The 64,129-nt window shown below is 38.5% G+C and overlaps 3 protein-coding genes across 5 annotated transcripts; 1 reads left to right on the top strand and 2 right to left on the bottom strand.

Moving 5' to 3' along the window:
• Positions 1 to 16,075: 16,075 nt before the first annotated feature.
• On the top strand, positions 16,076 to 25,489 carry tbpl1 (TBP-like 1). Its single transcript, XM_041806143.1, has 8 exons — positions 16,076 to 16,199; positions 16,837 to 16,930; positions 19,107 to 19,348; positions 19,510 to 19,592; positions 19,972 to 20,035; positions 22,178 to 22,281; positions 23,480 to 23,574; positions 23,950 to 25,489. Exons 3-8 carry the CDS (start codon positions 19,214 to 19,216, stop codon positions 24,030 to 24,032), a joined length of 564 nt encoding a protein of 187 aa, XP_041662077.1. The 5' UTR covers positions 16,076 to 16,199; positions 16,837 to 16,930; positions 19,107 to 19,213; the 3' UTR covers positions 24,033 to 25,489.
• A 2,670-nt stretch (positions 25,490 to 28,159) lies between these two features.
• Positions 28,160 to 42,886, bottom strand: slc2a12 (solute carrier family 2 member 12). Of its 2 annotated transcripts, none has more exons than XM_041805668.1 (6): positions 42,798 to 42,886; positions 40,529 to 40,632; positions 30,850 to 32,142; positions 30,231 to 30,353; positions 29,132 to 29,264; positions 28,160 to 29,023 (listed from the first exon to the last, which is right to left on the bottom strand). In XM_041805668.1, the coding sequence occupies exons 2-6, from the start codon at positions 40,620 to 40,622 to the stop codon at positions 28,927 to 28,929; spliced, it is 1,740 nt and encodes a 579-aa protein (XP_041661602.1). In that variant the 5' UTR covers positions 40,623 to 40,632; positions 42,798 to 42,886; the 3' UTR covers positions 28,160 to 28,926. The 2 variants fall into 2 exon arrangements, with proteins under 2 accessions (XP_041661602.1, XP_041661601.1); XM_041805667.1 differs by lacking the exon at positions 42,798 to 42,886 and adding an exon at positions 41,757 to 41,878.
• A 4,813-nt stretch (positions 42,887 to 47,699) lies between these two features.
• LOC121521495 (serine/threonine-protein kinase Sgk1) lies at positions 47,700 to 53,984 on the bottom strand. 2 transcript variants are annotated; one of them, XM_041805522.1, is made up of 10 exons: positions 53,830 to 53,984; positions 51,783 to 51,858; positions 51,501 to 51,576; positions 51,161 to 51,349; positions 50,947 to 51,078; positions 50,023 to 50,259; positions 49,825 to 49,920; positions 49,457 to 49,612; positions 49,285 to 49,374; positions 47,700 to 49,067 (listed from the first exon to the last, which is right to left on the bottom strand). In XM_041805522.1, exons 1-10 carry the CDS (start codon positions 53,855 to 53,857, stop codon positions 48,900 to 48,902), a joined length of 1,248 nt encoding a protein of 415 aa, XP_041661456.1. In that variant the 5' UTR covers positions 53,858 to 53,984; the 3' UTR covers positions 47,700 to 48,899. The 2 variants fall into 2 exon arrangements, with proteins under 2 accessions (XP_041661456.1, XP_041661454.1); XM_041805520.1 differs by lacking the exon at positions 53,830 to 53,984 and adding an exon at positions 51,967 to 52,120.
• Between the last annotated feature and the right edge of the window lie 10,145 nt (positions 53,985 to 64,129).

Here is a 64,129-nt window from a genome sequence, read left to right as displayed (position 1 = left end):
GAGAACCCTGACCACAACCCCATCGAGCACCTTTGGGATGAACTGAAACAGAGATTGCGAGCTAGGTCTTATCTTGGAACATCAATGCCTGATCTCACAGAGTGAATGGGCACAAATTCCCACAGAAACACTCCAAAATCTTGTGGAAAGCCTTCCAAGAAGAGTGGAGGCTGTTATAGCTGCAGAAGGGGACCAGCTCTCTATTAAAGCACATATATATGACACATGGCGCCCTATTCTATGACTGGTAAGAGGCTTCAAAATTGTAGAAAAACATTTGTATTACATGTTATTGATCAAATTTGGTTTATTTATTGCACATTTTCCAGGATTAGGCCTCAGTTTCATAGTTAGGAGATGTTGCAGTGATAGAAGAAAAATAAAATACATCTACATTGTGGTAAGGTAGAGGTATAAAATAAGGCATGTGAGCTTTTCCAGGACTGATGGTACTGATGATGGGTTTTCTTTCTTTATTTTTTTTTTTTACAACGTCGTTTCTGCTTCTTCTTGTGTCCTGGAAAAAAAGAACCCAGAACAGATCCATCAGCAGATTGGTGGTCCTTATCTATCTCTTTCTGTGGATGCTAATTAAAGATAATAAACCCTGCAGATCATTTCTCTGCTGCTCCAAACTCACTGTCACCTCTGCTCTTCTCTCGCACCACACATGAACACGGCCAGATGGGCTCACACATCTTGCTTTCACACATGCTTGCTGGTGTTCCCTGAGGCAGCAGGTGAGTGTAAACTGAAATGTAGATAGTCACTCAGGCAACAGAGAAATGCTGGTTTAAATAAGCAGGGAATGATAAAAATAGAGCTTTTAAACCCACACACCGACTCATTTTTCAAACACATGCATAAACAAAGACACACATAGATTAATTTCTAAGTTTAAAGCCCTCGTTTATCTTCACTCCACGCCTTAAACACAGGTGGTTGGAGCGCTTACAGGGAATCTAACGCCAGATAAAATGAAATCATACCACGGTAAGGTTTTCTCTTTTTCTCTCCCTATGTTTCCCACAGAAAATCCCCTCTCTCCATCACTTATCTCAAACACACTCTCTCTTAAAAGTTTCTTTTTTCCCCATCGATACACAGATATTTCATGAGACAGGGAGTCTCACGAGCTGACCAGCCGGAACATTTTTATTGAGCAAGAGGATAAAAAGGCCAGTTCTGCTCTGTGTCCATTAGGGCTGAAACATCTAGAAGAGCGTCTGATGAAATGGAATAAACTGTTGTGGTTATCGTCTCTGTTTGTGAGAGAGATGGAGAGACAGAACCACGCACACATCTCCTCCTCCTTGGTACTGCCCAGGTCTGTATTTATCCCTAACCATAACAGAAAGGGAAGATAATGGCTGATGGGACCATCGTAAAAATAACCTGGCACATGTCTGTTTGGATTAACCTCATCTCCTCCTGTCTCCCCTCCCCTCCAACTCTCCATCATATTTTATTACTCTATCTATCTATCTATCTATCTATCTATCTATCTATCTATCTATCTATCTATCTATCTATCTATCTATCTATCTATCTATCTATCTATCTATATCATGAATTATTGTTTCTCTATTGCTAATATTTTGTATATTTATGTTGGAACAGCATGAACCATCTTATCAGCAGAAAAGCAGCAGAGGCTGATTATTTCCCCTCTGAATCAGTCCTTTGTTTGGATAAGATATCCGAAAATCTTGTTCAAATATGTTAAAAAAAAAATGAATCTGAGAGAAAATAAGACACAGACTCTACAAAGAAATAACAGCACTCACCTCCCGTGTGAGGGATTTGAGCTGCACCCAAACACAAACAACTTTTTCTTACATTTAAGTTGATAAATAGTAAAGTCACTTTTCCAGAATGGTGGCCTGAAAACGTAGCTGTCTATTGATTCTTTACATCATCAGTGAAATAGTCATGTTTACTTAAGGGATGTTCGTAGCTGGCTGAATCTCTTCAACCCAGATTTAAATTAACTCTAGCTTACAGCTCAGAAGAAAACTCCCAGAAAACAGTTTAAACAGTGAGGATGATGTGTTTGGTGTCAACAAAACATAACATTGTGTCTGATGGCCAAACATTTTGATCTCATCAGACCAAAGACCTTTCTTCAATTGACCATGGAGTCTCCCACATGCCTTTTAGCGAACTCTAGTCGAGATTTGATGAGTTTTCTCAACAGTGGCTTTCTCTTTGTCACTCTTCCATAAAGCTTCAACTGATAAAGAACCCGCAAAGTGTTCAGTGCCTTAAAAATGTATGTATCCATCCCTTGACTTATACTTTTCACTAACCTTTTCTCTGAGTTGCTTGAGGTGTTCTTTTATCTTTGTGGTGTAATGGTAGCCAGGAATACTGATTAACCAGTGACTAGACCATCCAGACACAGGTGTCTTTATACTACAGTTACTTGAAACACATACATTGCACTCAGGAGATCCCCACGTAACTAATTATGAGACTACTACGCAATTTGATGGGCCCTATGCTGAATTAGGTCAGTCACTTTGAATATTTATTCGGTCACATTTTTTAACCTTACATATTTTTTGTTGATCCAAGAGGGTGAATAATTTTTTATCAGAAATGTATCAGCTGTATGAACAATTAAGTTTGTGGAGTTTTAGGCAGAAACATTGGACCTTTGTCAGCTAAAGTCTTATTCCTTTTTCATCCTTAATTCTTACACTTTAAAGGGTTTGTAAGGACTGCAGTTTGTTAATTTTTTCAGTCCTAAACTTTAAATGGTGTGTTTTAAGGTTTAAAGTTTTAGGTGTGAACAACATTTATCTGTACCTACTAAGAATTAATATGTAAATACTTTTACTTTGTAAATTTGCATATTGGAAAACAGCAAAAATCCAATATTAAATATAAATTTAAATTTGTCACATTGTCATCAATTACCTTATATGATTGTGATGGTGCTAGATGGTTGTAGAAATGTGATCAGTTGCATGCATAAAATAATACCTGTGTATCCCATTAAATGACTTTTAGGTCAATGTTTTTGCCCCCTAATGGACAAAATATTGTTCACGCAACTTTAGATTTTTCAGTCATTGCTTATACAAACATTTGTTTTATTAAATGAGTTGTCTGTTGATTTTTTGGCCTATGTCTGGAGTTAATTTGCAAAGAAGAACATTTCCACATTAAAAACCTTTGTGTTAGCCAAGCTCCCACTTTCCTGTGAGTCATGTTCAATAAAACCGGAAACAATAATGTTAAAAACCCACAACAAGGCAGCTGATAACTTTAGCAAACTCTGTGAACTCCAAAGGAGGACATCGTGGGCCTTTAAAACGCTGATCCATGTGTCTGATGAGAATGGGAGGTTGATATTTTATATCTCTGCGGAGGACGAAGATACAATATATCTGACACAACTTTATTGGCTTAAACTTTAATGACTTCCTGAAGCGAGTGAAGCTGAAGGAGACGGAGTCTAACTCAATGAGAGTTAGGACTTTTTAAAAAACTGTCATACTGGTTTTGGACTTTTGTTGAACTTTAAAGCTTGTTACCTCATTTTAAATGTCCCTGCTCCTCACACTAAAGTTGGTTTGCCCCTAGCCTCTTTCTATCTGTCATTTTTATCATAATTTGGAGAGCCTGTAAAGTAAATTCCTCTTCAACATGATAAGTATATGACCTGGTCTGTGTATTCCTCAGTGTACCTCTCTCTCTCTCTCTTTGGATGGCTAAGATGGGGATACTAATGAGCAAATGTTCTGATGATGAAGCCTTTTTCCAAGAATCTTTTCTCCCAAACGCCCCTGGCCTTTGGATGACTCCCCAAGGAGACCATTAATTTAGATATCAGTGTGTGTGGGTTTGGTGTGTGAACATGTGCATGGGTTTGCATCTGAGGGGGAGATTTTTTGCTTTGTTTCATCACAAATACAAGTATGAGCAAAAGCCGATCAGTTAGGAAGTGTTTGCGTGTCTGTATACATGCAAAAATGCAGCCGACGTATAAATGATATTCATAGTCTTAGGCGCTCAAACACCCCCTTATCACATGTCCCTTCTTCCTATCATCATTCTACACCTTCACCCCGACTTGCTCCCAAAACACCACCCCAAAACATCCTTCTATGTCAACACCCTCCCACCCCCAATCCCATCGAAATCCAGAACTTCAAAGGTACAAAGTTTAGGGAACTTTATTTACACATATGTGGTACGTGCTGGATAGTTCAACTCCTACTATAAACAAGCACATATAAAATGATGCATTTCAAATGCCAATGAGGTGTGTAATTGAATTAATCTACCCTCCTGCAGCCCAACAGCTAATACAAGCATAGTTTCTCTCTGAGTGTTAGATGCCATCTCCACAGACTTCCCATCCCTCTTAAAGCCGTTTGTTTTCAGAGCGCCCTATTTTCTGGAGAGGGAGGAAGAAGCCACTCCACATAGCTTACAGCAACTCCTTCTCCGGCCAAACACAGGCGGTGTGTCTGTCTGAGGTAATGACAAAAAGGGCCAGTGGGCCCCTGCTCTGTGGCAGAAACTTATTGTTTGTTCATGTCTGTCAGTGAGAAGCCACAAGAAGCGGTATGGCTTTGAGGCATTTTCATTGGATTCTAACACTACTGGTTTTATGCATTCTGTAATGCTTACAATATTCATTTTTGCATTAAACTAAATGGGTTACAATCCAAAGTAAAAATGGCATAGATCTCTACTCGGAAAATATTACTACACATGTCTCTTTTTTTTTTTTTTGTATCATATTTCTATTGGTGTGTACACAAGAGGAGCAAAGGCACTTACATATACCAGGGTACACTGGTGTCAGCATTGAACATGTTTGTATATACCACTGGATTTAGATTTTGAAATTTTGAGAACAAACAACAATTCCAAAACATAAGACTGAAAGGCAATACAGTGAAAAAAGAACTTAAACATAGTCTATATAAAATAATTAATTGGTCACTTAAACTCAGGAAGAAATGAAAACAAATAAGTAAATGTCAATAAATAAATAAAAAGATAAATTTAGGAAAAAAAAGGGGGGGGTCCACATTGTTGCAAACAGATCCATAAACGGTTGCCATTTATTGTAGAATTTGTTCAAGTGTCCTCTTTTCAAATATCTGATTTCCTCTACTTTTAAGAAGGACATCACCTCATTAATCCATTGTGTATGCATGTCTCATTTTTCTGCTTAGCCCTAAACCCTACACAAAGGCCTATACACATACAGTGCTGTGCAAGTATTTGCCCCCTCCTAAACGTGCTAAATTAAGAAATTCCCTTAATAGAACCTCTCTGACAAAGTGAAGAAGGCTAAAAGATCTCAAAAAGCAACACATCGTGATGAAATTATGGCTCCCACAGTGAACCACTGTGGGAGCCATTACCCACAAATGGAGAAAACTTGGAACAATGGGGAACCTTCCCAGGAGGGACCAGCTAACCAAAATGACTCCAAGAGTGCATTGATGACTCATCCAGGAGGTCTGAAAAAAAAAAAAAAAAAAACAGGACAACATCTAAAGACCTGAAGGCCTCACTTGACTCAGTTAAGCTCAGTGTTCATGATTCAAGAGACAAAGAAGGGTTCCAAGGCAAAAACCACTGCTGCCCAGAGGGAACACAAGGGCTTGTCTCACATTTGCCAAAAATCAACTTGATGATCCCTGAGACTTTTGGGAAAATATTCTGTGGACTGACAAGACAAAAGCTGAACTTTTTGGAAAGTGGTGATCTGTCATATCTGGCATAAAACAAACACAGAATTTCATAATAACATCATGCCAACAGTCAACCATGATGGTGGTGGTGTGATGGTCTGGAGCTGCTTTGCTGCTTCAAGACCTTAACAACTTGCTGCGATTGATGAAACCATGAAACCTCAAGCTCAAACAGACTTGGGTTATGCTGCAGGACAATGATCTGAAACAGCAAGTCCACCTCTGAATGGCTTAAAAACAAAATGCTTTTGGATTGGCCAAGTCAAAGTCCAGACTTAAACCTGATTGAGATGCTGTAGTATGACCTTATACAGGCTATTCATTCTTGAAAAAACCTCCAGTGTGGCTAATTCAAAGAATCTGCGAAGAGGAGTGGGCCAAAATTCTTCCACAGGGATGTTAAAGACTCATTGCCAGTTATCACAGACGCTTTCTCACAGTTGTCATCATGGACAGCACAACCAGTTATTAAGTTTTGGGGAACTTTTTCCCACAGGGGGTCGGTTTGGATGACTTTTTTCCCTCAATAAAGGAAATCATCATTTAAAAACTACATTTTTTGTTTACTTGGGACATCTTTGTCTGATACTACATGTTGAAACAACACAGCCCACAAGTGAATGCTGTAAAGGATGCTAACATGCAGCAGTGATGAGCAGCATGTTGCAGAAAACACCTGCCAAGGAGTGAGGACAGTAAGAAAAGTTTAATGTAATGTCCAGGAGGAGAGTACTCAAACATTTAAAAGACTAAAATGCCAAACTCTTTTTTTTACACAATAATTTTCTCCAACAGAGGCAAATTAGAATTTACCTAAATCATCTTGAATTTTTGTCCATGTTCAGAGAGTTCTTGGGGGTATATTCTTTACAATTAGCCTTGTAATGATGCAGCTTTAGTGTGTGTTTTCTCAGTTTAAACTACAAAAATGTCAGGCCTTATCAATAAAAAGTACAACAATGTATCTAAAAACAAAATCACTAGAATATGGATTTCCTGGCCCAGCTTCAAGAGCATTATCTCACCGCTCTTTGTCTTAGACGAGCAGGTGTTTTCTCTGCAGATTGGAGTAGCAGTAGATAATGTTCATCACAGTGTCATCATTTCTAAAAGTAGTCTAAACACAGCTTTGCAGGGAACTCCATAACATTTATGCAGGTGTGTTAATGTTAGCCCAGTAAATTTGGCATGATGAGTGTTGGAGTGATGGTTGCTCTGTCTGAGCTTGGTCTTATCTCTAGCACTGTGATGGGAAGATGAAAAAGGACAATATTTAACATGTTTGTAGCAATTACATCTTTTGTGGTTGAATGTCTAAATTCTCTTTGAACTGTGTGTGCTGGAGTTTTTCCTAAAGCCTGACACAAACTGAAATATTTTTTAAATCTTAATGGATTTTGAAAATGTGAGACCCCTCATGGCAACAAAAAATGTGTGTTGTGTAGTGTGCAATGAGAGAAGACCAACATAGCACAGCACAAATACCAGTCTCCATTCTCAAAACTAGACACCTTGAAGAGTCAAATGTGACTTTAGAGTATAGAAGCTAAATGCTGCTATGTTTTAACTATCTGCTAAATCCAGTTTCACAGGATTTGTGTTCACCAGCACCAAAGCTGTGTTTGTTGTGCTTCCTTCCTTGCTTCCTGATTGGCTGTTGTTCCACTCCATGTGTAGCCCCCATAGAGTGTGCTCAACTGTCCTCTATGTCCTTGGTTTCCAGCCAGTGGGTTGGAGCCCAAATGTGGGACACGAAGCCATTTTCAGTAGGTTGCAGATGTGTGCCATGAAAAAAATATAAAGCAAAAGGTCCATGATGTGCTTTTATTTTGAAAGATATGTGTAAATTTCTTCATTCCATCACATCTTTTGTTCCAGAGCCACTGCTCTGTGCAAGTCAGTCATGCTGCCGACCGTACATCTCTGACAGTCTGACAGACTGGTTAGTGTGTATTTCAGAACTGAAATACACACTAACACTTGAAAAATAAAATCAGATTAAACTTCTTTTAGGGTTAGAGTAAGGGCTAAGGTAATGGTTAGGATACCAAAGTTAAAAAATTAAAAACCCGGCATGCAAAGCCTGATTACAAAACATTTAATAAAGCAGGAAACAGTTTGCTTCTGGGAAAAAAAGCTTGTCCTCAATGAAAGTATTCTAACATAGCAGTAGCAAACAAAGCTTAAGTAGCTCTGAAAGCTGGATAAACTATGTAGCTAATGAAGCTACGTGGTTAATGTAGTTATGTAGATAATGGAGCTATGTAGCTACATGGCTAACAGTTAAAGTCAAGCTCACAAAGCAGCTACATAAGCGACGTATATACATTATCTATGTTGCTACATTAGCTTCAGCTACATAAGCTTGAGATCACACTGCTAAAGCTGAGCTAACTTAGATAGTGGAGCTATGTAGCTAACTTAACTAAAGTTCAGCTCACAAAGCAGCTATGTAAGATACGTAGATACTCATTTACGTAGCTAGGTTATCTTTCGCTACACTTGCTTTTGCTATGTTTGCTAAAGCTCACATTGCAAAAGCTAACTTATTGGCTTATGTAGTAGCCTAACGTTAAGTCTGTAAGTAGCGTGGCCATGTTAGCTTTACCAAAAGCTAAAGAAGCTAAAGCGAGCCACCTTATGGGTAACTACTTCTAAAACAGGTCTATACATAATTTAATCCCAGATTAGACCTCTGACCTTTTGCGTTCTTTTAGTTATGAAATGTTCTTTTAGTTTGTAATCTTTGTAATGCAGTTATTTCATGGATATGACAACCAGACTTTGTTTATGAATAAAGTGGAATTTTAGAAAGAAAAAAAAACTAAAATTGGAAATATGTTGTACTGGGAAATTACATAACTTTCTTTCTGAAATAGACAATGTAGAGCTGAAGTGGGTAACTCCGGCACAACTTCACCAACTTCCAAGGTGCATGAAGGATGAAGAGAGTCATTTAGCCTTCATCAGGGTCATCAGGTCAGATCATCAGGTGATGACCCTGATGAAGGCTAAATGCCGGAACGGGGTGGTCTAATAAAGTTGTTCTGTAAACTACAAGTGTTGCTGGAGATTTCTGTTCTCTGAAACAGACAATGTCTCAGATGAAAGGTTTGCAGCCAGACCCCTCTTGCTCTGTGTTACTGCCAAACAACAGGATTTCTGATTGTAAAAACAGACCATTTTAATATTTAAGATTTAAAATCAGGGGCACCAAATTGTCTTTAAAGCAGATTGGGGAGAGTAAAATCACTGACCTTTAACATGGAAAAATGGACTTTGAATAAGCCAGATAACCAGGCCTTTACTAATTGGTCAGAAGAGGGGGATAGCCAAAAGATGGGCCAGTTATCCTGTAGTGTGTGCCCGCCTAAGTGAAGGTAAATCATTCCAAATTCATGGTTTAACTGACATTTTGTCTGGGTTTTCTCCTCTTGTTCTTCTTGTTTTGATGAATTAAGTTTCTCCCAAGTAAAACCTGCTTTAGTGTGTAAAATCCAACCTGCTCACATTCTTTTGCATTGTAAAACATGTTTTTAAGCTTTAGCCTTTAAGACCAGTGTGTTAGCTGTGCCCCTGATTCCTGGTTGACTAGTCCCAGTAAGAGTGGAGCTGATATAAACAGGCCTGGTTGTTCCCACGTCTCTGTTTATACTGGGAGACCCCGGCACTGCTCTACCAGAGCGCTGGATTCCCTCTGCATGGTAACACACACACTATCCATCCCTGTCACACAGAAACTCATAAATGCACACAGATAAAGTGCACAGACATGCAGGAATGGTGAAGAAATGCAGCCATGAATGTAAAAGGCATGTAGAAATTTAAATCTGGCTAGTTTACAGGCTAAAGAGGTGTTGTCATTTATTCTCTGTGTTGTCCATATTTACATTGTATTTTCATTTACAATATTGTGACCGTTATTTTCCTCGCACTCAGGTTGGGAAGCTCAATGGGCCTATAAATTTAGAATGTGATACTTCCAACCTATTTTTTGTTTAATTGTTTATAAACTTATCAGTAACTAATGAGGATGAATTGTTTAAACCCGGATTAAAAGCTAGCTAAAGAAGCTAAAGGCATTCTCAGCTAAAGAATGCCTTAAGGCTAAAACAACAGTTTTTTGAGTCAAAAATGAAGTGAAGAAAAGTAGTAGGAATGATGTTTATTCTTAGTTGATCAAATGTATGCTAGGAATTAACTAACCTAGCTGATGAAATGTTAGCTAGCACTAGCCAAGTGCTAGCATTGTTGTTGTCTGACTTTAGCTTCTAGGTCATCAAATATTTTGCTATTTCTAGACATGATGACACTACATTTTTCCTATCAGTTGTCAGTGCAGTTGCTTTCATACCAGGGGGCACTAAAACTATAAAAGTTATGACTAGCTAAATATAAAATGCTAGCATTAGAGCTTCCAACCATAGGCATCACATAAAAGCAAAAAGGCCATTTGAAGTGATTTTTTCATGTCCTATCTCCTTTATCTGTCATTATGAGACTTTTCCTTCTTCTGTATCATCTTTCCTGTTTTCTTTCCTCTTTTCCAAGCCTGCTGAAGACACTCAAACTGTTACTACTTTAGCAATCGCACACAGAGTTCCCATAAAGGCATCAAACTATCGCTGAATTAAGTTTTACAACATCTCCGCAAAGACTCTCAAAGCTTTAACTTCACTGTCTGAGTCCTTTCAGAAAGGGTCTGTGATGTAGGCCCAACATAAACAGAGCACTGGGGTCCTGACAAACACGCCCAGTTTACAGGCAACAGTGAGGTCACCCCTGCAGAACATCTCTGCAAAGATGTGTCTGCAGACACAAATGAGTGGATAAAAACAGCATTTTGTCACGAAGTGTTTTTGGAAAGCTGAAAAGAAAAAGGTAACTTTTTTATTCCAAAAGTCATCTTATCCTTGCTTTGGAGTTTGGAGAGGATTATGTGACCTTTTAAACTGTTTCTTATAAGAATAACAGACTGTCCAGATCATACCTCTCTTGGGGCCTTAATATTGTTATGTTGATTTTATTGGTTAACCCACCAGTGCAATTCAGCAAAATCACACTCTGATATTGTTTTTCCTGTGAGAATCTGTGCTTTCCTTGAGTTTTGATGATTCTGTCACATTATACTTGTACTCTACTGTATTTCCTGTATACATGTTTTACTTTTAGTACGATCGATTTACCCAGTATCTCTTTTGTTATTTAAAATTAAATCAGCAGAAATTTGGTGACCTTTTTAATGGAATTAGTACTTTACATGAATGGAAACTGTCTAAATTGTCATCTTTCTAAAGCCTGGAAGAGCAGTGTTATACCCCATTCATGTATGGACCATTTCCACAAAGCGGTCCAGTTTGGTTCTGTACAGTTTTGCTATGGTTTAGCTCATTAAACTCTGATCTTACCCGTGTTTCCTCAGCGGATGTCTGTCCAGCCTTGCTCGTTGTGGTGGGGAATCAGATTTTAGACATCCAGATCATTTGGCTCAGCTGACTAGAGCTGGATTTTTGGCTCCAAAATAGCTCCTCATTTGGAAAAATTATGGCTTGTTGATTGTGGTTTAAATAAGGAGAAAGGATGGAGGAAAGGAAACTGGCACTCAAACATGAGCTAGCTACTGTGTTTCACATGTTTATGAACAACATATTATCACTCAGTCATTTACCCTACAAGGTTCATTCAGTTGATCGGACAACACCGTTTCAATTGAAGGACATTTGTGACAAAATGAGGATGTTTTTATGTGTAAAAGGTACTCAACTAGCATATGAACTCAGAAAAACACTCCTCTAGACTCTTGTCTCCCTTCATCTGGATAGATGATGCAAGGAAGTCTGCAGGACTGAGTTGTGATATTGACTGCCTCCACGACAGGAGGTGATTAATATTGGTTAAACAGTGCAGGGGAGAAAATCACTTCTTTGTAAAGTGAAGGGAGCGTACTCAGTAGAAATTTTCTGATGATAATTGCTGCGTCCAGGTCCATATAGAGCTTTAGAGTGCTATCTTTCCCATTCATTCCTTATGTCAGACCCCCACTTCCTGGCCCCCAATACATCATTAGAATCACGTGACTGCAAAGAACCTATTAACACATTCTGTCTGTTGTGGTGGCTCTGTCATAGCAGCTGTTGTTACAAGAAACAGACATTTGAAACTTTAAATATGACAAATTTCTCTGACAGTTGTAAATATAGAAGTAATGTGAGTACTTAACTAAAACAGTAACAGAGTAGTCATCTTTGAATTAATACAGACATGTCATTGCAGAGACTTTACGCATTGCACCTTTAAAAATAGAAAATATCAGATAGCTGTAGTAATATAATATTAGAGCAGCAGACCTTCTGATTTTGTATCAGCACTCTTACTCAAGTATGACATCAGGCCTCTATCTGCCACTGTCAGCCAGTTATTTCTGTGCCATGTTTGAAATGCAGAAACATATGAGAAAACTTTTAAGTTAGCTACCAGATGAAGAAAATACTCCAAGAAGTATGAAAAATGTTTCCTCCTTCACTTTCCCTGGGTCACTCTCTCTTTGACACACACTCTGTGAATAGTTCCACTGATGGACCGTCTATTTATCCTCAGACATATCTGCACCCATTAAACCCTAAGTGCTCACATCTGTGTGTTTACTCGCTGTATCTTATGACCTAATGAGAATAAGAGCATTGTTCCCCTGGGAAGACACTGCTCCGGTGATGAGCCGCCCAACAAACTATAAACACACTCCTGAGCCTGTGTCAGCCGTCTCACAACACACACAAACACAAACATACCATCGGACTTTCCTAACCTGCTTTAAATCTGACCCTTTATAGTAAACATATCAGGACGTTTCATTGAACAAGGCTCTTATGTGGAATGGGTACAGAGCTATACTTCAGCAGGAGAAGCCCCAGAGGATTAATGAGAGGGAGAGGAGAAGACTTAGTAACCAGGGAGGAAGAACAATAACAACAAGGCTGAATCATAAAGAAGTTATTTTGCTGTTTTGATTGGGCCAAATCCAAGCGAGGGAAGTGTTTGTGGTGGTTGAGCAGAGGAGCTGGGTTAGAGGACACAATGCACTAATATGTGCATAAACAAGCAATAAGTCATGGATATAACCTGTATAAACAAATACACAAGTCAGTGCTTAGCTTAACAGCTTCATCATAGAAAGGTTGTGTGTCATTCTTATCTGTTTAACTTTATGCAGTTTTTTTTATGCAGTTGCACAATGTGAGGTGAAGCTCAATAAGGAGTCTAACCAAAAGAACCATCATAAATTCATGACCAGTCTGCTTAAAGGTCACAATCGGTGCACGGTGTGACAGTGCACAGAACCTCAGGATAGTATCCATTCACTGAATTCATTCATGATCCACAGGAGCGGCTGTGAATTTTCTCATTGATAACACAAACATTCCCAGCCGCCTCCAAACTTCACTCCTTCTTCTCCTTTTGTAGCCTGAGGAGCATTTACAGGCCAGATGTGATCATTTTCTCTGGAGATGTTCTAATCCAAATAGCTTTACATGTCAATACACTATAAACACTGAAAAAAACATTAACATTGTTGTCTGGAAATGGTGTTAGTGTAAGCCTCTTAAGTGTTATACTGGCAGAAGTAGATGATTACAAAGACAAATTTTTGGACACAAATTTTAACCCTTTCTTGAAATGACAAATCTTAAAGACTCAGAAGGGATTCTTAATAGGTTGATCACTGACTTTATGCTGCAGTCAGTAAATGGGACATGGTGTAAAAGCTAGAAAGTGTTACAACCTTGATAACGCCACACTAACATGTCTGAGTGATTATTTTACTTTGAGTGGAGATCCCGTTAAATTTACAGTGAACACAACAATACCTGACTTAGCTACCGGCAGTCTGCTATCTTTAGCTTACATTGATGCAGGGGGCACGGCTTAAGCAGTGCTAGGTTGTTTTTGCTCATGAAGATCATACAGTAGGCTATTAAAGCAGCTTGTTGTTACAGTCCTCTTCTTCACTACCCTCATCATCATCTCTCATACACTTGATATACTTAGCTGTACATCTCCACACATTTGCACAAATGGACAAAATTGTTTAGTACCCTTCTTTTAAGGAAAGAAAAACCCACAATTATCACTGAAATAACTTAAAGCTAACATAAGTAATAACTATAAACAAAAATTTGAAAATTAGATGTTGCTATTGAATTGTGGTTCATCAGAATCATTCTTAAAAACTAACTAAAACTGGCCTGGACAAAATTGATGGTACCCCTAGAAAAAATAGGAAATAATTTGACCATAGGGACATATTAAAAGGTGTGTCCTGTAATTAGCAACAGGTGTCTTCAAACTTGTAATCAGTCAGTCTGCCTATTTACAGGTCGTAAAGTAATCACTGCGTTGTTTGGCATCATGTTGTTTACCTTACTGAATATGGACCATAGAAAGCTAAGGAGTTGTCCCCGGAGATTAGAATGAAAATGATAGTCAAGCATGTTAATGGTAAGGGCTATAAGACCATCTCCAAGCAGCTTGATATTCCTGTGACAAGATCAACTTCCAAAGAGATTAGAGGTGAACTTTAAGGTCAAGGTACATCAGTGTCAGAATGTACCATCTGTCGCTGTTTGAGCCAGTGGACTGAATGGAAGATGACCGAGGAAGACTCCTCTGTTGAAAGCAAATTATAAATAAAGTGAGACTGGAATTTACCAAAATGCTTACAGACAAGCCACAAAGCTTCTGGGAAAATTTCCTTAGGACAGATGAGACAAAACTTGAGCTTTTTGGTGAGTCACATCAGCTCTATGTTCACAGACACAAAAAATGAAGCATACAAAGAAAAGAACCTGAAAGGAAAAATGAACCTTTTCATTACATTTTTATTTATTATTACTTTTGTCAGTTTCAAGTTATATCAGTGACCAATGTGGGTTTGTCTTTCTTTAATGGAAGAGTATCAATAATCTTGTCTACATGTGTAGCTTTTAGCATCATACACTGACTGAACCAGGAGTGGCTTATCTGCCAAGTAGAGATACAATTTAAGGGAGGCATCCCCCTGGACCCTTCATTTTTGGACTTATCTTTTACCTTTGTGTTTGCTGTTCAACAAAGTGCAAAAAATATGGTCAAAGTTCAGCCAAGTAAATATTGATTAAATAATAATAATACAATAATTCACTTGTCCCAATCCGGAGTTTTTGTGGTGATTCCAATAATTTTATTTATTTATTGAGGCTTGCATCTGACCCATTTCCATTTAGGATCCAAACTGATGAATGTCAAATAAATCACAACTTGTCAAAAAGGTACATGGTTTCAGCTCAGTTGCAGGTATGTTTTTTTTTTACTTTAAATTCAATCTTCAAAAATAGGTTCTGATATTTTGTTTGTACCCACTGTTGCATCAATGTGAACAGCCATCTTCAACTGCGCCACACAACTGTAATTTATTCTAAATAGGATTTTTCATACCTACTTCTACAGGTATAAACAAACAGCGAAAATATCTGCTTATGCTTATCCAACTTTTTTTTGTCCATAGATATTTTTCATAACAAAGCTAAAACTTGTTTTCCTCTGCCATTTAATCATACTTTTTTTTTGAGCATCATGACTCAAACAGGAGTTAAGGTATCAACTGGAGGAAACTGTTGCTCATTGTGTTTTAGGAATTCAGTTCACACACAGTTTAAAGGAAACCTTGTTTTTTTTTTGAAAAAGAGAATAATCAATGCCCTTAATTAAACATCTTTTGTCTTAGAAAAGAATATTTTGACAGCCAGCAAAAAACTATGGAAGCCCATTTCCGCCAGGTTAAAAAAAACAAAACAAAACAAAACAAAACAAAAAACAAAGGAAAAGTTAAATAATAATAATTACAAAAACATTTTTAAGTCATAATAATGAAATACTAAGTCATAATTATGAGATAGTATTATGACTTGGTATCTCATTATTATTATGAGATAGTATCTCATAGTTATGACTTAGTATCTCATTATTATTATGAGATAGTATCTCATAGTTATGACTTAGTATCTCATTATTATGACTTAATAATTTTTTAAATTATTATTATTTCACTTTTCTTATTTTTTTTTAACTGGCGGAAATGGGCTTCCATAGAAACCCAATGTAAACTTTTTAAAATAAAACAAGATCGAAAAATTCCTTTCCTCTTTTCACGAGATGATTTGAGAGTTTGGGACCAGGCGGGGAAATGCCATAACATAACGTTGGCTCTTAATTCGTTTAAATTATTTAAAAGTATTCCAAATTATTAAGATAAGATCTAAAAGTGTTTTAAACGTTATAACGTTTGCCGCTTTTATTTTGAAATCCGAAATCGGAAAAGGTTGTAGGACTTGTTGGACTTTTGTCGTAGAGGGGCAGAGGGGTCTGTGGATCTGTGCAAGAATTTCACCGCTGACTGGACTGTGTATGACTCGGGGTTTCAGCTCTGACCAAGCTAAAAAGGTAATGAACGTTTTAAATAAACATTTTACCAACACATATCTGATATTAAAACGCAAATTCATCAGAGCACAGTGAAACTACTCACAACGACGGGCAGCTAGCCTGTTAGCTAGGTTAGCTAACAACTTTTCATTCATTACTGCCTGTGCACTTTTCTTTGTTGCTAGCTAACGGACTCACAACATTAGCCGGGAAGTATTTTGACTACGTTGTTGTGTTCATGTTGTTTTAGTCGTGTGATACTTGCCACAGATACATGCGATGGTGATAAATTAACAGTAACGTTACTTGGTACTCGGTAGCTGACAACTAGCCGGCTTGATACTCTTGCAAGATTAGCTAGCAGCATTTCCAAACAAGCTTGCAATAAGTGCATCACCTGTTACTAAGAGGACCCGTATTATTTAGCAAAACCACTGACAGCCATACATTTGTTGTTCACAGGTGTCTCGCCCACAATTCACGCCCAATAAACGGTGTTTATTATTAAGCATGATATTGTAGTACTATCAGAGAACAATTGACGTTTAAGGCTTTATATACAGTGGTTAGTTTGCGTTACTTAGTCTTTAAAAGGTTATTTAAACTTCACTGGTTTGTTCATGAATGTTTATATCACTCCTCTGATGTCTTTCAGATATCAATGAGAGTCCTGTTTTGAGCCACACCTCTGTATATCAAGTGGAGGGGAAGCACACATGCAAACCAGATACTTTGGTACTTCAACCAAGGTACAGGTTAAACCACCTTTTTACAATAATATTGATAACTTTATATTTATATAGCACTTTTAAAATAAGGCCTTAAAAGTGCTTTGACATGTGCAGAAGTAAACAGAAGAACAGAACAACAGAACCCAAACAAAGGACAAAGACAACAGAACAAATGACACAGACATCAGTAGAACTCAAGCAGTTCAACAACCTGAACAAAAACCTGACCAAAATAATAAACCCAGCAGCATCATAAGATATCAATATCCCAGACATAATCAGGTAGCATGCAAATTAAGACATCATAAGAACGCAGACATTAAGTTATATAATATTTATCATAAGAACCATAGGGACCCAGGCAACACAGGAACCTAGCTTCATATGTTGAGCCCGAAATGACCAATATCTAAGAAAATGTGAGCAAATAAAAGAGAAGGGGTTTAAAAACATAAAGAGGTAAAAAATAAAAGGAGGGAAAAAGGCAGTAAAACCAATAAGAGTGACAGCATTAAAAAAGGATGGCAATAACAATTGAAAATAGCAAGAAGGCAATTAAAGAAATTGAGGTTAATAAGAAATAAAAGCAAGTAAAAATTAGAGGATTTGAAATATGCTCGATAATAAGAAGGAAGATAAAAAATGAGGGCTGTCAAGATTCATTGCCCTAATTAATGTCTGTTGATTATGGTCCAAAGTTAGTGCTTAGTGCAAAGTTGTGATTAATCACATTTTATTGTCCAATTCAGCACACTTTGGTTAAGCCACCTCAGTGTCTCCTTGCAGCCACAGGGATGTAAAATAAGTCCGCCACTGCTCCTTAATGTCTCATTTATTTACACAGAACAAACTCACAGACAATGCAGTGGAAACAGTTAGAAGTCATCTGAATCTTGGGATATTAAACATTGACATTTTTACTGTTCCCTTATTTTCTTTACAGTCTATGACAAGTTATTTTTTCTGTGGTCAAGTTCATATTTAAATCTTCGATTTAACATTAAAAGCAGGCCTGTATCCAAATATAAAGTCAGTAGGCCTTAGTTTAAGACAGCAGAAAAATCCAAAATGACACAAAAACAGTTTTGATTGCAAAAAAAGTGGAATTTCATAATGTGATAAACTGGATGAGATTGATTGTGATTAACTACAAAAATTCCAAGAATAATCAGGATTGAATATTGTGTCTTTTGATAGCCCTATAGAAAATATGTGAGAAGATAAAAACAAATATTATTATTAATAATAATAATAACTAGATGACATTGCATAAAAGCAAATCAATAGAAGTGATTGTTAAGAAGTATACAAAGAAGCCACTGATTCTGCATGCCTATTCTCCCCAGCCAGGCCAATACAAAGTCGAGCTCTGATGGAAAAAAGTTGATCAGGAGGTAGGGTTGGACAATTATAGCAAAAATAATAATCATGATTATTTTGATTGATATTGAAATCACGATTAATAAACACGAGTATTGATTGATTTCAAAATTTAAGTAATTATTTATGGAACCACAACTTAAAACAACAATAAAAAATAAATTAGTAACAAGTAAAATAATAAAAATATAATCAATAATAGCAATAAAACACAATAAACAAAAATAAATATCCAATCTACATGCTCTCCTGTAAAACTTGCAAAATTTGTAACATGCAAAAAACACTAATAACACAGCCAAAAACAAAACCCAAAAATACTCGTTGAAGCACACATTAATTGTTTTACTTCGGTTATAATGTTTTTATGATCATGAGAAGCCAAAATTGAAATCACGATCAAAATTCAATTAATTGTCCAGCCCTATCAGGAGGCCCCCTCCTGAGGATCTGATGGTGTGGGCTGGCTAAAAGGGGATCAATAATTCTGATATATAGAACTTAGAGCAAAACCCATATGTGCTTGAAAAGTAACACGTTTTTCCATTATTCTATTTTGTTGTCACTTCAGCCTTTACACGTGAAACTTTCTCTGTGTGCTACCTGATGCACTGTATGCACAAACTGTAATCCATGCTGATGCTACTCATGAAAACTTAAAGTGTTATTTCTGTTAAGAATCAGCAAGGATGTGTGACACTGTTTTACCCTGTGGAGTATTTTTGTGCATATGTGATCAAAATAAAAAAGATTATTCTTACATTAGAAGATTAATTTTTTTGCTTGATTTCATATATCTGTTTTGTCTTTTTAGCCTTTTGTCTCCTCGTCCAGTCCTCAGATGTTGGTAATGATGGAATTAACGGTCAATGCCTAAGGAGAAAGCACTTGTGAATTTCTTGCTGCGCCACACACTTCCTCATGGATTCCAGCAATGACGATGCACTTGATATCATTATCACCAATGTGGTGGCAACCTTCAGGACCAGGTGCCACCTCAACCTTCGCACCATTGCCTTAGAGGGAGCAAATGTCATCTATAAGCCTGAAGTAGGGGTAAGGAAGACCACAATTCAGCTTAAGGGGGACTTCTTTCTCACTGTCATGATAATAAGTCTGTCCACCTTTATTTTTACACAATTAAGTGTTTTTAACGTCTGTCATTGTTGGCATCATTAAAGTTTTGACTACCTTTGTCTTTTTTTTTCTATTTATAGAAAGTCCTGATGAAGCTACGTAAGCCCACGATAACAGCTTCAATCTGGTCCTCAGGGAAAATCATTTGCACTGGAGCAACAAGGTAGCTACACTACATACAGTAAGAAACACTTAGAAACAGAGTTGACTTTATGCAAAAGGCAAGTGCACAAAATAAATGGACATACTGTTTCCAAAGCATGATTAATTTTCTCTGTTGAGAGAACTGTTGGCTGAGTGTGGCCTTAGCTGTCTGGCCTCATTATTATTGGTACAGTAATTTTGCTTTCAGCTGAATGTTTGTGCAAAATCTCCCATCAGCTGCCAATAATACAACACCATTACCATTTGTCACACCTGCCACATATACAACTCTGACAGTAGAGCTCAGCACAGTGATGACTTTGTTGTTTGGCTCCATGAACCAACAGTTAGTCTTTTTGCTATGCTAACACTCACTCGTGCTCTTTTGTTTTATTTAGTGAGGATGAGGCGAAGCTGGGTGCTCGCAGGTTAGCACGCTGTCTGCAGAAACTGGGCTTCAAGGTGAGGGTAATCGCTTTTCTGTGGGTAAACAATGTTATCAAGTGCTGGACCTTTCTTTTTGAAGGCATGCAGACCATCAAATACAGTGAAGAAAAATTTGATGCAGAACTTATCAAAATATCTACTGAGATTCTGCATTCTATAAGCAAAATCCTGTCAAGAATCTCAGACGTAATTTTATTCAATTGTTTGAAAGAATGGTTGCATTTTTATGTTCAAGACAATGAAATGACGCAAGGTAAAGCCCCACTAAATCTGTCCAAGCTGCGCTGGACCACTCAGCTCAGCCCACCCCTTCCCACCTCATTTGCTTACTTGTGTTTTCGAAAAAATTCCTTTCCATTCCATAGAATAAAACAGTTTTTCTCAACTGGTGTAGCCTCACGGCCCATCACAGCCTCATTAATGACAAATCAGGACCCAAATGAGAGGAAAATTTTAACAACTCAAATTTTTTATGAAAAATGTTTCAGTTTGGACCTTAGATGGGACAAAAAAGGGATAGGACAAAACAAACACATTTTACTCCATTTTCCCTTGATAATGTGCTTATTTTTGACAATCTTCTGGAGATCTTGAGGAGTTATTTTTTCATGCGAAAAGCAGCTTTGTCATACAAAGAAAAGGAGATAAACTGGTTTAAATATCAGATCAGAATATATAAAGGTTGATTGTATGGTTGCAAAATATAAAAGAAGGCTGACATGACATGATCTGAAGTATGAAATATGCAAGGATGTGGGCAGATTAACATGAGGTAGATACAATAATTTAAGATTAAAAGAACTAATAAATGTAAATGTCACGTGCATATGAGGTGAGGCATATTACCACAATTAGGTTTCTTACAGTATATGAGTACAATAACTGGATAAATGAGTGCAAATGTGAATATAATGTGAGGCATTTACACAGTGATCTTTTTTACAGTATTGGGGCTACAGGAAAGCCTAAAAACAGTGATGGATATCTTACATTAAGCAGAGTTTTGTTGCTTGTTAAATTAAAATGATTTTTTCTGACACTCTGTGACTGTTGATTGGTCATCAGAGTAACTGTGACTGTTAAGTGGTCATCAGAGTAACTCTGTGACTGTTGAGTAGTCATCAGAGTAACTGTGACTGTTAAGTGGTCACCGGAGTAACTCTGTGACTGTTGAATGGACTATCGGAGTAACTCTGTGACTGTTAAGTGGTCACCGGAGTAACTCTGTGACTGTTGAATGGACTATCGGAGTGACTCTGTGACTGTTAAGTGGTCATCGGAGTAACTCTGCGACTGTTGAGTGGTCACTGGAGTAACTCTGTGACTGCTGAAGTGGTCATCAGAGTAAGAGCCTGAGGGAAGACACGGTTTCTGTGTCAGCTTGGTTGAGAAAGCATTGAAATGTACCTTTTAATTATTAAAAGTAAAACAGAATAAGAGTCCACTTGGGGCTTCCATCATGATCATTTTTTTTGTGACCTCTGAAAATATCTCTGTGACCCCCTTATGGGTTCCAACCCACCAGTTGAGAACCACTGGAATAGAAAGTTGGTTTACTGTTTGATGAATATAACTTCGATAGCTCATATTTTATTGAAATAATTCAAAGAGGCAGGTGAACAGTGTAGGTGGGGAGGTGCACAATGCACTGTCACTATGCTGCTTGGACAGTTTAAGTAGGGCCTTACATTTAGCAGTGATCTCTTGATGATACAATGAATTTGCATACTAGCAAGAATGTTAGAAGTAGTTAATTTAGAATGATTTAATAGCTGGTTCTATTGTCAGTTTTGGATAATACACCTGACTATTGCTATCAAGAGTATATTCATGTAACAAAAGGGATAGGCCTTAAAATAATTTTACCTTAAACAAAAATAACTTCTCTGGTTTCAGACAGACATACATTACCACATTTCTCTTGGCTCTTATTTGCTTTCAGATCACAAAAGACTCTTAATAAATAAAAAATCTATTTAAAACAAAAACAAAAGACTTAAAAAAGCAATGCTTCATATAGCACAGCATCTCGTGTAAAATAACTAGAACACTGTCAGTGCAGCTGATGTGGGGAAGCACCTAGCTTATATATATGTATTTTGCAGTGAATATGAAAACATTCATAACTGTTTCTGTGCCTGTGTGCTTTACCTTCAGGTGAAGTTTTCAGCCTTCAAAGTGGTGAACGTCCTGGCAGTGTGCTCAATGCCATTTGCAATCCACCTTATAGACTTCACTAAGAACAATCGACCCATTGCCAGGTAATAAGGGACAGTGCACTGAAATCAATGTAACACTTAAACTATCTGTATTGTCTGGATTCAGGTCTATTTCAGCCTAGAACTTCTTCCTCTTCTTCATGTAGCAACCTTTCCCTCTTTATCAGTGCTCAGCATCTGTTGTCTTAAAATGTTTTAAACTATGATCCCATCAGGGAAACATACAGACTGATATCAAAATTAATTTTCATTAAAGATTCATTTTTGCCTGAGACAAACACCTACTTTTATCTAAGATGTATACTGTGTACCTGTTAGTTTATCATCTGTAAATTCATATTTGCAGGGGCACGAGGACCTCTAGTGGCTGGTGGCAGTATGTGGCAGGCACACAGAATGTGTTGATGTGCATTTTTAACCTCTAATTCATGTGTTTATGTGACTACAAATGAGGCACTTGGTACATTTAAATGCAGTTACAAAAAGCCATATTATTGTTAGACCAACCAAAAGTGGACCTCAAATTGAAATCAAGATAGATTTTTCCTTGCATCTATAAACCTTAGCCACAACAGACCGGTGCTGTAGTGATGGCATTTCTGGCTCTTATTGGTGATCTGGCTTATTTGGCCAAGCTCAATATTAAACGCTGATCTTTTAGCTCCTAAGCAGCGCTTCATTTGGTATCGTTTCAGCTTCATTAGATCAGCAAACTTTTAGGAATGTTTTGACCAATGATTTATATGTGCACATGCATTTTTCTCAGCTCTCAAATGGGAGCCAGCTCCCATTGTTCATATAAAAGATTCTGGTTGTTTGCAAACAAACAAATCGCTACCCTATTAGTTTGACAGGGAAGTTGTACAGTATACATCCTAAGCACAGCGCAATTCACGTTGTCACCCGTCTCTGGATATCACCATAAGCTAGAGGTGTGGCGTTCATCTTATTTGTACAAGAAGTAGAACTTGTTTTATTTTCAGCAAGGGGATGCTGAAGAAGGTCCACATTAATTAGCTGGAAGTTGACATTGTTACCTACTGTTGTAGAGGCAGACGTGCCTCTGCCAATAAACTGATTATTCCACAGTGCATGCATACTTAGAGGCAGTAATCCTGGGAAGTTGCCTTGTATAGCTTTAACTGTGGTAAGACTTTACTTTGCATGTAAACGTACTAACCAACATATGAACATGTATTTTTATGCATTTTCTGAACATGTATGCTTATGTGTTTGCCAGCTATGAACCAGAGCTCCATCCTGCTGCCACATACAGGATCAAAAACATCAAGGCCACTGTCCAGGTGTTTTCTACTGGCAACATCACAGTTACAGGTACCTCACACATTGAAAACACACTGGCTCTTTTCACCGTCCTTACTTTACATACAGCCGGGGGGGGTGTAGCAGCTTAAAGGATTGAGGCCGCATTGATATAATGTACTCTTATAGCCTGTTACAACCAGAAAAGCTGTTCTGAATAACCCAAATCCTCCAGGAATTTTACTGAAATATTTCTTTTGTATGTCACGTAAGAGGCTAAACCTGACCCAAGATGAACTTAATCATTTTGTCACCTTTTCTCTTTTTCTCCATCACAATGGTTGGTTGCTTTACCCCATTTACTTGTTTTATTTTCTGTATTATTACACTTTAAACTTGTTCTTTTGCTCACCCTCTTATCCCACCCCCCCTCCATCCTTATGTTAGGACCAAATGTGCAGAATGTGGCCACAGCTGTGGAGCAGATCTACCCTCTACTGTTTGAGTGTCAGAGACCCCTCTGCAAATAAAACAAAAAGGTCAAAGACCAAAAGACATGACAGAAGTGAAGCACCTTTCCCTGGATTCATTTGCCTGATTAGAACACTCAACAGCAACATCCTTACACTTCAAACTAATCAGTGGACTGGATTTTAAAAAGTTCTTAACCCTGGCTGAAGACTTACACACCCTCCAGGAAGCTGACTTGGACTATTTGAGGTGTTCATAACCTGAACGTGAATGTTTGCCTTTCAGACTTTGAAGAAAAATTCTCCTCAGAACTGGACTTACACTGAACACCATGGAGGTTATTTGCTGTTGGTGTTTTTGCATGGACATCGAAAGACAGATTCTCAAGATCCAAAACATTTGAATGCTTAAGCGTTGTGACCAGTGGGAGGAATCTGTATTCTTAAACTGGAGAAACTTCATTCTTAACTCTATTGACAAGATACCCCACGTCTGCAATTGCTCTGGAAAAATCTCCGTCCACAACTGGATTTCAGGTGTTAAAGCATGTCCAAGGCATTAAATGTTCTTGACAGCACTCAAGCCATGGACTTGAGCATGGACTGTTACACAGAGGAAGAACTGATCTTAAGGCAGATCATGTATCTGCACACAAAATGCATTAACTCCTGATTTTAATCATTTCTGTTATTTTAAACTTTTTATGTTTCAGACTTCACAGTGATTGTGCTTTGAATTTTGTTGTTTGATCAGAATGCACACAACCATTGTGACTTTAATCCTCCTCTTTTTCTGGTAGTTTTAAACACAGGAAAAACTTGAAATTGTTTGTAGAGGCTGCTAATCTCTGATAAACGGGGGGGAAAAAAACAAGAAAAGGTTCAAGAGTGCAGGTACAGGTTTTCAGGTGGTGAGAAGTTAAGCCATAGACCCGGATTATGCTTGTACAAAAGAACCCCTGGTTAGTCCCAGGCCGTAGTGGCACTGAGAGAATCAAGGTTTTTCAAATAAGCTAATTAACAGGCAGAGGAATTAAATGCAATGAAAACTAGCATCTTAGAAATTACAGCAACGGTAGATGACTGGTTAACTGAGGCTGTAATGTAAAGAGCTTATGGTGATAAAAAGCATTACATATGAAAATGTACAGCTGTTATCTGAACTGTGTACAGTTCAAAGGCTTGGAGATCCGCTCATACACATTTGTATTTTATTTAAGGTCATGAAAGTGTTGGAGAAAGCTGTGCTAACATGATCCAGTACCTGTAGACACTTAAACCATCTGTGGACTAAATAAGAAAACCAACAACGAAAGGCTAACTGTTTTAAATGGGATCCTGCTGATGGGCTGTGTATTTGTATGTATATAGTTAAAAAGGAAAAGGTGTTGACAAAATTTTACATGTTGTTGCAGGAATGTGGGATGGGCTAAGTGATCCAGTGTCCATTGAGGATTTGTGATGTATATTCAGGATTTTGTATTTTGTATAAAAATAAAGGTTAATGATAAAACGGGCCTGCTCGATGTTTTACTCTGGTATTCATTGTTTCCTTCACGTTGTGTGTTTGCGTGTCCCCATTTACAGATAAAGAGAGGTAGTAAATCTTTATAAAAAGATAGATATGTTTCACAGTAAAGGTTTAAAATGTGCAATTTTAATCAAAAAAACATTTTCCTCTTAAACATACAAAGTACAATTTACCATCTCTGATGTACTATGAATGAGAAAACACATTTTCACTTTCACACTGGTGATACAAAAATTATATGTTTTATTATCTATCAATGTAATAGTCTGCATGATTACATAATTATTGTTTTGGTTTACTGCTAAGGATTCAGCAACAGTTGATTCATTCTCCTGATCACATGTTCCCATAAAATGTGAAGGAGGAGTCACTGCTCTTTCCAAGACTATTCTCAATCCCTATTATAATCACAGTGTATTGTAACTAGCATGACTGGTTTGACTTCCCTTAGTGTTATTATGAAATATGATCAAAAGAGGAATTCAAATATGTGATGTTATTTTTCAGTCAAGCCAATACTTTTGTACTTTTTGACATAATAAGTTGTGTTTGAAAATTTTTTGATTTTGCAATGATAAAAGACCCCTTTTGTGGTCATTAAGTTCAATAAGGAAACAGTCTGGCAGCCTGTAGCAGATTAGGGAAAAAGGCTCACTTTTCTATTGTTGGTTACTTCAGCGCATGGAGTGTGTCTACTCTTGTTTATAATGATACCCTTATCAATACTCCTTATTTCCTAATCTTTTTATGTGACCTTTGAACTGATCCTGACAGTTTTATTTACATTTGTCTAATAGTCAATTTTACAGAACTGACCTTGAACATAACATATAACATTCTGCCTGCTTGTATAGTCCACTAACTCACTTTCATTATGCTGATTAATCGAGGATTTAAACATTTGATTAATATTTTTTACAAAAAGGACTTGCCAGCGCTGAGCTGAGCATATAAAAAAGAAAATTGCCCTGTAGCAGCTAAAGCCAGTAGGGCTTGACTTTTTTCCCCAATATTGCAATTTAAAAAGCAATTATTTTTCAAGTTCTTCATCTCATGTTTTTCTTAACAAACAAGTAATAAGTCATTCTGTATTACAAAGCACACAATGTTTGGGAGATTAAATAAGGGTTTAACGATTCCAAATTTGACTCATTGCATATTCAGTATGAACAGTTGTACTGAAGGGAATGATGATCTCATATCTTTCTCATTTTTAAGACAAACAAAAACGGGGAAAGCAGGATTTTCTGTAAACCATTCTTAAAAAATGAGACTTGAATGTTTGCGTGATGTATAGAGCATCACATCCGCTGCAAAACAATTGTATAAACTATTTTTTGACACACATTTCATGTCAAAGAAATATTGCAGTTTACTCTATATTCTGAATAATTGTCCAGCCCCAGAAGCTAGTCTTATAATGTCACGCTATTCCTAGTGCAGCTTGAGTCTTTTTTTTTCAGCTGACAGTTTCGAAGGTGTCACGTTTTGGTTTAATTTGGGGCACAATGCTGTTGTGCTTTGAGCCCTTGTCCCCCAACCTTAAAAAAATAAAGTTTTTGAACCAGTGATAAGATAAAGTAATGTTGCGCCACAGAGACTGTGTGACTTTAAAGCAGTATCGACAGGCTTAGACATTATTGATTCCAAGATTCTGAAAACAAATATAGAAAGAAAGGGCTTTTACATACTTGGGTTTCAATCTCCACTGCTAATACGTGGAAGAAAAGGAAGGAATTAAATGAATATTATGTATTTATTTTGGATTTATATTTATAATACATATGCATATATATTATGCATGTACTTTATTAAAGCTGTCAAAACATTAATTCATGCATTCATACGTTTTTAACAAGAATCCTTTTACTTTTTGCTTCCAATGAAAATCAACACAGTGACCCTTTAGCCTCAGTGACCTTCACCTTAGCAGAACAACAAAAATGGATCATGACAGTCAGGAGTGATGAAATAATATAAAACATCATTTGATCATGAAGCCTGATGTTACTCTGGTTCTGTTGACTTAATGAAATATAAGAACTGCACAGCAGACTTGAGTCTCTTTTTACCAAGAAAAAAGAAAAGTTCAGCATCACTGACACACAAATCCCTGTTACTAAATAGCTGTCTCCTCACTGTGCTGTAGCTCACAGGTCACTTCTCCTGACTGAGTCAGTCACAGTACATGCAGATGAAGTTTCTGCATTATAATTGGGTGATTTGAAAAATACTGCCATTTGAAAAGACAGTGAACCAATGCAAGCTGGACAAAGAGGCTCCTTCTGCTAGACTAGATAAATCATTTGTTGTCTTACTCTCAGCCAACATGCTTTTGTACTTGAGTTAGGATGTTTGGAAACACCTGGCTTAAAGGTGCAGTGTGTAATATTTAGCCTATTAGCATTTAGCAAAACAAGCTTGGTTAAAATGAAACATAACATTTATAAGTAGATTGATCTAAATTAGTGTTGACATCTGATAACACATTTTTTAAATTTATGTTTTAAATTAACTCAGAATAAGCCTTTTATTCATACATAGGGAGGGTCCCCTCCAAGGACGCTGCCATCTTGGATTTTTGCATTTTGCCTGTTTCTATGGCACCATAGAAGGAACCAAATAACAGTTAAGCATGTATTGATTTTTAAACTTCACTGGTTCCCACAGTTATCACCAGAGAAATGAGCATCACACTCCAGAATTGACTGTTAGATGTTGATAGTCCCAATTTTACACACTGTACCTTTAATATTGTGCAAAGTGCAAATGTAGTTGTCAGATTGGCCGTATGTTTGCATCTATAAAGTGCCCTGTAGGCTTAGTGGATCACGCAATGAGCTGTATGGCCTCAGGTTATTCTGGCTGAACAGCAGGAGGGATCCTAGCAGGTTGACCTGGATCCCACCTGTCATCTGATTGGCCACCCTGAAACCCTAAATTTTGGCTGTGTTATTACAGGCTGCTAGTCACTGACATATTTTGCATTTAAACAAGGCACATCTCAAGTATTAAATTTTTTTATAAAATAAGAGTACTGAAATTGTGATTAATCACAGCCTCTATAGTGATTAATCAAAATTACAATTTTAACTGATTGACAGTGCTATATTTTCCACATTTAGAAATCAAATCCCTGTCACTGACCTCTCTTTACTGCCCTTTATCAAGCAAGAGTGAACCCAGAGCTTTTATTTGAGCAAATACCCCAAACCTTACCCAATATTTAATTCTAACTTTGTGCTTTCCACCATCCCTGCTGCATTCTTCCTTTACATGCAGTATGTAGCTGGAAGGAACTCTGACAGAACAATTAATATAGTAATCAGCTTAGACTGCAGGGATGTTGGGGAGTGCATTTTGATCAAATGTAGTCCTTGTGGATCCCTAGTTGTCTGGTGAAGTAGTTGTCTGTTAAAGGAGTCAGACATTTACTGGGATCTCTTTGGACATGCTGCCCTTACTGATCAGTCCCTCCTGAGGCTGAATCTGGCGGTACAGCTTCACCTCAAAGTGCTTCCTGGTAAAACAAAAAAACAAACGAAAAAAAAAACAGAAGATAAATCAACCCATCACACAAACTAGTTTGCTCTTTAAACAGAAAGGTTGTGTGTCAGCTGTTTCTCACTTCTTGGCTAATTCTTTGGATATCTCCTCTAGTGTGCGACCTTTGGTCTCGGGGATACAGAGGATGACAAACACCAGCAGAACAAAACTCATGGAAGCGTAGAGGAACATCACATTAGGCACTCCAATCCGCTCTAAAGAGAAAAACATCCTCTTATTCCTGCAAATTACCTGTCAACATACATGTGTGCTGACTTTTCCTAAGCCGCTAGCCCAGGTGTTTGTTGTAGTGTTGCTTACATGTACTAAATAGCAAACTAAGTTAATCAGGCCATGACACTGGAAAAAAATCTTTAACCATTAACTACTAAAAGTGACCTGGATAGTGACTTTGACTATTTTAAATGCATTCTCTTTGGTACAAACTCTGTTTCAAAAGCACATTATAACTAAAGTTGACCTTGGCCTTTATTCCTAAATGGTAAATGCCATATTTTTGTGAAAACCCTACCACCAACTTCTATGGAATCAAAAATACATGTTGTAGATTATATGATTTCTACAAATCTACACAAGAACTGGTCCAATGTAAACATAAGCTGTTAAAATATTTAAATCCTTTTGGTGATCTTGGCCACCAAAATATTACCTTCAATCTTATTGCTATTCCTGCAATGCATCTCAAGTGTTATTAGACAAACAATGGCGGACGTTTTTTTTTTTTAACACTCAATCATGTTGCTCACAGTGTCTCAGCTGCTGAAAATGTGATAGGAAGCTATTTTGGTGACCTGTGTTTGTTTCCTCCTCTGACACCAACCTGTGGTGACAGTCACAGGCTGTTAAAATAATTCACAGAAAGAATTCATCTGCTTGCTGAGGGTCTGGTTTGCCTTTGTAGGCCATAGAGAGGGATCTGTAAGAATTTCAGCCTGTCTCCTAACTCTAAAAACTCACAATGGCATTTACGACTCTGGTTTTCACAGTGAACATTTTTATAGTATTTTTCATTTACTTGTTTCATTAGTTAAACAAAAGAACTCTGTATGCTTATCTCCTTAGAAATTCTTGACCTAAACTGAACTAAGCTTCCTTAAAACAATAATTCATCAGTTAAACTCATGAGTTAATTATTTATTCACATTAACAAACAAACAGACCTGTAACTGTGAGGAACGTCATGGAGATGAGTAGATTTGTGGCCCAGTTTACTGCTGACACCACAGACACAGCCCTGCCTCTGACGCCCATAGGGAAGATCTCACTGAGAACGACATAAACCACTGCAAAAGAAACACATAAATCATGAATACAAATGCATTAATTATGGTTTACAAAAGTCTTGAAAGGTTTTAGGTATTTGAATTTTTCAGTGCAAAGTTGTAGGTCAAGTCTTAATTTTTAAAGTAACACTGATTTATCAGCAAAACATTTTAATTTCTACTTTACCATGCCCTAGTTATTGTATGATAAATTGCTGCACTTTGTACTTAATGCATAACTTGCTTCCAGCTGCAACCATTAGAACCAGATTAACAAGATGTATTAACATATAAATGCTGGCTGCATACAAGACATAGCTGTTGTTTGACAAAACACCACAAAAGGCTTGGTGAGCATAATGCTAAGGTGTGAACGCCAATGGTATACAATCATTTTTAAGATAGAAGGCCTAAAGGTATCTTAAATTACAATGTCGGTCACTAGTTTGATGGTTTGCATTGCTATGTGTGTGAGTAAAAAGAGCGCTTGAATGAAAATGCATGACCTGATACATACTTGGCCCGAGGCTTATGGAGAAGGCTGCCACATACACCAGCAAGCTGATCAATGATGCCACCCTCAGTGAGGAAGACACCTCTACATTAGTCCTTCCTCCTCCTGGCACCATAATCCCATCATCCTCTTGGCCTATCTGCTGTGCCTCTTCACTGCCCCATTGGGTGGGGTCAGTAGGGAAAAAGTCACTTTCATTAAAGTCTACAAACGTTCTGTTAAAATCCCACGGAGTTTGTGTGTGGTTTGTTAAAGTCTGACTTTTACACAGGCTGGTGAGGTGGGTGTGGCTTTGCAGAGTCAATGTGCCAAGAGCAACTAAAGACAATCCCATTGCGACAGCACCCACGCACAAAAAGCTCTTAGGTCCCACACGGTCGACCAGCAGCACTGCCGGGATGGTGCCAACTACTTTGACCACTCCAAACCCTGTTGATGCTAACGTTGCTGCGGCGTCGCTGTTGTAGCCGACGCTGCGAAGTAGAGGTGAGGCATAGGAGAGGATGTTGGGCTGACCCGTGGCTTGCTGTAGGAACACTAATGCTACACCTGTTAGCAGCCGAGAACGCAAGTTAGCCTTGGAACTAAATAACTCCCGAAAACTATGCTCTGCTTCCTCTTTGAGCCCCACCTGGATGTCTCTGAGCTCCATTTCCACATGTTCCTGAACCCCACCCCTCATCCTGGCTAACACCATCTTGGCATGCTCTACCTTTCCTTGGGTGACCAGGAAGCGAGGGCTTGGTGGAAGAAACAAAAGAACACTGAACTGCAGCAGTGCAGGTGGGATTACAAGTCCAAATGTATACGCCCACCCATGAGGAAGAGTAGCAAAGGCATAGCTACAGCTGAACCCCAGCATGACTCCCACAACCAGCATCAGCTCGTACAGTGTCACCAGCAGTCCCCTCCTTTCCCTCGGTGAGATCTCTGCGATGTAAAGACATGCTCCTGTCCCCGACAGTGCTGTCCCCATGCCGATAATAACTCGTCCAAGAGTCAGGGATATAAGTGAGGAGAAGGCAATGAGCATGACTGTTCCTCCAACCACCAGGGCAGCGCTGAGGAGCAGTGAGCAGCGGCGGCCATAACGATCCAGAATAGGACCCCCGACCAGGCAGATGAGGAGAGCACCGAGCAGGTGTGAGCTGACCAGCAGTTCCTGTTCCCGGCAGGAGAGTGAGAGGAGGCCTCGCAGCTGCAGGAGGACTCCAGAGGTTAGACCCATTTCATATCCCAGCATCAGTCCGCTCAGAGAGGCTGCTACAGCCGCCACCACCACCAGCCAGCTGCAGCCTGGAGACAGACAGAAACAAAAAAATATACATCACATAGTACCTTTACAATTAAAAAAACACTAGCCCTCTTCAAGCTGTTAAAAACTGCTGTCAGTTATTCCTGTTTCCTGGGTTAGGGATGGATTGTTAATTTTAAGTATATGAGCTGTCAATGATGTGTGAAAAGAGTTAATGTGACTATTATCTTGTAATTTCTTCTATTGTTTTCCCAAAGTGCCTGGTTGTATTATATGACCTCTGATTGAAGACAGTGGCTGTTCTACATCTGATAGCTGTTGGAAAACTAACATTTAAAGAAAAAAAGAAGGGGAAAGCATCACTCCACAGGTGTCAAAATACTTGAAATGTTCACCCCTGCTGCTAGAACATTCCCAGGCTGCTACAAAGTGCTTAAAGTCAAATTGGAAGCAGATGGTGCTAGAGGCTATGCACATTGCGTGTATAATTTTATTTTCTTAATTATTTTATGTTTTCAACAATAAATATCAGCAATGAAATAATCAATCATTAACACAAGACCTCTCATCATCACCATCAATGAAACTGTCCTCACCAAAAATAATGACCACAGTACCCAGTGCTGGGTCACTCACAAAGCTGGGCACAAAAACCCCAGAGGTAGAGCAGCACAGTGCGAACTGACAGCAGCTGGGAGACTCATTCAACCACTGGAAAGGTGGTTCTTGATAGAGCTGGGTCTTTAGCATTCTCTTGAAAGTAGAAAGGGACTCTGTGCATCTAATGTAGTTGAGTAATCCATTCCACCACTGAGGACATCAGAGAGTCAAGCTAGTCACTTAGGACCCTGATGTGATGGAGGTACCAGGTGCTTTTTGCTGGACTAGCGGACTAGCGTGGTGGGCAAGAGGGAGTGTAGACCTGGATGAGGGATTCCAGGTAAACAGGGGCAGTTTTAGTTACTGCTTTGTACGCACTGATGAGAGTTTTGAATTTGATGCGAGCTGCAATGAGAAGCCAGTGTAGAGAGATGAACAGAGGACGGACCTGAGCTGTCTTGGGCTGGTTGAAGACCAGATGTGCTCCTGTGTTCTGGATCATCTCCAGAGGTCTAAATGTGCATGTAGGGAGGCCTGCCAGTAATGAGTTGCAGTAGTCAAAGTGCAATATTAAAAGAACCTGTACCAGGAGCTGTGTTGCATGCTTTGTCAGGTAGGCTCTGATCCTCTTAATGTTACAGAAGGTAATTTAGCAAGACCAAGCAATCGAGGCCACATGGATCTTGAAGGTTAGCTGGTCATCAATCATGACACTCATATTCCGAGCAGACTTAGTGGACATGAGCATATTTGATCCAAGCTGGGTACTGATCTGTGGTTTAAGAATGAAATGACTATTGTCATTTAAAGGAAATGGGCTATGGATGTGGTTTAGTTGTGTTGCAAGCCTGTAAGCAATGGCAGCTGTTGGATTCACCACCTGGCTCCACTGAAAGTGAACAAAGGTAATGGCTGCCTGTCAAGCTGGCCCATGATGAATGTGGCAGACACTGTCCAAGATGTTTTGAAAGGTTCTGCCCTGGATATTGCCTGGATGGATGTGAAATAGATCCCATGCAGTTGAACAGTCTATCTTGCATGTCAGGTTTGTGTGACTCAAGAGGTACACAAAACAAAAAAACAAGAAGTACAAACTGTAGAGTACAAACTGCATTACTCACTCAGTGCTGACATGATTGAACAAAGTGCTGACATGATTGAACAAAGTGCTGTTTAATTCCTCATGCAGCATTTGTATCCTTGTCACCTGCCCGCCTCAGTCTATACATAATCTGATCATGCACACAATTACAGTAAAAGACTGTAGTATTCAGGGATTAGAGTGACATGGTACCTGGCCAAAAACAGGTATTGTATTTCCACAAAACTCACCACGTTCTAGGAATTTACATGTGTTACTCTGTACTGTTGTGCAAATCATGGGATAAGCCCAGGTGAACCGATTACAGGTTTAGCCTACTCTTTAAATCATTTATTTTCTTACCTAAACAAATGTTCTTGTTTTTCAGTGCATATTAACTGCCTGAGTATACAACCTAGAATTCAACAACAAATTTAGGATGCAGTGTAAAATGCACATTAAAACAGGTGTGATGATTTGCAAACACTGAAACCCCATATTTAGTTGAAAACAGCAAATCAAATGTTGAAACAGATAAATTCACCTTTAAAGGAAATAATGCACTCAATTTGAATTTGATGTCAGAGAGAGCTCCTCAAAAAGTCAGGAAAGGTCTGCATTGCGGCCATTTTTGGCCAGGTCCCCCTTGAAAAAGAGATCTTTGATCTCAATGGGGCGAGCCTGGTAAAATAAAGGTTAAATAAATAAAACAAATTTGTTGGTAGTGTCACCTCTTTTGAACAAAACTGTTTCTGGAAAGTGAGGTGTATGATCTCAGGCCCTGAAAGGTGGTGATTCGGGTTTGAAGGTTTCCCCCTTACGTGGTAGAGTTTAAGCTTGCATTTGTGGATGAAGTATTGATCTTTGCTCCAAACACTGTCTTCTGTCTCTGTGTCCATGTAGTGATGTCCACTACAGACATCTACGGGGTCTTGCTTTTTATACAGGGTTACCTGAGAGCCCAAAGATTGTAAACATCTGATACTGGTATTTTGGCGTGTTCCTGCATGCAGCGATTTCTTCAGATTCTCTGACTCTTTCATGATATTAGTAAAAGTCAAAATCCCTAGCTTTTTAGCAGATTTATGTTAAAATGCCATTCTGAAAGTGTTGCCCTTTGTCTGAGTGGTGCATCCCTCACCATCTCTACCTTAGGCCGGCCACACACTAGACGATTTTTAAATCTGGGACGATTTTAAAACGGTGGGAGACCACAGACTTCAGGACAATTTCCAAAGATTTTTCATCCTTAATCCTCTGAACGCACACACTAGAAGACCCAGCCAGACTGTCAGATCACTGGAGACCACACACCTGCCGACCTGCTTCCGACCTCGATCACGTGACTTCAGAAAAACAAAACAAAACACGGATGTCTGTCGATACCTTCCTGCTGTCTCTCCACAACAGGCTGTCCTGGCGTGTGTTACAGGTCCAGCAACAATTATAAGACAAGGGAAAGACTCAAGACGAAATCCTGGCTGGAATTAAGGTACAGTTGTGTTTATGGTTGTGAGTGGTGAAAGTACGTATGATTCGTCTGGTGACGCTACCGGTGTGCTCGCTCTCATTGGTTGTTGTTGGTAGTCCGTCAGCGGCACTACGACCTAGAATCGTAAATATCAAACATGTTTGATATTTACGATTCAGGGTCTGGGAGGCTACGACGCAATTTGGAGCAGTAAATGAATTGTGTCGACACCACACACATGCAGACTACTCAGCTAAATAATCGTTTGCGACGAGGCTCCAGTCGGTATACACCCCCACGATCGTCGGGGGAGTCAAATCTTGACCAAAACCGGGCTTAGAATCCTCAGCCTCCTTTGATATAGGATGCTTCTTTTATACCCATTCATCTTATTAACTCTGTGAGATTCCGAGTGTTTTATTTTAGCTTTTTACATGTTTTAAAGGTCACTGTCCCAACTTTTTCAAAACATGTTTTTAACATCAAACTCCAGTGGGAACACAGTTTTCCAAAAGCAGCTAGCTTTCTATCTCTCAACATTTGAAATGTTGTTTTTGTTTTTTTTTTCATTAAATATTGGGTGTCAGTATTTAAAAAAAAAAGGTCACATTATATATTTAAACTATATTTTAAACAGTGTCCCAAATCTGGGGGGTTTGGAGTAATATTTCGACACTTTGCACTGATGTTTTGGAACTCTATACTGCTGACAGGGCAGTGAAAAAGTCAAGAGAGACTGTTAAAGCCACACGTCAGCCATCCACTGCTGCAGTAAGGTTTCACAGAGTGAGGCACTAAACCTCTCTGACACTGAGCAGTTATGTTATGTAGCTGACCTCATGCTCTGACCTCTCTGGAGGGTGGCCAATCCAATAACCTTTCGTTCCCTCTAGTGATGAATTAAGTATTTTCTTCTAATTGAGAGCGGGTGGTTTTTAAAAGAGCATGATCATGTGCAGTTTCTGTGTTGGCTTAAACACATAATACAGTTAGTAGCTTAATCATTGCACAGAAACTCAGGTAACAAATCTCCTGTGAGGAAAATACTGGGGTAACCTGAGAAACCAGGGAAAAATTATTATAAGAGGAGGGACTACACATTCAGCAAAGAACATTTGACAATATTTAAAACTAGCTATGTTTTGATGGTGGAATAAAACACAAAAAAGCATTTCCCGCAGAAGGATGCTGTACTTGGGCAGTAAAGATGGCCTTCCTGTTCTGCCTCATTCTGTGTGATTTTTTTCTGTTCCTGCTCTTTTGACTATTTATCAGGAGTAGCCTATATTGTGCAAAGATGTCCATATAACATCACCCCCCTGAAGAAATGTTTCACTCAGTGTTGTGTAATCATAGCGGGGGATCTGCGTGTGGGAATGCTTATTGTTGCTGAAGTAGCATGTTACAACCATCAAAAGCAACAGAAAAATGTGGATACTACAGCATTTGAAGCTTAATTTTTATCATGAGACACTGCACCTCAATTAGTGCACTTATGGGCAGGATGCACCAGTGAATCTCTATCTCACATGCAAAGATGGCAACAATATATAAATGTTTCTTTTTTAAAGTCAGCAAATATTCATGGGTGGCTTTAAATATACTTTGGTGGCTTTAAATACACCTGGGTGGCCGAACTAAGTATTCTCAGCATTTAGTGGTACCTTTAGAAATGGTTATTTTACATTCAAATGAAGAAAAAATTGCAGAAAGGTTGTAACACATGGTATGATACAACAACAGAAGACCAGACAACATCAATAAATAACTAAAATATTTATGAAATGAAGGAATAATGTTAATGATCTGTGTTACATAATTCATGACGGGACCACAGCTTTTTCCCCTGTAAGTTCCCCCCCATGACATCCTCTAACAGTGCTGACTAAGGGCAAAGAGAGGTCAGAGGTTTACAAGAAGAATGCTTAAGCAGTCCTGTGAGTCATTGTGTGTGTGCTCAGCATGTAAGAGGAGTTTAACCAAACAGGAAAGTAGAAAAACAAAACTGATGACTTTACCCACCACCCCTAATAGAATGGTAGGGGAAACACTGTGTCCTACCCACACTATCTGACTGGTTAGATGTCACACCACTGCCAGCCAATCAACACCGAGACCTGTGTGGCACTGACACAGGGAGTGTACAGCATTGCTTAGTATTTTCTTACTTCTACTGTGTTGCTCTGTGATGTTTCTCATATCAGCAGAGCTAGTCTTAAATTGTTGGTTTCCTTATTTTTTATCATTCAATTTTTCTTTTGTCACATTAAAAACATTTTGTTCATCAAAATAAATCCACATCGATCCCAAATACTGGTATCAGTCTCCTGAACTACTAATAATCAGCACTGATATCGGCCCTGAAAAATCCATGTACAATATATTTCTGACAAGCCTCTGAATTCAAGATTGTGCCCAATCTTCAAACAAGCAGTAGTAAAATAATGAAATTATTCTTTTATACTTATGAAGTACTGCAGTCCACTTTACCTTGTATTGTACTTGTACTTGTATATACCTTGTTAATAATGCTACTGAAAGCAAATAATATTCTTTATTATTATGTACTGGCTCCAAGACATTAATGGCAAAGACTTGCAAATATCCAGACAATCATACTAGTAAGACTTTTTGTTTTACAGGTTGTATGATTATATTTGTGCTACATGCAAAAAACACAGATGCAGCTTAAAACTGCAGGGTCCATATGCTGTTGTGATGCATCCTCCGCTGCCATAAAGTGGCATTATATAATAACATAAGTACTCTATTTTATATTTTAGATATTTTCATGTATTCTCTTTGGATAAGAGTGTCAGTTACAATATAATAGATTTGTTTATAAAAAAGTATGGTATACATGGTTTTAAAACATGTTTTTACATGGTTTTTCCTAAACTCAGGATATCCAGTTGCTTTTTCTCTGAGTGAATTTGTTAACCATGAGTAATGATTTGATGCCAGTGGTATATGGCTTGCTTATTTTTTCTCTTTTATGTGTTTTATAATGATTGTAATTCTTATCTAAATACTCTGAGGCATTTCAAAACATTGGCTATAAATTGTGCTATTCAGACGAACAGATTCACAGATTGCTAGCTGCCACCTGTATCGTTTCATTTCAGAAAGGTGCTTTCTAACCATGTGAAACTTAAATGACACACAATCACTGATCACATTCCCCATGGGTGAGGATACCAATTTGTTCCTTGCCCCTAACTTTTACCCCTACTCCTACATTTTGTGTGGTCACGACTAGGGGTAGGGTGTCCTGATTCTTGTTAGAATGGATGGGTAGGGTGAAATGCTTAGGGTACATGCGCCTTCAAACTGATATTTCCCAGAGGCACACGCCAAGTCAAGTGGAACGGAAAATCTCCCAGATTGTTCACATGTCTGTTTAATGCTGTTGATATCTATCGGTGATGACTTATCAGAAGCTTGAAGTGTCGTAGCAGAGGAAGGAATCTCTCAAATCTTTAGGCACTTCACGATTTGATTTGATTACCATTCAATTCCTAATCGATTATTGATGCATTTTGATGCACTTGGTTTTTTTTATTTACATTTCTGTTTTTCTCACTGTGTCAAGAAAAGAGATGAATTAAATTTCCACTATCATCTAATGGGAGATACACTATATTGCCAAAAGTATTCACTCACCCATCCAAATAATTGAAATCAGGTGTTCCAATCGCTTCCATGGCCACAGGTGTATAAAATCAAGCACCTAGGCATGCAGACTGTTTCTACAAACATTTGTGAAAGAATGGGTCACTCTCAGGAGCTCAGTGAATTCCAGCGTGGTACTGTGATAGGATGCCACCTGTGCAACAGGTCCAGTTGTGAAATTTCCTTGCTCCTAAATATTCCACAGTCAACTGTCAGTGGTATTATAACAAAGTGGAAGCGATTGGCAACAACAACATTTCTGAAATTACAAAATGAAAATGTCTTTTTTCAAAGATGAACAACTGGTAACCTAAATCTTGCTGTTACGCGCTGTGTGTCAAAGTTCAACCTTTTTGTTCCTGCTATTCCACAGTATTACATATTTAAATAATTGACTCTTATTGATTATTGGACTTTCAGAATCTTCCACCTCCACATCACGATGCATCTAAGAATTGATCTTTTCTCCCACCTCTATCTCGTAGGGGAGGATTTCACCACTACTCCTTGTAGCTCTTTTAAGAAGCAAAGGGACCCTCGAAATCGAGGGGCTGGGGTTAAACTTACAAATGGGACTGAGCCACTGCATGTTGAAAATAAGAAGTTTAAGTATTTGTGTTTTCATGCATTCCGTCACACTTCAGCAGCTGCTTAGCTGATCAAAGCCTGACTCAAAAAAAGGATGATTTGGGTCTTCAAAACAAAAGATTTTCTCTGTTATTTTAATTTTATTTTTTAGCAGCAAATTAGTTTAAAGCCTGCTCCCAATTTTTCAAGTTCTGAACTACTGATTTAAAATACTGATTCAGCGTTTTCAGCTTTTTTAGTAGTTTATGTTCTTAAATCTCACGAAAACACTTTATTTGAAGGAGTATGCAGAAGAGTGACATGACACTGTCATAATCATGACAAGACACCTGTTGTTCACATGAAGGAGGTTTTATGAATGTTGTCATTAAGTGTCATTCAGTCAATTATATTAGCTTTGATGCAAACTTGGCAATGTTTAATCACTTTTAGCTTCTTTGCGAAATAAGGTAAGGCTGACAGACAACATGCTCATAAAGCCTTCTTCTAGAACATTTTTTTCAAACTGATGCACATGCACTTTGTGATGAGAGTGTGTTACATTTTTTGTTTAACGCCACCAAGGTCAGAGTGCCCTGGAACAAAGGCATCATTACAGCCATAAACATCATTAATCAGTGATTCGGAAAAAATGTCAATGCAGCAAAAAGTTTTAGCTGACTGATCACAATTGTTATGTTCTTGGAAATCATGCATCTGTTCCAGGAGGCAGCTTTACTGACCTATCGTGATAACTGTGCTGAGAAAATATTATTGCAGGACTTTTTATACAAGCCAAATCACAGATTTGTGGTTTCTGTTTTCTCTGGGTCATATTTTTTCAATTCTGATATTTTAACTCTTTTGTTAGGCTCAGCTGTTTGTGGAGGCTGGCTAATGGATTTCAGAGAAAGTCTGCTATAGAGGATCCCTTAATAACACAGGTACAGTCTTAAGATGTCAACTGTGTAATATACACGCTCCAAAAATAACAGACACACCTGTAGCTTTGATCAGTATCAACATGGTAATGTACCTGGGCCTTTTGTTGGAGCCAGTCTCTCAGTCTCAGAGGACGGGTTAGCTGGGAGGTAGGAGGTCATCTTCCTGGTCTCACTGTTGAGGTCCATCGTCAACCACCTTTAGGTATAACAGTGGAAACAAACAAAACCAGACGTTATTCAATGACCTAGTGTGCAACACGGATCCTTAACTGAATGACATTGATTTTTTTTCATCGAGCCAATTGTGCAATACTCTGTAATAGCTATACTGTTCAGTACTGGGCTTTTTGTGCATTGCCTTATACCTTCAATACTCTGCACCTTTGCCAATAACTTTCTTTAGTACTCTGAGCTTTCTGCACTTAATTTCTTGTTAAATTCCTACATCTCCCACTGCTATGCTTTGTATAAAAGCAACTATAATGTTTGAATTTTCCCACAGGAATGGCCAAAGCATTCCTATTTCTACAAAACACACATGATACATCTATACTGCACTCTCCCTAGCCATGTTAACAGAATATTTTTTTATACTTTTAATCCAGTACTGTATGCATGCTGGACTTCCCATGCAGTGTCTGAAAACTACATCTATTACAACACTAAACGATATTTAGTCACTGAACCCAGACTTATATGTGACTGCATTAATCTTTTTTTAACTAAAATTTGACCAAACCATATGCATTAGAGATGGGTGAAACTTTAATAACTTAAAGGACCAAATCCACCGCTTTCATCTCATTTGTATCCCTGGGATAAACATACACCAGCTGATGCTCTGGGTGGCCTTAGAGACAAGTTGACTTCTACTTGAATGCCCTGTCATAAATACCAGCCCTGTGAAGCTCACAGTGGATTCTTGCAGCTGTTTCTATGACACAAGGATATTGAGTGAAACTGGAAGTAGTTCCTGAAATTGCTGTTTTGCAGCTTTAGCTATTATCCTGTTTCCAGTGAATTTAGTCTGGTGACCTCTCCATAAGCGTATTTACTTACCTGTTATTTGATTGAATTTTGTTTTGTCTTATTTCAGTCTTTCTAAAGTCTATAAATTTGTTCTAGTATGCCAAAAGGGCATTTTTGGAGGCTACAACCCAAAGACCACAACTGACAACCCAATAACAAAAGCTAAAGTTAGCTGTTGACTTCAAGTGTGGGCTTGCCCATTACTTACATGCAACTTTAACAATATTTACAGCATTTAAACGTCAACTAAACAGGCAGTTAAGTTGTAATATCAATCATTAAGTTCCCTACCTGACGCCCCAGTGGTGTCTCTGCTTTTAGCTTAAATGTATCGTTGTCGGTCCATTCACTTTCTTCTGCAGACTTTTTTGTACTACAGAGACTTTCCTCAGCTCGAGCTCACTCGTGTCGGCGCACGCTCTCATCTTGTTTTGGTAAGGCAGCTGTTTAGGCCCGCCCACTACCGCCCGGAGCACCAATGATAGACGTGGAATTGGCGTCAGAATGCCTAGCGTGCAGTCTCATTGGTCCAAACGTGTCCCTCTAACAGTGCCTATATAGAATGTGTTTATACAAAAACTAAGAGTTCAGTGAGCCATTACTTATGTTTTGGATAGAGAACTACTTTGTGTCCTTCCGTGCTCTGTCTGTGTAACTTGTAGCTCCAGATTTGGAGTACAGTACAAGATTTCCTGCTGCGACAACCACCATTGAGTATCAAGCCATAAATTACACCTGTGTCAATAATGCCTTTTTTTCCTATACTGCACGTTCAAACAAACGACATGGCCGCCTGCTGTTTGCTGGGTTTTTGTGTCCTATTCTTTCTGGGAGTGCAACAGGGCCGTGCTGTTACACCTGCCCTGCTGCATCATATATGACAGAATGTAGCCTACTCTGTGCGCCTGGCCTACTTTCAGCAAATGCGTTCAAACGTCCAAAGTGTGACCTGTTTTAACCACTGTTATTTGATCTTCAGTGAAGTTTACCATAAGTACGCTCTTGTGTTAAGTTAAAACCTAGAAACCAAGTCTACTAAAGTAGCCGACTTGCTGCAGACTGCTTTTACTAGACTAGCACGTCTGCAAATGCCCAGGAGTATATAATTTCAAAAGATTTTCTTCCCACATCCACCTTTACAAAAAATCTTGTAGGTTTCATGAAGCTTGAGTACAATTTTTTTAATACATGGTAACAACTTCAGGGCTCCAAAGTGATTTATGATATATGATATATAAGACCCCTGTTTGCAAGACTTATTTTTCTTAAGACAGTTGCTGTTTGATTAAGCTTAATCTGCTACACTTTCTAAAATGAAAAAGTTTTACTTACCCAGCATGATCATAATCAGCAGACACACCTATTGATAATCCAAAGGCCAAAGTTGCATAACACTGCTTTGAGCAAATAAAATGTTTTGGTTTGATCCGAAATGTTGAAAGAAGTTTTCAGATCTTTGACTAAAAAAAAAAACAAACAATTCCTACAAAAAAGCACTAAAAGAACTCCAATAGCACAAGTTTTGCTGTAGTTATAAGCCAAAGTCCAACACATTATCAGTGACTTATTTGTAAATGTGAATCACCGACTACCCATTGCACAACAGAATGACCCTTACAGAAATTATCAACATGTCGTATAGATTATTATTGCTGATTCATAAATCTGCAAAGGATTTTTTGTGCTTCGACCACAATAAATCAGCTGTCCTATCATGACTGGCAGTAGGGAAGCACATGTGGGTCAGGACAACCTGGGTAAGGCTCATTTCATCAAAGGGAATCTCAAAAGGATAAGGTTTATCTCTGCCTATGTGATGCAACAGAAAGAATGTACATCTAAAGGATAAAATATTTCAATAGTTTTGTGTTGGCAAGTCCCAAAATTTCATTCTTGAAAATCTGAGAATGCGTTATGTTGCCTATTTACTTGTTTGTTTTTTACTTTGAAGACTAACTTAACCCACCTGCGGTCTTATGTCTCTGTATAATCTTAAGTTATCTCGATTTCAATTCAGTCGGTACATAAAGCTCTCTAACTATCTCAGGCAGAATGGATTCAGCTTCTTAATGGCTCAAACAATAGTTTCAGTGGTGTGATTAAATAATAAATCACTGATTTTTAACTTGCCATGCTGAAAGCTCAGGATAAATGGAAATATTGCCTCCTTGAGGAATTTCTGTTACACTACAACAAATGGTCTGGGACCATTAAGGCAAGGAACTGTTATACCAGAGCAGTATCAGACTCTGAAAAATGAATACAGTGAAAATATGCAAGGAAAAAAAAATCTAAGAACACACCCATTTGTTGAATTTGCACTAAGTTTTAAAGTGATTTATTATCATGGTTGTGGTCACATTGCCTAACAGCCAGGACAGCGAACTGTCACCCCAGCTATTTTATTAGCTGTAATAGTGTCCAGATGTGCATGCCTACTTGAGACCTATCCACACAGATAGATTTTTTTTTTTTTTTTTTTTTTTAAAGCCATATTATATTGACCATGATTGATTTATACAATCGAGACTAGGGGGAAACAGCCATGGGGGTGGATACTTTGTAAAGGCACTTTGCAAGCTAGTATACAACAGTAAAAGCTACAGTTTAAGAAAGTGTGTCAGGATAGGTCAGCCAGCCTTCACCATTTGAAGTATAACATAAAACTATTTGAAAATTTCTGTTTTTTTAAACCACTTGTGTGAATTATTGAATATTGTAGCAGAAGTCTTAATTTTCTTTTTTTTTTTTTTTCCTTTTTGCTTTCTTCCTGGATAGCTACACATGTGACCCAAATCTGGTACTTTTTTTGGCAGCTTTTTTTTGTGTCATGTGGGCCAGATGTTGGCCAAGTATCATGTGCAAAAACTTGTTTGGGTAATGGCTAGTGTTGGCATCATGAGTTGGGCCTAGCTTGGGTTATGGTGAGTATTATATGTTAATAAATAAAGTATTACAAGTCTTTGATGTAGACTTAAAAGGGGTTACATTTTGCAGTTGTTTTCAGTTTTTATTGTCATCACAAAATTTGACTGTTTATTTTTTTGAGTCAGTTGTTTACAATGGTTAATTCAATCACACAATATTCTGATAGATCTGCGTCATGTCTGACGTCATTCTAGCTGTTGGGACATTTTCATGTGCTTATTTCATCTTTTATTTCTTCAACCATGTGATTTTCAAATACGTCACTGTCCCATCAAAGGCAAGGCTTTCAGCCTTAAGGCTTTAAATTTGGAAGTGAACATAATGTTCTGTCATGTCTGAACTTGTCTCATTTGTTAGCTTCAGTGCATGACTTAAATTATTCCTGCTGAGAAAAAACAGGAAAATGATGATCAGTGATATGCTTTAGTGTCCATGAGAGGTTTGATCTGCAGCAGCAAGAGCAAACAAACAAACAAACAAACAAACAAACAAACAAAAAAAAAACAGAGTGTATTTGAGTCACTTTATCACAGAGGAACACAAGTCAACACGAATGGTGGAACAACACAGCAGCAACTACCATAAAGAGAAACATATATAAATCTCATCTGAATTTGACAGTATTTTTAATTAGCTTAATAAACTGACCCTAATGTTCACTAGCAAAGTTATTGAACAAAAGAACCTAACGATCTTAAGGTCTGTTCAAGTATTATTTCAATTCTCAAATGCGGGAAAAAAAAAAAACTGCTTACTTACTTGTTTATCTACAAGATCTTTAGCCAAGGCTAAAAAGAGTTCAGTATTTTTCTTTAAAAGTGAATCTATGGTCTTATTGTTTTTAGATTTAACTGCAATTTAAAACCTGTAAATGAAACTTCTGGATTGTGGTGTGGCTCCTTTTAGGACCTTTTACTGTCAGCTAATTTTTGGTATCAAACCATTGTCTCTGTTCTCATAGTCTTATCTCAAAATGCTCCAGAAAGCCTTTTTTTTTTGTGCACATTTGCATAAGATATTCTGTTGAGCTTGACCTTGTGTGTTGACATGTCAAGCATGACTCAATCTCTTAAAAACTGAGATCTGTATCTGGAGAGGGTCTTAAAAAGTATTTTATATCAGATTTTCTTGAAATACCCTAAAATATAATGAGCCAGATCTGGCCTGTATTGTGTTGGCCACATGTGGCCCTAATGGTTTTTGGTTTTAGTTAAATAATTTTGTCTTTTTGTTTCTGTGTGCAAAGTAAAATAATGTAAGCTTCCAAAATAAAACTAGGATGTTTGGAAAGCTGTGTTAAAAAATCCTTGTGTATCATCCAAGTGTTTAACAGCACTTGAATAATACAATGAAATTTTCATTAGGGGAGCTAATAATTCAGCTCTTTTCTGTAAATCCCAAGAAGCTGTGTTAAAGCAATTTTAACATTTAAGGCAAAAAACCATTTTAACTTTTATTTTTTGCACTGTTTGATGTTATATTTTCCAGTTGTAAATTCTTCAGAAAATAAAGGAAAGGATGCATATTTTTTGACAGAATTTGTGGCCTCACCACAGGCCTTGTGTTCACAAAAATGCAATTATTATATTTTTTTCCTATGAGACCGAGTAAATCTGACTTTGTATAAACACTAGAAATGCACCTGAAGGTTCTTATTTTTGTAATTAGAACACTAAAAGCAATACTGATCAATTTAGGATGTGACTTTCTTCTACCTTAAACTTTAAATGATACTGACTTAGCCCTACATCAGAAAAAGCCAGACAATGCAGATGGTGCACAGACTAATATATTATAGCAAAAGCACAACTCTAAGTATGCTTAACGCACCTGTCAAAATTTGTAAAGAATAAAAGAGAAGTGTTTACTTTATTGACAGCTATGCCAGAGGCTCTCACATCTACAATTATCTTTTGCCCAGACCAAAAACAAACATAGTGTCTATTATGCCATTGTTGTCCATCTATGTTTAGCAACACAAATGCTAAAAGGTCATTGGCAGTTGCAGTCAACAGCTTGGCCAGCAGATGGCAGTGCAGGACTAACAGATACAGAGCATATCTAGATGTGTTATCCACAAGTTTTAGGCCAATGCAAATAAAGAAGAAAAAAACCCTACAGACCAGTGGGAACATGTGGAAGAAAAAAGACCAAAAAGTCTTTTGATGAAATTTAAATTATTTAACAGTGTGACTAGATTTACTCCACAATACATGCTTTTATTTATTCTGGCCCTTTGTATGGTGATTGATCAGCAACAGCCCTGTTCATTATGGCTAAGACTGCTGGAACACACAAATACAAGGATTAAAAATGTCTGCTATAACAGTGTTCCAGTGACTGTAGAACAGAATGTAGATCTCTGATATAACACATGCAGGACCCATGTAGATCATTGTAGATAGAGAATTAATGGCTGTAAGATGCTATCAGAGTTTTATAATTATGTAGGACCCTGATTATCAGTGGTGATTAAAAACTGTCTGTTTTTATTCAATCAGTAAACATTTTTAGAATACTTTGAACTTGCTTCAGTTCTACGACTCCAACTTTTAGCCAGACAAGTGCAGATCTTTAAAAAAGTTTATGGCTTTAGACCAGGGTAGTCGTCTTTTCATGCAAGTCTTTATAGTTAAATTCTTTCTTCACTTCATCCCCTTCCCAGGTAGTAAGTCGTCAACCCCGTAATAACCCCCTGTATCTCAGACATTCAGTGTCCTATGTAAAGACACCACCTCAAACTCAAGTGAAAGGACAAATCCTGCCCTACTCCACACACTGACCGGCTGTAACCTCCCCTGATGATGCAGCATTTTATTTCTGCAGCAGTTAAAATTGATGCAATTGTACATGAAAAAGAAAAGTCAATACCTCTCTCTTACAATAAAAATCAGCTCTGCTGAATTGGATTCATTAATATTGAGCGACCTTAGCAGTCAATAACTTGTCTGCAAAACCAGTCGATCCACATAACGAACACAGAGTCATACACTTGTACGTCACTGTCATTGTGTAAGATCGCTGACGCATGTCAGAGGGTAAAGTCCACTCTTAACTAATGCAGGCCGTCTGGCTGCAGCCAGGACTTGTTGATTTTTATCATTTCATCTTCTTCTTTACATTTCTTTTAGGAAAACTTTAACTTAAAAGAACTTGATTTTGTGTGCTTATTTGCTTTAATCTCTGTTGGCTATTTGTGGCAACATCAATACCAGATTATCTAAAAAGGATTGACTTATTTCAAACTGAAGTCCATAATCAATGTCATACATGTGATCCATTCAGCAATAATCAAATACAAGTGTCTAAGATGTAATAAAGTTAAACTTTTATTGCAAACCAAACATGGTCACATAAATCTTAAACAATTTTACAATTTACAGTACATTGAACATGAATTGTTACATATACATATTTAAGCATACCTTAGTTTTTTGTTCAATATACATTAAAACTAGTACACATGACTCCAAATATACAAACAAACTTAAATACCGTCATTACAGCAATATTAAAATGGAATGTTCAGTTTGTTGATGTTGTCAGCTCGGCTCGAGTTCGGCCGTTGGTACGTTATCGTGAGGCGAATGGAAGACTAAATGAGGGGGACATGTTGGTAAGCAGAACCACGCAGACACTTCACTCTCTTTCTAGCAGCGGTGCTCTCTCCTTCTCTCTGTCAGCGTTACCATTCTAGTTTTATGTGCAAATGAAGACGTGGAACATTGTTTGGAATCTCATATGTTAAAGGCAGAGCTGATGTATTAATTTAGTGCTACATCGTTTTCTCTGGTGACTCCTAAAGATAAAGGAAATCAAGGTAACTTCGATGACACAAAACCAAAGATGCGAGCTCTGATGGAGAGAAAAAAAAGGCACATTTAAAGAGAAAAAAATAAGAACATCCCCCTCTGTAACATTCAACTTCGAATGACTCCCTTTCCAGACAGTAAATGAAAAGAAACTAAAGCACCAAAATGACTGTGGTCTCCAAGCTGCTCAAAACTCAAAAGCTCGGTCTCAGTGGGTGGTTTGACTGAACCTCAAAAGTTCTGAGAAGTTTCGCTACATGGATGAAGACGGAAATCCTTCTTCGGGTTTGTACAGAACAGTCCAGCCTTTTCCTTTGGAGAAAAAGTTGTGTGTGCTTGTTGGTTGTGTGTAAAGGACTTCCACCCAAAGATTTGAAGGTTGCAGAGCTTGTAAGGTGAAGGCTTGTTGTAGACAGTTGAAGGATTTGTGCATTGCTTCATCAGGGTAAGATGGAGGATCACAATCCCAGTGAGTTCATTTATTTTGGCGGGCATCCTCTTGTAGGACGTCTTCTAAATGCATTCAGATTATGAAAAGTTGTATGTACAGATTATTTTGAATTGTTGCGAAGGTGTGTGCAGATCTATCCATCATCCTGATTGGAAATGTAAAGTGGGGTCAAGATGCAAGTCAATGGAAAAACCCCAGTTCTTGTCCATTGAGTCTGTGCTGGGGCCCACGTTGTGTTAAATCCTATAGGTATGAATCCATGGAGGGGGCGTAGGAGAAACCCACGAAGGCCTCAGCCGCCTCTTTGATGCTGGCTGTGACAAGCGCGCTGTCTGGGGAACAGCCGATGGAGTTGGGTACCGGCTCGTCTGTGAACTCTGGATCAAAGTGCCGCAGGTCGTTGGGTCCCGTCTGATGGAGGGAAGGGGAGACAAGTGAGGATTAGTCAGGCTGGAATAGTCAAAATACCTTCCCATAATTGGAGATGTTTTAATCCATGGCTAGGATGTTCCATTCTCTTGATCTAGTTATGTAAAGGAAAATATTTGACTTTGTGGACTTTGGCTACATTACTGTAGGACATCAGACAATCACGAGGACTTATTAGAGTGTTACAAAAGGAACGTACCACGTTAGGGTTGAAGGGAGGGGTGATTTTCTTGGCATTGAGGTCGTCCCAGTTGATGGGGGAGAAAAACATGTGGTTCTTGATCTCGATCTGTAAAAAGACACGAATGATTAAATGATGCTCTAACACATGTGTGACATGTAAACATATGATCACATGACCAAACACCTACAAAGTCGTCTGTGCAGCCTAGCCTCTTGGTGCGGTCCTTCTGCAGGAGACCCTCCAGCAGGTGCCTGGCCGCGTTGGAAATATTGGGTTTCAGTTGAAGCGGCTTGTTCAGAATGTTGTCGTACATCTCGGCTGTGTTGCGACTGTAGAACGGAGGCTGTGTAGGGACAAAAAGATGAGGGTGATTAGCATCAGGACAACAACAAGAATGACATCCACATGATGAGCTGTGATTTTATCTGCTGAAGTCATGCGTAAATTCAAGTAAAAGTGAGATAGGAATGGCTCTCTGTGTGTCTCAACAGTGTTTTTGTTGCATTTCTACTCATTGTGCAACAATTAGTTAAGGCTAATGTGAATTGTACTCACCAGGCCATAGAGCATCTCATAGAGAACAGCTCCTAAACACCACCAGTCTACTGTTCTGTCGTACGGCTGCTTGTGTAGAACTTCAGGAGCTAAATACTGCAGAGAAACGAACATGGACAAATGATGAGAAACACTACAAAATGATGAAAAAGCTGTGAGAAAAAATGAGTTCTGAATTACACAGTATTTCGTTCTCACCTCTGGCGTACCGCAGAAAGTCGACGTGGTCCCGTTGGGTTCGATGTTCTCCTTGCACAGGCCGAAATCTGTCAGAATGATGTGTCCCTCTGAGTCCAGCAGGATGTTCTCTGGCTTCAGGTCTCTGTAGACAATGTTGAGTGAGTGGAGGTACCCGAGTGCGCTGGCGATCTCGGCAGCGTAGAACCTCGCTCTTGGCTCAAGGAAGCAGCGCTCTCTCTGTAGGTGGTAGAACAACTGGAAGAAAAAGAGAAAAAAAGTTTATTGCAACATGTGTTTGCAGAAACTTAAGCTTCAATGGCTCTTTTTTATGTTCAAAGATTATCTACAAAATCCCAAGAGGAAAGAAAGGAAATTAGAAGGCGCAATAAAAATACTAAAAGGAAGGAGAGGGCTTATAAAGTCTGACTAAGAAAGGCAGATGAATTAAAGGCTAAAGGTGGAGTAGAGAACAAGGGAAGAAAAGAGAAAGGGAAGAAAGAAAATGAGAGAAAATGCATCCTGTTTCCTGATGAGGCCCATATTTAATCAGCACTGTCTCTGCTTGTGCAACAATAGCAGGAAATTAGCTCGATTAGACACACACTGAGCTTGCTAATTTTGGCCCGCAGTCTCTCCTGCTGTCCCAACCCACCCTATGATTTCCTGTGAGGTGTTTCCTTTAGAGAGAAAGAAAGACTTCTATTCTGCTTCTCATGACAGGATATCCCACTGTGTCTGTCTGTCTTTCCCTCCCCTTTATCTCAGACTCTGGTGTTAAATCATCCCTCTGAAAACTTCTGTCCCTTCCAGCTACATCCATCTTTTTACATTTCCTCCTTAACAAATCATTTGTCCTTTGCTGCTTCTTTAAATAGCCCATTTCCTTCCTCCTCTTCTATCATTTCTGCTGCATACTCATCTTTTTTCTGGCCAGTAACTCACCTCTCCTCCGTTGATGTAGTCCAAGATGAAGTAGAGCTTGTCCGCCGTTTGGAAAGAGTAGTGCAGGCCCACCAAGAACGGGTGCTTGACATTCTTTAGCAGCACATTCCTCTCTGACATGATGTGCTTCTCCTGAGAAACACAAAGAAAAGGGGGTTAAGGAGGAGAAACCTTTTGTCATAAGCATGAAAAGCTTGCATGAACATGCATTTACCTCCTTCTTCTTTAAGATGGCCTTTTTCTGTAAGACTTTGACTGCGTAAAACTCGTCGTCAGTGCGGTGTCGTGCAAGCAAAACTTTGCCGAAGCTGCCTTTTCCAATCACTTTGAGGAAGTGGAAGTCACTTGGTTTTGCTGACGGGTTGGAGGAAGGACCAAGGTTGATTTGTTGGGATGGACTGGGCTGTAAGAGATGGAAAGAAGGAGGAGGATGTTAGAGCTTTAACATGATAAACAAAATGCACAAACAGAGGATGCATGTGTATCTGTGCAAATAGTAAAAGTAAACAAAGGAAAGAGCACACAATCTAGTGTTTAGTGTGAAAGATACTTACAGGAGGAGACGGGTTTGTGTTCATGAGCTCAGCATCCTGAGGAGGACTCAAGTTCAGAATAGACTGAACTTCAGGGCTGGAAAAAGCAAAGAGTTCACATTTAGTCTATTTCCTAACAAAGCACAAAAGCATCCTGCATTGTTTACATCTGAATCAGCTGGTCTGGGAGGCAAATTGAGTCATAAAGTTTCCTCAAGGACACAAGCATTTCATTTCTGTGTTTCTCAATGTTTTGTCCCTACAATGAATGCAGAACAATAACATGAGTCAGTTGGTACTCACTGCTTGCAGGCGTAGGAGTTTGTGGCGAGCCTCTGAATGAAGTCGTTCAGCCCCATCCTCCTCTGTTTCATAAAAGCTACAACACAAAAGAGAGAAAAAAAACAAGAAAATGTTAGACTTTTGGATAAAAAAGCAGAAGGAATCCATCCATGAGGCAAAACAATATCCAGTAATGATTTCATACCGGTGACTAAAGCCACAAGCCCTCTAGTTTTGGAGTAAGTCATGACCGGCTTCTCTGTTTCTGTTTTGATCGTCATGATGACAAGTCAAACAGCTCTGTGCTCAACAACACAAAATATGACTCTCCTCCTTTTTTGACTCTACTTTTATTACCAGGATGAGGGAGGAGCTGCCCCCCTCACCAAACACTCACACCCCTCTGCTGGGCGTCCTCCTCCACAAATATTTCCTCCTGCTAACTGGACCGTGAGGAGAAGATCGATTGCAAACTCGACCAATCAGAGGCCGTTGCGCTCTCAGCGTGTCATAGCCACACCTTTTGAAACGTGCTTGCGTCAAAAACATAGGAAAAAGCTACAAAAAAAATCTTTACCACAACTCCAGTCAATGAAAGGCCGGGTTGTACTATTTGTACTTATGTTTGTGCAGCACCATAGAAACTGCTGCACGTATGACACACGGTCTGAAACTGTCACCAAGACAGCAAAATAAGACCTATCAAGGCTGCGTAAACAAAACATTTCAGATAATGACATCCAGATGCGCCAGTTTAGAAACATGAGATGCCCATTTGAGCTCGAGGAGTTCTAAATCAACTTTAAACTTGTATTTAAGTAGACCAAAAGTGTTCTAACAAGTTTTCTTTGATCTCCTGGGCTTACTCCCCTCTCATTGTTTATGTAACTTTTTGCCCATGCTCTCCATGCAGCCTCTCCTCAGTTTGCAACCCAGTCCTGTACAAATAAACTGATAGCCTCTTAACCAGCCCTATCAGCTTCACTGTTTGGCTGCCTCTCAATTAAAACGACCTGGAGTGACGCAGGTTCCCCTCGGTATACAAAAGACGCGAGTGGAGAGCCTGAGCAAAGGGAGGCTCTGTGCCAAGAAAAAGCCACTGTGAGTGGAAAAGTACAGCCTGAGCAACTCCTGAGCTCAAACAAGGGGGAAAGAGGACAGAGATATCAGACCCACAATCTGTTTTAATCCACCAGGAAACCAATCGGAAGCAGACAGAACACTTCAATGACATGATTAGAATTGAATTAGGAATACAGACGCATCCTGCGCTGAGTTTTGTGCGCTGGTTGGCACACAGTAGTGCAGACGGGTTCAGTTAGGTACGGTTATGTAAGGCACCTGGTTTTTATCTGCACTCCTGCCTGGAATGGAAGTATGCTAGTCTGACTCACCTAAGTCCAGATCCACCTAAAAGCATGCTACCGTGCGTAAGAATGAAACCGGCAGGCGCAAAAATATCCACAATTGCATAACTGACGCAACTTTTCTTTGGATTCAGTTTAGACAACAATTTACAAAATCCACTTTAGACTTTGTGCATAAAATGGGAAATAAAAGGTGTTGCGTAAAAGTGAAACAAGTGTCTATTTTTTCATGAATGCGGTCTGATCTGCATAAACACGCTCCAGATTAAGTTTCCATGGACAACAAACAAACCTTTCAGCTCCGACCGAGTTCTCATTTCAAAGGCTGCAGCTCCGGAGTTCAACAAGTTGCTAAAGTGAGTTGCCAAGGCTACTCTGGCACTTTTCACAGACCCCCTGTCAGCGAGCCTTCATACAAGAGCATCATAAATCCAGGTCACTGGATTATGGGGTGAACGGAGCGCCCCCCAAGTATGTCTGCCAGAGCTGTCTTCACTGAACACAGAGAGTGGGCTGTGTACCTCAGCAGTACCCTCACAAAGCGATTATTATTAGAACCAACAGCCTGGTAAAATCAGACATACTTCTGAGTACCTCTGTAAGATTATTATCGATCGACTTTGAAAACAAGTCGGGAACGAGAAGTACGTTTTTTAAACAAAGACATCCATCGACCTCTAATAAATCTGCATTCTACTTACATGTGAGAGTGGTCGTTTTGTCTTTCATGAGGATGGCTTTTTTGGTCCAAGTTAAAGAAGGAAGAAAGAGAAGAAGAAGGAGGAAGGATATAGGTTCCTCGGCAGAGAGGTTATCGAACTACACAGCAATGTTCCCCTCCTTAGAGAGTTTCATCCACACGGTTTTTTTCTTTTCTTTTTTAAGGGCGGAGACGTCCCGCCCTCTGTTTCCTTCCACTCCACAGTTCAGTCTGCATGGTTTTCCTGCAGCGCAGGGGGTTTATTCTGCCTTTGTAGGCTATACTCATTAGCTCCCGTCTTAAAGTGTAACCAAAATAAACCCATGTGTGATATTTAAATTTAATAGCATCTAAATTAATTCTAAAATTTAAACCGAACCTAGGGTTGCCGATCATCTATCTTTCCAGTGGCAAGAATCAACAAATTGGGTTTCGTGTAACTGTAAAAAAGCAGCATACCGTATTTGTGTACTTTTTGACTAGTTTATAAAAAGTACATTATTTGTACTTAAGTAGGCTATTTGGGGACAGTATTGTACATTGTTACATTTTACGTGACCTCTATTTCTGAGTAAAAAACATCAAAAATAAAGAAAGGTCTCAGCTTTTTGTCAACTACCTGAAACTGGACAAAACAGGCTATGACTTAACTACCCTGTGCTAGCTTAGCAAATATGCTGATAACTAGCTATCTGGCTACAATAGTATTGATGACTCAAGAGTATTAAGTTCAAATTGAAGTATAGCATAATTTATCAGTTGATATAATGTGCTGTGGGATTGTCTTGGCAATTTGAAATATATTTATACATTAAAAAAATTAAAGGCATAACTACATGAAAAATGAGTTAGCTAGCAAGCAGATAAACATTTGAATGAGTTACTTTCAAAGCAGTTTAGCTCTCTCTAACGTTTCTCTGAACATGTTTAAGACGGCATCTCTGTCAGGACAGAAGTGCCGAATTTTGCCATTTTTGATTAAAGAAAAAAAAATAGCCTGGTAGTTATATTCATAAAATAACCACATAGCAAACATTACAGACTAAGAAACGTTTCATGAATAAAACAGAGAAAAATATCAGCGGTCTAATGTGATTAAATTATGTATAGACTTGTTTTAGAAATAGTTACACAAATTATGACTCATTTTAGCTTCATTAGCTTTATCTAAAGCTAATATAGCTACACTATCTGTGTACTTAATTTAACTACATAAGCCAGTGTGTAAAATAACATAGATATAAGTATGAATATATGAAAATCTATTAAAGCTAATGTAGCTATGTAGATAATGTAGCTCTGTAGCTCACACAGCTGTTTTGTGAGCTCAGCTTTAGCTACATAGCTATGTAGCTAATGGAGCACTGTAAACTACTTTTGACATGACTACATGTCATGGAGGACAGGCTTGTATTTCTATTCTGACAGAGACAGCATCTCAAATGAATGGTCTCCAAGAGGGGTTGATAAGGCTCAGTTATGCTTTCCACATGGACAGCTACATGGACACAAACTGATGTGGAATCTTGATGCGGAAACGTCTGGTGTATTTATGCTTAGTTTTAGTTTCCTCCATGCCGATATTCTCCCAAAAACTAAGGGCCAGTGTCTTTAAAACTCACATCTGTAGCATGTTTTGACGCCTGGCATGCCCACATCTGTAAGAATTATGGACACCTGTAAAGTGGCGTATCGGAAGATTTTTCGTCATGTTTTATGCATGGATATTTGCGACTCTGTGGCTGCATCAGGCATTAAATAGGTTTTTTGAGATGTACATTCTGTTGCCAGACCCCTCTCTTTGGCTAAACTTGCTTGGCCATTCATACCTGTTTACACATTGGGATATAGACAGAGCTTTTTCTCCATACTCTGTGTTTATTTCCTCTGGGTTTTTGCATGTTATTTTGAAGCTTATGGAATACAGACCAAATGTTGCAGTACCACTGGTAAAGTGGGGTCAGTGTTGAGTAGCAAAGTCAACCGAAATTCAACTTTATGTCAATGTCACTGTCACTTTGTTATAATATTCCTGTACTTTCCTGCCCTGATAATTTCATCTGATACTTTAATATGCAGGCTAAGTCATAGTGAAGTATCTAAAAAAGGGCTGAAGTAATTGATACATTTTCTACATCTTTTTAGACACCTTTACACCTATAAACAAACCCTGCATCAGCATAATACCACAACCATCATATTTGAGGTCATCTTGAAGTTCAGATTAAAACAGTTTCTAAAGTTAAACGCTATGCAAAAATTGTAATTCACTTAAAACCCCTGTAAAGGGAATTTTTCTGGTTATAAATCAGACGATGATGATTAATGATTAACTGATCTGATTATCTATTAAATTCACCTCATTTTCACCACATGATCTTTCAATTCTTACACATTTTTTTCCCCAAAAATTCAATTCACATGCATTTTCAACACCTCAGCTTGTATCATTACCCTTTGTTACCTCTACACTTAAAACCCTTTGTCTTGAATATTTAATTCAAATGTGCTGTGAATGATAAATGATAATTAACCCTTGTATGGTGTTTGGGTCTGTGGGACCCGTTTTCATTTTTCATAAAAATAAAAAATGATATGAGAAATTATTCTTTCAAACGCAGACTCATTGGCCTTGGCTCATTTTCTGTGAACAACATATTTCAGAACACATTTCCAATGACCACACATGTTATACCCCCCCTACACATTTGTATTACATACAGGATGTTGGGGTCCAGTGGACCCAGGGCTAAAAAAAGTGTGGAAACTTTAGGTCCTGTATACCTTCTCTCTGTCTACCTCCTTTCTGGGCCTGCTGTGTGTGTGTGGGATGTGTGGGGGTGTGGTTGTGTGTGGGGGTGTGTGTGTGTGTGTGTGTAAGAGAGAGAGAGAGAGAGAGAGAGAGAGAGAAATAGTGTGTGAATTTTTTTGTTTCTGCACCTGCCATTAATAATAATAATAATGCTGATAATAATATAATAATATTACCAAGTTGCTCCCGTCTGAACCATTTGGGCCCGGTTACAAAGTGACAGGACCAATATTTGACAGGGGGCAGTACTTTTAGATGCGGCGAATTCATGATGTAAGCAAGCAGCGACAAGAGGCCAGTGTTATTATGGCAGAAGAGATTAGCATGGATGCTGCTAAAGCGCCAGTTTTATCAGAGCTTGATGACGTGTTCCTGACAAGAAGAACAAAGATCAGCAGTGAGTTGTTTTCTTTTGAAAAACCCCAAACATCATGTACTAACATGTCTACAGTCGCCATGGTTGGCATTATTCCTCTGTAGCTGCGCACGCGCACCTCGGTCACAGCTACGTCATGTGTTTTGTTGCTCTGATTTGCCCCTAAAGATGTGACAGACAGAACGTTCATCCAATCACACTCCAAGTTTTTTTTCCAAAGGCTCTGCCCTTTAGAAAAAAACTCTGCCCCTCATGTGTTGAAGGCTGGTATGATACGGCAGTCTGTCCAGTGGGGCTGTGTTGTCTAGACTGACATGGTCACTGTATGCGTTCAGTTTCTGTTGTGTAAACTGACCTGAATGGTTAAAATTTCTGTTAAATTTCTATTGGTAAAAATCAATAGTTATGAAAAATTTGGCTTTATTTGTAAATTTGTCAAATTGTTTCTTCTCATATCTTGATTATACTAAATTTTACTAAAAAACAAACTAAAAACGAGTAGCACTGTAATTCATAAATGTGATCTAACAAAGGCAAAAGGCAAATATTAAACATTAATGCTTTTTATATTGCTTTTAATTGGGATGAAGTAAACATCTGTTGAGTATTTTAACATAAAATTGTTTGATTATGTTGAATTAAAAACCCACAAATGCAGCAGGTCCACCGGACCCACAAACACTGGCTGAGTAACAAAAATATGAACACCACACAAGGGTTAAGATGATTTTGCAACATTTTTCACCAAATACACCTCAAATTAATCAAATCAATAGATTCTCACTCAATTTTTCCTTTTAACTGCATCTTCATCACTCTAGTTTTTAATTTGCACACATTTTTGTTACCTTTAATTTTATCATTAAATTTTTACTCTTACCTGTCCTACAAACCAACTAGAGAACATAGTGCGTATGTGTGAGAAAGTGTGTTTTATATAACAGCAGAGCTGTTTTTAGTCTGATAGGCAGGGAGATAGGCAGTGATTAGAGCTGCTCCTCAGATGACTAAGGAACAAACAGCCCTGTGTATGTGTGAGAGAGAAAGAGAAAGTGTGTGTTCTGATCTCTGACCTCTCATCATTGTGTCTGAGCATGTGTGACTCTGCACTTTTTAAATATAGCCTCAACTTTTCACTGATGTCTCCGTCCCCCTCAAACTCAGGTCAGCTCTATTATTAAACGACCCCCATAGACACCTGATGCACACAGACACACAAGTAGGGCACATTCATATTCTCACAAACACGCACACAGAGCTGGAGGGCAAAACAGACCTGCAGGTAGTCCAGCACACACACATACAAGCACATACACCCACACATAATCTAGAGGGCAAAACAAACCTGCAGAGAGCCTGACAGAACATGCACGCACATGCACATATATTTTAAAACAGAGGAGAAAAAAAGAGAGAGAGGACATGTCAGGTACTTCGTAACTTCCCCTGAGGTGCCAAACTACACTCCAGTGAAAACTTAACACAGTTGTGTTAGAAAAAGATATTTCACCTTGAAACAGCAAAGGTTGCTGCACCGCCACGCTTCAAGAAACATTTAATCTACAATACGTCAGCTCTGACACTACAGCTGCACTCCATGTGGGACTCAATCTGACGTCTTCTATCTGCACTTGAAAGCTTCAAACAAGGGAAACATCACAATTTCCTCTTTCAGATAATCTGAACACAGAAAGCATGAGATAGCACGAAAAGAAGGCTGCCCTTGGAAAGTTGCAAAGATGTGCTCAAGAAGATTGATTTAAACAGTCAGCGACAAACAGCTTTGTAAATAACCCAATTAATGTATTAGCTCTGGAGAAGAGATAACAAATAACACTTAAATTAGGCTTTTAATTTGCCTTTTTAATTGCTTATGTTGTCTAATTAACTGTGTCAATGCAAAGAGCTTTTAGATTTGAGAAGGGATAAGAAAAAGTACATCAGGTAAGGAAAAACTGCGGAAGCCCTTTGATGCCATGCATTCATACATTTATTTTACTCCTATTTCCTGTGATAATGAGGGCCTTTTGATTGTTTCTTGAGATCTTGACTTGTTCATCTAGCCATTTTGGAATAACAGCACTGGTTTTCCCATTATAACGAGTACATTTCTTAAAAATCTTAAGAAAATGACTGGCACTAGCTTGTTTTCACGGGGTTAAGAGAGTAAAATAATCAAATGGCTACATTTCCTTTAAGGGCTGCTGCAAAAATAGGTGAATTTAATGTCAAGAAGTGAAATATTTTAAATCTTAACATCCCTCAAAGAGAAAAATTGTTAGCTTTTGCACAACATTATTAATGATTTTGCACGGTTTGTGTTTTAAGTTAGTTTTAAGCAAGCTTATTACGGGTTTAATTGCGTATTGCACTCATTGAAATATTTTTCTACTTTTTGAGTTTGCATTGAGCTTAGAGAGGTCTGGGGGACACTTTCATCACTCTACTGAAAATAGCTAAATTTCTGAACTTCTATTGAGGATATTCTACAAGCTAGATAGCATTTTTTTTATACCAAACAATAAACATGAGTAAAATAAAATACAAGGATGCTTGTCATGGAAATGTTGTAGTGAAAATTGGTGAAATAAAGGTTGAGGAATAAAAGCTTTCTGTCTTAGCCTCCTTTAAAGAGACATAATGTTAGTTTCCGTATGAAAATGTCAGTATTTGTTTACAGGTTGTGCTCTAAATTAGCTTAAAACAGGCTAGAGTTTAATTGTGTAGGCTTTCCAGAAATTGAACTATTTTGCTACTTTTCCAACCTATAAGATTGAGCTGAATGTCTTTACAGACATGCTACAAGCTAGTTAGCATTTTTTTTCACACCAAACAGTAAGAATAAAATCAGTAATTGCTAAATGGAAAGGATTAAATGTGGAAAGAAGACGTTACCTCCAGTGGGGTGTAGTCGCTGCTCTTTTGTGTGCATCTGTGGTCATAGCCCGAAGTTTAATGAAGCAAGGGAGATGTGTTGAGACAAGATGAGGATAAGAAGAAGAAAAAAGAGAGAGAGAGAGAGAGAGAGAGAGAGAGAGAGAGAGCGGTACAAAACAAAAGGTCCCCTCTGTCAGTAGTTTTCCTATCCTGCCTTCTTTTCTATCTGGATTTACAGGCTGGTTGCGTTTTGGGCCTTGAACAAGAGTAGGCACCACAACTACCCCAGTTGTGTGTTTATTGCTTTTCTATTTGTGTGTTTGGTAGGTTATGTAACCCACTACTGGCACTGTCATTGGTGCCAAAGCCCATCATTGACTCACACACACACTTAACGGGCCATTTTGTGAAAGGACAGGAAGCGGTTCACTGCCATGCCTGAGGGGTTGAGGTGCAGGAAATTAGAGTTTTGGTATAAATGCATACAAAAACACGCAGAAAAAAACTCAATCCACCCACCTAGAGTGTACCGACACACGCTGATAGACCAGCGTATGCCCATGTCCTCGCCTTCTTCAGGGCAGACGACATCTGTCCATTAAACCTGTTTATGTCTTGAGCTTTCCCATGATCCCTCTGTCTTGTAAAGCCACTGCTCTAGTTGCCAGGGATGGTGAGGAGGGTGTTTGTGGCTATACTTGATCTGGCGTTGAATAAGAATGAGCCTCGGTGGTGAGGAACCAAATGACACCGTTACATAAAGGCCTCAGCTATTCAGAGAGGACAGCCAGGCTTTTATTTTACCACGGCAGTCTGTCATTGTGTGAGGGCCTGTGTGAGTGTACCCTACTTGTGCCAATCATCAAAGTGGATGGTTAGGACTTTTCTGTTTCATATTCTTGATGTGTGATTCAGTCAGTCGGCCAGTGTGTGGGTTCATGAGTATGTTGGGTAATGCTTTTAAGAGTTAAGAGTTTCATAATGATTTTCCTGAGATGAAACGATATAAAAGTGGACAGTTCCTGGTAATCATCTTGTTAATTGGTGCTCATTATAAGAATGGAGACAGGGTTCCAGGATACAGAGCAGATTATCTCAGTCTGATTAATTGCAAACAGAAACTGCAGCCAGTGCACAGCAACAAGACTGCAGTGCAAAGCAACATAAATGACTGTAGACATGGTATACATGATACGGTTAATCACTGATTAGTTTTTTTTTTTTTTTTTTTTGTATATCTGAATTGCATATTGGTTTTATTGTGCATTCTCAATCTTTTGGCTAATTTTGATTGGTTTCCTTATGATGGTCTTATTAAAACATTGCCAATAATGTATTTTTGCAAACTCAACTTTTTGTGGGAGATTTCTACCAAATTTGGGTTTTTGGATACATTTTATAGACAACTTGTCTGAGGTGCCACAGTGCTACGGTGACTGCAAAACATGCTAAAAATTCAGGAATAAAGCCTATTCCAAATCAAACCAAAAATAGATGTGTCAAAAAACACCATTCAGAAAGAAAAAGAACACTTTTACTGAACTGGTTGCAAATGCAAATACCTTATGCAACAGGAAAATTATGTATTCTATTTACTACAGTCCAAGCTCGAGAGGGGAACTAATGGAGCTGGACAACTTTTTTTATTTTAAGATTCAACTTGGGATTATATACCTTATATAAAAGGACAGATAGGACACCACCTGTGGTCAGCTACTGCTGGGATGCAAGCAGGGGACTAATCACCCCTGGCTGGGCTGCCTGAACGAGGTTGTCTAATGTTTGAATAGTCCAGAAACACCCACTGACCCCATAATGCATCACTGAGAGAGGTGGAAAAAGTACATGACTACTGTACTCAAGTAAAAGTAGAGATACTCTGGTTAAAATCTACTCAAGTAAAAGTAAAAGTACTGGTCTACAAATCTACTCAAGTAAAGTAAAAAGTATCCAATTTAAAGTTTACTTAAAGGAGTAGCTACTGAGGAGTTGTATAGTAAAGTATGATATTTCCTTATGGCAAGAACAACAGTAGAATAGATCTCCAACCCGGTTGTTCAGGTAAAGTGCCAGCTTCATTATAAAGTTAAATACACAGCAAAATCGACAGTGTTGAATAAATTCATATAAAGTTAAATTTAACACTTTGACAGTGTTTATACTGGCCAGCACTACATATGATTAAACTATACTTTTGAAATTCTTTAGAAGATGTTTTACACTCTGACAGAATTGGTGTAACTGTTGAAAATTTAAAGCAAGGTTGGTCTCCTCTGGCAAGAACAAGGCAGAGAGTCAACCTCATAGCAAGGCAATGCATACTGATTTTATTTATGTAACCTTTTTTCTAATCAGATAAACTCAGTGGATAACTTCAAACATAGTGCAAATGTGTTTCACATCAAAAACAACAACAATCCACCAGAGACATGGCCAAAAGAACCCCAGCAGAGATCACTGTACATCATGCAACATCCAAACACATATGAAACACATATAAACACTCTGCCCAAGGGCCAAGCTAGCTTCAGGACACCTAGTTGTTAACCTTGCAAAGCAGGTGGATCATCCTCCATGTCCGTCATCAGATGGTTGTGAGATATATCCATGCAATGTATATATAAAACAGTTTATCTGGCATCTCAGGTCACTGAGTTGTGCCTTCATAAAGCACAACATGAGATGCTAGCTCTACTACCATGTACCCTTTTTTGTACTTTCTGCAGTATATTTACTTTAAAGACTCTCTGCAGCATGCTTTTCTGTCATTTGCAATGTGAAAGAGAAGGAGCATCATGTAACAAATATGTGTTGCAGCATGCCATTTTGAACCCATAGACCACAGGTCTACATCATGACATCCATGGTGAAGGTCTGACCCATGTTTAAGGAACAAGGTGCAGCCTGTTGTGTCAGCAGCTGTCCTGCCTGTATTCTAGCCTGTACTTTCAAATCTTTCGTGAATAATGAAAACAAACATGTTCTGACACCCAACTGCCAAAAGTCTCTACAGTGGGCGCGCCGTAGTAGATTATAAAGTAGACAAAAGTGTTGGTGTTGTATGAGAAGCGGTTGCGTGAGTCTGTGTGAAGGTGTGTATGTTTGCCTGTAAAGGGCAGGTTGACACAGGTGAGCCTTTCGTCATCGATGAAGGTAGAAAAGAGTAAATAAGAGCTTCAGAGAGGAGGCTGCAATGTTGATATCATTTGGGTTACTGAGTACAAAAGAGTCAAGTTTGATTGCACTTACAGTCACAAATGCATTAAAGTTTTGCAGTCACACGTTACATAAACCTGTTGTCATCTCAGAAAGAACTCTTAAAAACCAGTGATGAACATATACTCATGTGTTTTAATAGGTTTTATCTGCTAAAATTCTGTTATATAAGATCTCATTTTCTAAGAGGAGAACAGATGTTGTTCCTTTCAAAATTAGATGGTCAGGACTGTAATTGTTATCCCTACCACTCTACTATTCCCTCTGTCACACAGTTCACCATCACTACATCACCCTAAATGACTCATAGTATGTGACAAAACCTGAACTTAAAAGACTCCTTAAAGCCAGTAAACACATCACTAGGACCAACAGGGTAAAGCAGCATCCCAACCAAGACCACAGGAAAAGCTCGTCACCAGCTTGGCTAATTACTCAGATTTCCCTTCGTACAACCAAATCGTCCATAATTAACAGAATCATTATTTAATTAGAATACCATTTTTTTTGTCACATTTCTGTCTGTTAGATACATACATCCACATTCTTCACTGCTTACCCTGTTTGGGGTTGCAGGGGCTGAAGCCTTTCCCAGCTGTCACTGTGCCAAAGGTGGGATACACCCTGGACTGGTTGCCAGTCAATCCCATATATAGACAAACAACCAGGTATGCTCACATTCACACTTACAGTGAGAGTCACCTATTCACCTAACACCAAACATGCACCTAATGAGTACGAGAGGAAGCCGGAGAGCACAGAGAGAACTGCAAACTCAGCACAGAAAGGTCCTGGCTAGGATTCAAACCAGAAACCTTCTTGCTGTTAGGCAGCAGCACTACCCCTTTGCAGCCATGCTGCCCTGTCTGATAGATGTTTGGAGGAAATAAAGTACATCTACTTAACAATATGATATAATACGATACGATGAATAAAACAACACAATATGGCCCTGAGTGAGCCATACTGTAAGGACCAACTGATATAACAAGAAAGGATAAAATAGGATATTACAAGATA

This window comes from Cheilinus undulatus, linkage group 14, assembly GCF_018320785.1.
Source record: "Cheilinus undulatus linkage group 14, ASM1832078v1, whole genome shotgun sequence".
Taxonomy (NCBI): Eukaryota; Metazoa; Chordata; class Actinopteri; order Labriformes; family Labridae; genus Cheilinus; species Cheilinus undulatus.
This window is presented reverse-complemented; position numbering and strand designations above follow the sequence as displayed.

Excerpts from the sequence above, each read along its gene's own strand:
- tbpl1 (XM_041806143.1), top strand. The coding sequence starts at position 19,214 with ATGGATTCCAGCAATGACGATGCACTTGATATCATTATCACCAATGTG. Across the intron at positions 19,593-19,971 it reads ATTTGCACTGGAGCAACAAG|TGAGGATGAGGCGAAGCTGG; the intron begins GTAGCTACACTA and ends TGTTTTATTTAG. Across the intron at positions 23,575-23,949 it reads TGGCAACATCACAGTTACAG|GACCAAATGTGCAGAATGTG; the intron begins GTACCTCACACA and ends TCCTTATGTTAG.
- slc2a12 (XM_041805668.1), bottom strand. The coding sequence starts at position 40,622 with ATGGACCTCAACAGTGAGACCAGGAAGATGACCTCCTACCTCCCAGCT. Across the intron at positions 32,143-40,528 it reads GGCTCCAACAAAAGGCCCAG|GCTGCAGCTGGCTGGTGGTG; the intron begins GTACATTACCAT and ends GTCTGTCTCCAG. Across the intron at positions 30,354-30,849 it reads CTCCATAAGCCTCGGGCCAA|TGGTTTATGTCGTTCTCAGT; the intron begins GTATGTATCAGG and ends TTTCTTTTGCAG.
- LOC121521495 (XM_041805520.1), bottom strand. The coding sequence starts at position 52,042 with ATGACGATCAAAACAGAAACAGAGAAGCCGGTCATGACTTACTCCAAA. Across the intron at positions 51,350-51,500 it reads ACACAAACCCGTCTCCTCCT|CCCAGTCCATCCCAACAAAT; the intron begins GTAAGTATCTTT and ends CATCTCTTACAG. Across the intron at positions 50,260-50,946 it reads ACTACATCAACGGAGGAGAG|TTGTTCTACCACCTACAGAG; the intron begins GTGAGTTACTGG and ends TTTTTCTTCCAG.